The 61,049-nt window shown below is 35.3% G+C and overlaps 1 protein-coding gene across 1 annotated transcript; it reads right to left on the bottom strand.

The window, feature by feature from the left end:
- Window positions 1–2,992: 2,992 nt before the first annotated feature.
- Window positions 2,993–60,358, bottom strand: HLTF (helicase like transcription factor). Its single transcript, XM_052641200.1, has 25 exons — window positions 60,339–60,358; window positions 58,990–59,197; window positions 49,795–49,961; window positions 46,847–46,980; window positions 46,221–46,318; window positions 44,387–44,461; window positions 44,032–44,223; window positions 40,918–41,013; window positions 35,256–35,331; window positions 33,925–34,015; window positions 31,963–32,045; window positions 31,833–31,877; window positions 30,883–30,972; window positions 23,799–23,896; window positions 19,394–19,537; window positions 17,900–18,038; window positions 17,036–17,171; window positions 15,358–15,537; window positions 11,266–11,390; window positions 10,618–10,796; window positions 9,340–9,465; window positions 8,924–9,036; window positions 8,189–8,369; window positions 5,128–5,208; window positions 2,993–3,145 (listed from the first exon to the last, which is right to left on the bottom strand). The coding sequence occupies exons 1-25, from the start codon at window positions 60,356–60,358 to the stop codon at window positions 2,993–2,995; spliced, it is 3,030 nt and encodes a 1,009-aa protein (XP_052497160.1).
- Between the last annotated feature and the right edge of the window lie 691 nt (window positions 60,359–61,049).

Genomic DNA, 61,049 nt, shown 5'->3' with positions numbered 1-61,049 from the left:
TCTGTGGGAGAAGGCGAGAGGGCGGGATGATTTAAGAGATTAGCACTGAAACATGTATATTACCATATGTAAAATAGATCACTAGTCCAGGTTTGATGCATGAGACAGGGTGTTCAGGGCCGGTGCACTGGGATGACCCTGAGGGATAGGATGGGAGGGTAGTGGGGGCGGGGGGGTTCAGGATGAGGAACATATGTACACCCATGGCTGATTCATGTCAATGTATGACAAAAACCACTACAATATTGTAATTAGCCTCCAATTAAAATTAATTAATTAAAAAAAATCCAACAGTGAATGCCTTTGATATCCCCCAAAAGAAAATATGCATTACCTGAGTATAATTTTATTGGTACTTAACTGGTTTTAAACATAAGATGATTATTTTCTTGATATTCCCAATCCTGGAGCTATAATAAGGGCAAAGTCTATAACCCAGAGTGGTATCTAGTATACCACTATACACAGCTGTTATCACAGCTCCTTTTTTTCTGCCCAATGGGAAAATAAAAATAATTGAAACTAATGTTTTAGATCAAGACACTTAAAATTTTAAAATATATACAATGAGTTCTAAACAAGAAAGTCAGTTAAATTGAAATTTAGTAAAATTTAAAAAGGGTAGGAATATGAGTCAATTTTTCTCAGCTACTTATAGTACTTTTTATGTACTGTCAATAAAAAATAATTATATAAAATAGACATCTTAACAAATATGAGATTTATAAAGATTAAATATTCTTTAAAGAAAAAGTACTCATTAAAATATGGCACTGAGAAAGTAATAATTTTTGAAACTTTTATTAATTTTGAATTTAAAACAAAATCCAGTTTGAACCACAAGTGGAAACACAGTATTTTCAAGATATTTCTAAAGCTATTACTCTACATAATAATGAAACAGAGTTAACAGCATAAACATAATGTGAATTTTTCATTCCAGTAGTTTATATATTTTCATAGGATGAATTTGTTTTTTATTTAACACCACTTAACGGAACTGTACAAAACCAAAAAGGTATTTTTTAAATGACTTGTCACATGAATGTGTTTAAAAACAGAAGTCTGTAAATGCGTGGGTAAAGAAGCAGTCTTCACTTTACAATGAGTTTGTAAGGTTTTGCCTTTGTAAGCAAGGAGAGTAGAGTTGTATTTTTTGCTGCAAACTCTGTTTATACTTAATCTTACAGGAGTATTGGTATACTGAGAACCCATGTATCTATCATGTTTTATGAGATCCTGATCAACTTGATTTTTTGTGCTAGTTCCTCTCTATCACTCCTTATGCTAGTGGACCAACCTCAAATTATAATTCCATTCTCATCGTTGCAGCAAGGTCCATTGGTCCTTTTCATCACCTGCTGCTGGAGAGAAAAAGGCCTGGGAAGATTCCTGCTGTCTAATCCACTGTTCCCTTAGAGCAAAGAATAGGGCTCAGAGAAGGGAAGGATTTAGCTGGTGATAAAATATGTGTTAAATCTAAGATATGTGCCCTAGAATACAACCCTGCCTCCAATCTCCTCTTATCTTTCAGTCAAGTTACTTCCAACACTGTAAGTAAAATATAAGGTGTTCTTAAATTTGTGTCATCAAACATGAAGCTTCTCCTGTTATAGTGATCAATTTCTTCCTTCTTTAGGTTAAAAATAAAGTTTCCCTTAAGGAAAAAACACCACTTATTACCTCGTGTTCTTAAATTTGTGTCATCAAACATGAAGCTTCTGTTATAGTGATCAACTTCTTCCTTCTTTGGATTAAAAATAAAGTTTCCCTTAAGGAAAAAACACCACTTACTACCTAACCTGATTGATAAAGTTATAGTTTGTTTTAAATGTGACTAAAAGAGTTATCAAGAATTCTGTGGCAGCTACTGTTTGATTATTAACAAAAAAGTAGGAAAATGATGACTGATTCTGTAGGTAGGTGTAAGGGTGAATTACTCAAGTTTCAAAATCAAACTCTGATTCTAAACATAATATCAAAGAAAATTCTCCATTTAGGGATTAAGATGTCTTTAAAAGTTCAAACAATTTTGGAGGTCATCCAGCCCAACTTCCATCCAGATATCATGCCTCTCACATATAGTAGTCTTCTGAATTATAAAAATTTATAAAGTTTTTTTTAAAAGCACATAAATAATATTATCTATATATAGAAATATCTATTCAGCAATTCCATAATTTAGTCAAATCAAATTGGGCAAAACTGGTTCCTTCTCATCCCCACAGACTGTATTTACACACTAACACATCAAGTTACATTTAAATAAAAAGAATAATACCACCTGACTAAATGGAGAAATTGTGCTCTAACACAAACCCTAATTTTTTTCATGAACATAGACTTGTAAGTCACTTATTTGAATTTTATCTCAATGATACTGTGAAAAAAAAATAAAGAAACCAAAACACACACACATATATGAACAAAACCAAACAAAAACCAGGTAACCTGCTAACCTGGACTTTGGTCTCTCATTTAATGTTCTGGAATGCATATGTGGTTTTCAAAGGTCCAATAAAATCAATCTCTTGTATAGTCTGTGTACATATTAATCGTTTACAAGGACTGTGAATCCATAGCATCACAAATGGGAGGCTTTGGTGACTAACCAAATGTGTCAACATAGAAAATAACTCTCTATTTGGTCAAAAGTATAAAAGGTTTGACTTTTTTGGAAATATGAAAAGCTGAGTACTTGGGAGAGACATGAAAATACTCAGCATAGATAATATGAAAAGTTGAATAAAAGTAACTTTTTCTCCCCAAAAAATTATTTTAGGCCACGGCATATAACAGAACTTATTGCTATTTGAAGTATCATTAAAAATAGGTTCATACATAGAAGGCGATTAGCAATACCTCTTCACTAATATAAAATATGCCCCTTTTAGAAGACATACTCTAGATATCATTTCTAGAACTGCACTTTTCTCATTTCTAAAACTTGTGTATGTGTCTGATTAAACTGAGCTTACCAAATTCCACAAATTTATAAATCAATTAAAGTTCTGATTTCGTTGATTTTAGCTTGTTTCATTTCACTCGCATTTGTTTTCTTAGTTCCAAAGGCTCCAGCTGCAAGTTCTCTCTTTGTGTTTTGTATTTTCAGCATGTTTTCTTCAACAGAATCCTTCACAATGAACTGTAAAAAGAAAAGAAAGTTAAACTGGTTAGGTACTATATAGGTCATAATACTTAAATTCTTTAATTTAAAAAATGAGACCTAATGAAAATAATGCTCTACTCTAAAGGAATCTGCTTCCTTATAGTATTATGTAGCTGTCAAAAATGATCAATAATAATCTATTAGAAACTGTTTCACTATCCCTTTTTTTCTCAATATACAATAGTAATATTAGAATATGGTATGATAGCTAGAGATGAATGCCATTTTTCCTTATCACTCAGTATATTTCTCCTGTATAAAGAATATAGCTGTAAGGACATGTTATAACTCTATCATCAGATAAGAGCAACATATAAAAAAGCAAACTTTATGGACAATGCTGTAGCTGGAATATTAGCAGAATAAATTCAGCATATTTAAAAAGCCAAGTAAGATTTTCCCAGAAAGAATACACCTTCATCTGGTGTAATTCAGAAAATTGAAAGAAAAAATGTGATCATCTCAATAAATATCAAAGAAGAATGTGATAAAGTTCAACATTTATTCCTCATTAAAAACTTTAATTTTAAAAAGAATCCTCATTAACCTAGAAATAAATGTCCTCAATCTTATTAAGGACATCTACTAGAAACTTACCAAGAACACCATACTTAATGTAAAACAATAAAACTATTTCCAACAAAGTTAGGAACAAGTCAAGAATGATTACTATCATTACTACTATTTAACACTGTATAAGAGGTCCCGATTACTATAATAACAAATTGTGTTATAAAATGTTACTAAGTTCTTATATGGGAACACTCCTTATTTATAAAGAATACAGTTTTCAAATTAATCATAAATTCAGTAAATCCCAAACAAGATTTCTTAAATGGGATTTGGTAATCCAAACCCAAAGTTCAATTCATGACTAAATAATAAAAACCAACACAATTTTCAAAAAGAAGGGTAGTGAGAACACTATGCTCTATTAGATATCAAGGCATACTTTATAAAACCATAGAAATTATTAATGTAACATTGTCCTGGGAATAGGAAAAGAGATCAATGAAATGGAACAGAGCCCAGAAAGAGACCCATGTAATATATATGAATTTATGAAGATGTGACATTTCAAATTGGTAGGAAAAAAAAGATGGGACTTAAAAATGGTAATGTAACAAACGATTCTTCATTTGAAAACAATAAAGTTAGATCCATATCATGAATCATAAACAAAAAGTAAAATATTTCAAAAGAATCAGAACTACAGGAGACTTTTTGGGGTAACATTTTCCAAATTTTGAGTATGACCATTTTTATTGATATTTTTATAAAACACTACTTCCAGTGGTGGATCAGACCATAAAGAATCCACCTGCAATGCAGGAGACTTGGGTTCGATCCCGGGGTTGGGAAGATCCCCTGTAGGAGGGCATGGCAACCCACTCCAGTATTCTTGCCTGGAATATCCCCATGGACAGAGTAGCCTGGTGGACTACAGTCCATGAGGTTGCCAAGAGTCAGACACAACTGAGAGACCAAGCACAGCACCCCTCCAGTTTACAAAACTTACAGAAGATTCATTTTTAAAATTTGAAGATAAAAGTCTTCTGTTCTAAGCAAGACCTCAAAAATCCAGGAGATATCAAGAAAATGACTGACATATTTTAAATCATAAAAATTTCTAAACTTTCATGATGAAAAAACACAAAGTTCAAAGATAAACAAGAGCCTGGGATAAAAATTTTCAATACATATAACAAAACATTTAAAATCAGAATTTATAAAGTCCTTTATACTATAAAACTATATTTGTTCTTTATGAAAACTTGGCAAAAGATATAAGCAAGCAATTAACATAAAAAAATTAACAAGACCAGAATAAAGATGACCCTCATAGTTTGCTCTGCATAATTCTATTTCAATCTTTTATAACAATAAAGTCACGCACTATTTATGTAGTTTTTAAAATCTTACAACCGAATTTCAAAATAGGTATCTTAAAAACTCACTTTTGTGATAATAACTTCTTGCTTCTGGCCAAGTCTATGGCATCTGTCAAAGCACTGATCTTCAGCAGCTGGATTCCAGGCCTAGTAAGAACATGAATTGCATCACTACCACCCTAATCTGTATGTGTTCTATACAAGTCCTTTTGTTGCAGTACTATTCATTCACCTTTTACCAACTGAAATCTTTCTAAATGAATTCAGATAATGACATATTAATAAATGTTCTAGGGACGAAACAATCCACACACACCCCTGACTGCCTTCCCCAATCACTACTATGATAGGCAGGTGTTCTCTCCCCTGACATTTTACTCCACTGCCTCCAGTATCTAATTGAGGGTCTGAAAAATAGAAACCACACAGTATAAATGATTGCTGAGTAGTCAAATAGTATCTTTCCAGTTTCTTCTCAACCCACTTTCAAGTCAAAGTATATCTGCTTAACAGAGGAAGGTTATACACTCTCCGAAATAATTTACATCAGAAAAGATAGGTGAGCCCATTTAATGAAAAAGTTTTCTCCCTTTTTGCTGGTCTTTGGTTCTTTTTCTTTCATTTTCCTCCACTCATTATATAAAAGTACAAAAAAAGATTTCAGGAGTAGTCAAAAGTCCTAAAAATTATTTAAGACTTTGAAATATAATTTTCAGTATATATACTTGAAATCAGTTTGACTTCAAAACTGATCTAAGAAAGTAACGTTAGCTAATTAACATAAGCATTATCGTAGGGACTCTCTTATGGTAAAGAATAAAACAATGAAGCACTCAAAAGGGAAGACTAAGCAAGAAGGATATAGAGCTTTGCAGTCTAGAAGATAGGCGTCAAGTGGTTTTGAAATAATATCATGAATTGTCAGGGTGGGATCATTAAATTTTAAACTAAACTATGGAATGATTCTTGAAGCCGAAAATAGGGTTTTTGGAGAAAAGGAAAATTTATACAACAAAGTACCAATGGAAAACAGAAACAAAATCATAAATGAGTAAGTAATGGCAAGTTCACAGTACAATTTATACTTAAGAAGTTATTTTCTTCTTTTTAAAGTTCCCTTGAGATCTAGAGAAGAGGAGATTTTTTAAACTATTAACTTGCTATAATTTGATTTTGGGATTGTTTTTGGTATAGAAGTTAGATTTAAAGGACTTATGTAGCTTATGATTTTCTAAAACTGAGAGTCATATTCTGTGAATATTTTGTAGTTTGCAACTGGATACACTTTGAAAGCATTATACTAAGAGGCCAGATAAAATGTTCCTTTCTGCTATCTGTATTTTGTCAGGAACCTCATGGTGAGATGGCAGTATATATCAAGTATGACTAAGATGTATAATAAAATTTATTTCATGGTAATAGAAAACCAATAGCTCCCATTCTCATAGGCAGTGATGAAGGAAGCAATTAACTTTATCAAAAGCTCATAGTGAAATATCATAATTTATCTTATCTTTTATATAATACTCCATAAAGAGGTAAAAGATTTTCATGAGCAATTTTTTTTTCCCACTGAATCTTATTTTTGGGGGACCTGGCTTTTGTTTTAAAGTTAGAAACAATATCTGAAAACTTAAAAAAATGTTCAATGAAAAATAATCAACCTACTATGAAACTACCAACATTCTGTAAGTTTTCTAAAAGTATAACTGTTCAACTGGTCGACTTTATAATAATAATTAAATTACTGTATTTGGTATTAACAACCTCTTTCTTATCAAGTACTAAGATTATAACCAAAAAAAAAAAAATAATTTGGGAATTTGTTCCAAAAATCAGCTTCTTGAATTATTATCTGTAGTTACAGTGCATAGTTTTTATAATAACCATAATACCAGAACTTCAGCAGATATTTAAAACTTCATCCACAGAACTAAGGCAAGAAAATACAACAGACACTGCCATCCCCATGGCATTAACATGAAATCCATGAATGCCTGAGTATGGCTTACGGCTGTGATATTACTGGAAAGGTTACCCTCAGGTGAGGAAAAAAAAAACCTTGGTAACAGGTATATGCTTCAACTAGATTGTCTATCCAGAATAATTCAAAATTTGTATCTTGGTAAAATTTCTTTATGTTATGAATTTTCTGAGTTTCAGGCAGTAAGCTAAAACTACAAACCTTAATTAAGTCTGTGGTTACACAGAAATAGAACAGGGTTTCCTCTAGGTAAAACAGAACACAATACAAATTAGAAACTGAATTAGTTCAGAGGGTTTCCAGTCCAAAAAAGCCCTTTGTACCATCAAGAAAAAGTGCTCCTGTGGGGATGCAACTCTAAGTCACACAGTTTGATAAGTCAAGTTCAGAGTGAATTTTAGCTCCCACTCTATCCCTAGGCCTGTTTCACACACAGTGACTGCACTGTATCAGACATTAAAATTTACCTAAAACATCCCATTAATGTTATCTGTTAATTGTGGTGCTGGACCACCTGCACCTTTATAAAAATGCAGTTTCCTGGGTCTCATCTAGGAACTCCTAAATTTGAGGACAGAGGTCAAGTTGTATTTCTTAATTCTTATGCACATGAAAGCTTGAGACTATTAGTACCATGATGGTGGCTACTTTGTCTATTCTGTTTATAGCCAGATTCCACGTCTGGAAGATTCCCTGATACAAAATAGGATCTCATTATTCATGGGCCAAATCAATGACAACACTTCCCTAAAGCATTAGAAATAACAGAAATAGATTTTGTATATAGAAGAACAGTAGAAAAGCACAGCACAATACTTATGAACATGGACTCAGATCCTTATTTGTGTATTACTAGCTGTGTGACACAGCAAGTTATTTCACATCTTGGTTTCAGTTTCCTCACCTGTAAAATAGGGATAAGTAACAAGATCTACTCACAGAGATGTGAGAATTTCAGTTGATATATGTAAAGCACTTAAAGAGAAAGCCCTCAAAACACATTCCCTAAGTTGTTATCTATTTCTAAAGTTTGCCTAAGAATTTTCACAATCAGTTACAACTATAAAGGTCTTTTAAAAAATAAACAAAAAACTATTTGGTAAAGAGGTAGTAAGAGATCAAAAAGTCTATAAAATTACTTACTGGATCCATTAAAAAAACTCGAGAAGCTGCAGAAAGATTCAAACCAACTCCACCTGCTTTTAAGGATAGAAGCATTATAGTTGGAGACCCTGCTTCAGTGTTTTGAAAACACTGAATTGATTCAACTCTTTTTTTTTGGGCCATGGAACCATCCAAACGAGTAAATACAAATCCAGAGGCTCTAATGGAGGGGACAAAAGAAAGTAAGTTACTACACTATAAAAACATGTTAAGTAATTGTAATCTTTTCATTAAACCAATTTTTTCACTCATTTCTTCTGACAAATATATACCAATCATCTACTAGTATGTCAGGCTCTACAGTCAACGTTTTTTCCTATAAATTCAGGACTTAAAAATTCTAAGTTCTCAGGAATATTCTTTATTGTTACTGTTATTTTGTGTGTGTTAGTCGCTCAGTTGTGCCCGACTCTTTGCGACCCCATGAACTGCAATCCACCAGGTTCCTCCGTCCATGAGATTTTCCAGGCAAGGATACTGGAGTGGGTTGCCATTTCCTTCTCCAGGGGATCTTCCCAACCCAGGGATGGAACACGGGTCTCCTGCACTGCAGGCAAATTCTTTACTGACTGAGCTACAAGGGAAGCCCTGTTATTTTAGATAGATGAAATAAATAAAACTGCTAAAACAGAAATAATGTCATTTTTTTGCTATTCAAATTAAAACATTTATATAAAACCCTTTTGCTCAAAGTGAAAACACTGTTTAACTTACCTGAGGGGAGTTTCTATTAAAGACAGAAATGTTGTAAACTGAGAAACAACTAAACTTTTTATGTTGGGGTTCTTCTTTCTTAAATCAATCAATGCATGCATTAGAGCATTAATCTGAAAAAAATTAGGACACCCATTAGGTTCCATTTTGAATGGGAAGAGAAAGGTTCTGACATATTACCTCCCCAAAATGCAAATGTAAAAGACCAGTAATTTTTTTAAAAAATTGAGACTATCATATTTTTCATAATCTGAACCCTCTCTCTCCCCTTAAATTCACCATTAGATATAAACAAAAAGCCAGTAACCACCAACAAAGTATAATACTCGTGACAAGATTAAAAGCAGAATTATTATTTTAAAATATGATTATTTATATAAACATAAATATTCAAATATTTGCACATGTATATTTACCTTCGAACTGGATGTCCATTCCATATTAGACTTTTTCTCAGTGTTGCATGCCAATTCTTCTGGAGGACATTCTATTAAACTGTCTCCATGTATATCATTTCTGCACAAAGGGCACTTAGCATGAGGCTATATAAGAAAGAACAAAGTACGAGTGACACTTAACAAAAGGAACAGAAATATAAATTTGCCTAAAATGTTTAAAAGGCAAGGTAAACTCCATATCCCTAATAGCATTTTATTAAACCTTTTATTAGATTCATCCATTTGAGATAAATCTGTACATGCTGAACTCCAGGCAGATATAATGTTCTAATGCAGGAAGTGGGATTGGTAAGAGAGCAAAAGTAGGTAATCCTGACTAGCAGCACGAGCTTGAAACAATAAATATTATTTTCAGCCAAATAAAGAAACTATGAATAACGGTTTCTTGAGCTAATTAAAATTCAGCATATTAACTGAAACTACTCTTTAGAAGAAAACCAATTCCTTCTTAATAGCTTATAAAGTAGTTCAGATGTGTTAAGTCCTAGCAGGTTCATTCAAAGCAGTTGTCTGTTGTGTCTATTTTGTACCAAGGCATACTAATAAGACTATCTCTAAAATAACTACATACCAAATACCATTATAATAAAAGATTCTCAAACTATGTACAATCAAGACGTGCATTTTCCCCTATATGTATATTATCTCTCCACAAAAATGTTTAAAAAAATTGTACCTTAAAAGGACTGTTTAAAGGATTATTCCACTTCACATAAATTTAGACCTACCTAGACATAACAGTCCAATAGCCATGGCATGGCAACTAAGCTGCTGAAATATGGCAAAGACAAATTGAGATGTGCTTTAAGTGTACAATACCACTGAATCTTGAACTTCTAAGTTTAAAAAAAATCATATAAGGCATCTCATTAATAATTTTTATATTTTAGATATACTGGATAAATAAAAATGCATTATAAAAATTGATCTGTTTTACTAGAAAATTTTAAATTACCTTTGTGTCTCACATTGTAAGTCTATTTCTTAGAAATGATCTGAAGAGTCAGTAGAATTAAAACACTGACTATGAAATATACCTCCAAAGCTATGTCTTTTTATATGACAAGAGCTTAGTTACATGAAATATAAACAGTGATAAAATTAACTATAAAAGGTACACTAGCAAACCCAAGTGAAAAACTCCTTACAGTCTTTGTTGGGCTTAGGTTTTCATTATACTCAACACTGGAACTCCACGCCATCAAACACTGAATTTGTACTAGGCATAAAACTCACCTGCTCATTCTGAATGACCTGACAAATACAAGGTTTACAGAAGACATGTGCACAATGTGTTATGACAGGAGCCATTAAAGAGTCCAAGCAAATTGCACACTCTTCATCAGAACCTGAGCTCAGAATTAACTTCATCTTCTTTATTAACTTCTTCCGTAGTTCTTCAGGTGTATCATTCCCTAGAGAAAAGGCTGAATAATTAATTTCAGAGGAAGACTTGTAATATGACTAGACAATCTTAATCTTCCTTATACAGGGAAAAGTTTTGCTTGGGTAGTTCTTAGTCTTTTATTTTTTTATCATAGGTAAAAAGCATGATTTAAATTTGAAATTTTAAGAAAAATTCAGAAGTTCCACATAACATACCTTACACAGAAACAATATTATAACACAATCTGCAGGTACTGCCATAGAATAAAAGGCTGATGCGATTTGATCCTTTCTTCTAAGACTGTCATTGGAAATCCTGGAAAACCTCATTAATATTCCACTTCATTGTTAAAGAGATTTTTGAGTATATTTCTAGTTGAGTCCTATACTAAAAATCAATGTTCATTTGACAAACCAAATTTAGGCCACATGAATAATTTCTTATTTTGACTTAAATATCTCTAACAAATATAATGTGCAAACCAATCATTTACCTACCTGAGGGACCACTGGAAGACACTGCATTTGCAAGAAGGTGTGTATGACAACAAATCTGCCGCAATCTAAGCAAAAGACCCAGGACATCTGCATAGTGTGCAAGGACAGTGCCTTCATTAAAATACCTAGAGGTAAAAATGTTAAATACTATGAAGGCCTCTAAACAGTAGTATTTCCTATTCTAAAACAGCACACACACACAAAAAAAATAGCATTGTTCTCTTCTTCCCTAGAAATCACTTCAAAACAAGAATGGAAAACAGAAAAGTAAACTCTTACTTTTAATGAAACCACGAGAGATTTACACCAATAAAGCAAAGTATATGAGAAATGGCTGCAAACTACAAGTAATGTCAAACAGGAAAATAATGAGAGATATGACTGCAGATCTCAAGCAGACCTGCCAGAGCACAACTCTTCAAAATAGATAGCATGCCCTAAGGAGAAAGCCACCCATCTCTTACACGCAGAAACAAAAACAGGGTGTGTGGCTCATGGCTTGAACATCCCAGGACAAGTTTATACCAGGACAAAGGGAAGACAAACTGAATAAGGAAACACACTGACCTACTGTGTTTTTTCTTTTAGAAAATACTACAAGCACAGGATTCCATATCATAGGGAACCCTAAAGCTTCCAATCTCCGTTGAAAGAACTCACATGTAACACCCTGATATATTTCCTACCAGTCAAGCATAAAGCTATGATTCCTGTCCCTTTGTAAGATGAATCTCTTGCAAACAGCTAGTCCAGAAAGAACTCAATACATTCATATAAGAGTAATAATCAGCACAGATCAAGGAAGAAAACAAATAGCATCAAAAGAAAACTCACCAGAAAAAAGTTTCCACAGAACAAATTAAAAATTATGACCAAGAATTCTGCCATAATACCACTCAATAAAACAGTTAGCTCCTACTAAAAAAAACACCAATAGCTTAAGGCAGAGACAAAACTTTGAAAAGGTATGGCAAAACAAAACAGAGATCAAAAATGAGCTGGTACAGCTAAAGAGTGAGAAAGAGAAAAGTGAACTATCAGAGAAAGCCACAGGAAACCCAGCATAAAAGAGACTGCGTGGGTGTCTGCTCAGTCGCTTCAGTTACGTCTGACTCTTTGCAACCATATGGACTATAGCCCACCAGGCTCCTCTTCCATGGGATTCTCCAGGCAAGAATACTGGAGTGGGTTACCATGTCCTCCTCCAGGGACTCTTCCCCATATAGGTATCAAACCCCTGTCTCCTGCATTGCAGGTGGATTCTTTACCACTGAGCCACTGGACTAGCCACTGATAAAAACACAGGAAAGAATGTGGGAAACAGGATTGAGAAAAGCAAAATTAAACAGAAAAATATAAAAGATTAGAGTAAAATGATACCTATGAAAAAACAAAGACTATCCAACCTACACAGAGAAATAAAATAATGGAGCAGAAAGCAATATTTAAGAAAACTTTCCCAAAGTGGGGTACAGGGGAATCCTGAAGTCTACAGATTTAAATGGTACCACCTGTTCCAGGAAGAAAATAATCAACAGGGAGAGGTCCTGGTGAAATTGCTTGACTTTAAAAAAAAGAATAAAAATAAAATCAAGGTTTTCAAGGGAAAGATTCAATATAAAATACAGAAAAAAAGACAATAAAGTTTCTGAAGGAAGAATGAGTGATCCAAAAATTATATACCAAGGCAATCTGATATTTAAGTATTAAAGCAATAGAAGAAATATAGCCTAATGGTTAAGAGGACAAACTCCAGAGCTAAACTATCTGAATTCAAAACCTGACTGTCAGTTTAACTGTGAAACCTTGGGCAGGTTTCTCAACCTGTGCCTTGAGCTTCCTCAGTTGTAACAGTGGCATAATATATACCTAACAGGATTGCTATATTAAAAAAGTTACCATATGCAAAGCGTCTACAACAGTGCTGAACTACAATGAATGATATATATGTGCTAATATTATTAGTAAGGGTAGTAGTATGGCAACAAATGCTTCTCAGTACTCAAGAATGCAGGCTTCCCAGGTGGCACAGTAGTAAAGAATTCACCCACCAACGCAGGAAATGGATACCCACTCCAGTATTCTTGCCTGGGCAGTCTACACAGTCCATACAGTCACAAAGAGTCAAATGCAAATGAGCACGCACATAACAATAACATTCAAAAATGCAAGGAACAGGCAATAAAAAGATTAAACTTACAAATTCTAGAATCAAACTGCCTGAGTTTAAGCACCAGCTCTGTCATTAGCTGTGTGACACAAGGTAAGTCAACTAACTGCCTCCGTGCCTCAGACTCTTCCTCAGTAAAATGTAGGTAATCTTTGTATTGACTTAACAGAACTGCTGTGAATTAATACACATAAAGCACTCTCAGATGATTGCATTAATACCTAGTAACTGCTCAATGTCTGTAAATGTATTACCTAATAAGATATTTTTAAAATACTTATTTAAGAACAGTTTCAATAAAGATTTTTTTTCAACCTTTCAAATACAATAACATTTACCAATAGTCTAACTACTTCTTGGCATCACTTCTTACACTGAAAATCATTATTTCAGTTTAAGAAATTCCTTTTGAGTGCCAGATACTGAAGTAGAAGCCTCCTCCTACCTCACCAGCTACTTCTGTCTTGTTAGAACTCTTCTCTAACTTCACTCACTCTCTTGGTGACCTTATCCAGTCCCCTGGCTTTAATTATCATTTACACACAGGTGACTTTCAAATTTGTATCAAACCAAGATAATTCCTATGAACTCTAACCTCATATCCAACCGAGTATGTGACATCTCCAGTTGGAAAACACACAGGGATCACAGAATCAATGTGTCCAAAGTGGAGTTTCTTATTTTCCCTGAAAAAATTCTGCTCCTCCCATAGACATATTCTGCAAATGGCAATTTCATCCTTCTAGTCACTCACGTGAAAAACCTTGCAGTAATCTTCCACTTCTCTCACACCGCACACTATATAAAATCAGCAAGTTCTGTTGGCTCTCCCTTCAAAATATAACAAAATCTAGGCATTTCTCACCCTCCTCATCACTATTACTGCAGTAAGAAAACACCATCATCTCTTACTTTGATTACTGCCACTGTTCTCCCTGCGCTAACTCGCTTCAGTCATGTCCGACTCTTTGCAACCCCATGGATGGTAGCCCACCAGGCTCCTCTGTTCATGGGGATTCTTCAGGCAAGAATACTGGAGTGAGTTGCTGTGCCCTCCTCCAGGGGATCTTCCCAACCCAGGGATCGAACCTGTGGTTCTTATGTCTCCTGCACTGGCCGGCAGTTGCTTTACCACTAGTGCCACCTGAGAAGTCCCAACTGTTCTCCCTATTTATGCCTTATTACTAAATAACACAACAGCCAGTGATACTTTTAAATAAAAATAAAATTAAGTCACTCCTGCGGTTCAAAACACTTCAGAGGTTCCTAAATCTCATAAACAGTAAAAGCCAAAGTTCCTAAAATATGCCACAATGCCTTACATAATTGTCACCCGCCTCTACTCCAACAGCTCTCTACCATCATTACTATTTTCCACCTTGCTCATATTATCCAGCCACAATTGCCTCTTTGTTGCTCAAGTTCCTCAGGTTTACTCCCAACTCAGGACCTTTACACTTGCTGTTCCCCTCTGCCAGAAATGTCCCTTAGCCCCAGTCTTCTTTAAATCCTTTCCCATGTATTACCTTCTTGGTGAAATCATCTTCCCTGAACGCTATAAAAATTTCAAGTTTCAGTCTTTAATAGGTTTCTTTTCCCTATGTATACTTCTTTCAACGCTTTTAATCTTCTCCCATGTCACAAAAACGGCAATAGAAGCAAGCAAGGTCTTCTGACTAAGCAATTCAAAACTTGCCATTTCACATAAACTTTTTTCCCTAACTGTAGGAGTTACTTACGTGGTGAATTATAACACTATTTCACTCCAATTATTAATTTATAAAAAAGTAGTTTGAATACTTAAAAACAAATTATACTTCAGTGTACTGAAGGCTTTTATAACTTACATTTCTAAAAAGGCTCTTCAATTAAAGTTAACAAAGAAAAAAACTGATTTCTAAAATGACTTTCTTTCTCCATACCTTCCAATAGTAGCTTTGCCTTCATTTTTCACGGACTGGTAAATCTTTCTCTCTTCATCTGAAAGTGTAATGTGCTGAATAAATACTTTACGTTCTGGTAACTCCAAAACAGGTTTTCCTTTAATTTTGCTTGTCTTTGTTCTTCTAAGTGTAATATTTTTAATTAGGGACTGCAAACGCCTAGTCAAAATAAAACAAATAATTATATAACTTTTCATTCCTATATAAGTTGATTCAATGCGAACAAAAATAAATATATTAATCTGTTAGTTTTATAAACTTAGTAAAGATTTGAAAAAAAAAGTTTAGGGATTTTTATCCAATCTGATAATGACAGACATTTTCTACATAGAAAATCAGAGCAACAAAATGCATCTAAATTTGCTCTCAATTCAGTATCTGTCACAGTTTAATCTTTTATTCTGTCCTTATTTTTCTTACACTCATCTCCCCATTTTTCTAATCACTAACCATTTTTATTTCTCAATTCTGTCAACTATATCACCCAATGTTTGACACTCAAATTCTTAATAAGCACCTATTAAGCACAAGGCATTATACTAAGTATTGTAAGTTCATAAATATGAGTAAGATCTTATCTTCAAAAAGTTTCTCCAGTAATATGAAAATCAAGGTACATAAATAAGTAATTTTTATAAAATAATGAATACCAAAAATAAAAACATGATGTAACAATTCAGAAGAGGGATAAATGCCTTTTTAGATTCTACACCCTTTACACTCTCTTTTCTCAGTATCAGGGAAAAAAGAAAGCGTATCAACTCTTTAAAAAAAGATATTTTCCTAACACTGAAATATAAATACAATTTCTTAAATTAGAATTCAAATAGTTGACTCTAAGGAATCAAGTAGACAATACTGCAAGCTAGGTTAGTGGCTTTTGAACCTTTTTCACTATAACTCACATTAAGAAGTCTATCCAACAAACATATACACAAACACACACAAGACAGAAATGAATATTTCACAAAATGATACTGTTTGTGATACACTTTGCTGTTTTATTAAATCTTCTACTTTATTTCATTTTATTTAATGAGCAGCTATAATGCTAGCTGCCATCTTGATGATTTTACAAACTGCTAATGAATCCTAAACCCTGTCTGAAACCCACCACTGTAGCAAAATATGTGAACCACGTTAGCCGAATACTTTGCTTTTAAAATGGCTATCACCAAGTTGACTTTTATGTTCTCAACTTTTATCTATCTCCACCAGAAACAACTTTCTCTCTTGTAGAAACTGTTGGTGATGCCACTGTATTATCACAACATTCAATTATCACTAAAACTATCTAATGCTTAAAACTTATCAGTTATGAAAATTTAGTGCATATTAGATTCTCTGAGCATATTTTTCCTATTACTGTTTATTAATGGTGGTTTTGAGGGTAAGAGCAACACACAAAGACCATATAGCTCTGCTCTTTCTTCACAGTTTTGACTAAAATCAGGGGAAAGTCTGATTAACCTTTTAGTGATAGTTAGAAATTTTCATCTCCATAAACAAGAATCATTAGATTTTGAGTCAAATGCATTAAGCTGTAAACATGTTTTGGAGAGGAAAGCCACAACAGTCAGGTTAAAGGGGTAATGAAAGTGGCAACTGGTCAAGCTGCTAACAATTATTTATAACTATCAGTTGTGAAATTACTTACCTAAGTCCAGCTTCATCTCCCATTGTGACAGGACGCTGTATTGTTCTATGCCACCATTCTCTATCAACAAATGGTTTAAGTTTTAAAAAGGAAAGAAGAGACCACAAGTCCTTTAAAGAATTCTGAATTGGAGTGCCTAAAAAGAACATAAAACTCTTGTAACTCTATAGCAAGAGTACACAATCAAAATATCCACCTGGCCCAATTAACTGAGACAACACTTGAAAATGGGCACTTAGTTCTAAGCATACCCACTATTAAGCTGTAACTATAATGCTTTATTAAACATATACACAATCTCAAAATCCAGTCTGGCTCTAACTTTTAGCTCTCACTTGCCATACTAACAAAAAGAACACAGATCCTGTAAACTTAACTTTCTCCTTATCAAGAACATTTGCTTATCAGATTTTTAAATCAGTAGCACTAGCAAGAAGAAAAAAACTAATTTTTGAGTTTATATTCTTGTCCCCATCTTCCAGTATAGGTTCACATGTAGCAAACAAGCTCCAAGATGGGAAGCAGAGAAATCAAGATTCTGATTGGAGAATTAAAGTGTCAAATCCAATAAAAACTTAAAAAATAAATAAAGTGTCAAATCCAATGTTGAAAAATTATTCTGGTGACTGTTCTATAAATAAACTATAATTCAAATGTTGCTGTATCATGGGCAGTTAAGAAAAAAAGTCAGTTTTATTAAATGATTTCTATAATAAATTTTTGGAGACTTTATATCCACTTCAAATTTACAAGTTACCTCATAACTTACTTAACAATATGTATTTTGGAATTAACTTTTCTAAGTATATGCTATCTCAAAATCCAGTGAGATAGTATATGTTATCTCAAAATCCATACCATTACCTGTCAAAACCCATCTTCTTTCTGCTTCTAAATCAAGTACAGCTTTTGTTTGCTGAGCATTTGGATTTCGTATGGCATGTCCTTCATCCAGGATCACTCTTAGCCACCTTATGCTATGTAATGGACTATCACCCTTAGTCTAAAATAAATATTTCATATGAATTAAAAACACAGGAAATTAAGATAATACTTTATGTAATTTGATAATGAGTTCTTATTTTTTAATATCATCACTTACTATGTGGTAGGTACTTCTTTAAGCATTACATACATTAAATTATTGAATGTTCACCAACTCATAAAGTATTATTATTCCTATTTTACAAATGAGAAAATTGAAGCACCAAGGTATGGTATATGTTGCTCAAAGTACCACAGCTAGGAAGTGCTGAGCTAGCATTCAAATCCAAGTTGTCTAGCTTTCTGCTGAGATCATGGTTCAAAACACTAAGTTATCATGCCTCAGAGTCAAACATATGACATATGATGTCAGCTAAAAGAATTATTTGAATATAACAGAATGACTTTTTAATGTAAAAATCAATGTTCTTACCCGAAGACTAAAATTTTTATAATGAAGTATTTTGGAGAACATTTTCACTTAACTGGAATTAGACAATTGGAATCCTAAATGAATTGGGAAACTCCTAAGTTTCAGATATTAAAAAAGCTTATTTTTAAATAAATAATTATTAAATCACTGTGACAGAAAACAATATTTCAAATTAGAAAAAGAATTCATTGACAAATTGCTGGATACACTTAAATTCAAATTTAAAAATTCAAGTGGTCTAAATATAAAATATTCCTAAATTATTATCTAAAGGAAGTTGAACCTTCTTTTTTTCTGGCAAAATATTAAAAAACAATTTTCTCTTGTGGCGACTAGAGAGGCAGAAGCAGCATCACCCTCTAAGAGGTGACACCCAGGGCCTGCCCTCCACACCTGTACATGACGGCCAGGCAGCCCCACACCCCAGAAGATCAGATGACGGGGTCCCCACACTAGCTATGATCACAGCTGGAAGGACCGCTTGATGCTCAAGTTTCTCCATCTGTGCAGTGATGATGTGGCAAATTCCACATCTAAAGAAACCCATCAACTCCTGAAACAGAGATCCTTAATTTGGAGGTAGAGCCCACAGAAGGGATTCAGGGCACTCCCACCAGTTCCTGAAATTATATGCTAAGTTATGTGGATAGGTATGCATGTGAATGGTTCTGAAAAAAGGGTCTAGAGCAGCACTGTCCAACAGGAATGTTGTGCAAGCACATATGTCATATTCAATTTTCCAGTAGCCACACTTAAGTAACAAGATGTAGGTAAAATTAATTTTAATAAAATATTTTACTTAAAAAATTTCCTATTTACTTCTTATATATTCAGAAAGAAAAAAAGGAAAAGTATAAAGCCTAAATTTTAGAACACTTTAGAAACCTGAAGCAATTTCTTAAATTCAACTTCTGAAAATCTCTGAGTATCAACACACTTACACCATAGTCATGAGTTAAAATATTGTATGTAGTCAAAACAATATCCTGTTTTGAAAGCAAGGTTGGGTCTCTAACACGATCAGGACCATAATAAACATAAAAATTCAAGTGCACATCTGATTTTATATGTTGTCCAAACTGGTCCTAAAAGAAAATTAGAAATATTTTAATAATGAGAAGATTAGTATCAGGTTTAATATGTATATAAAATATACTGTCTTGGCAGTTTGACGAGTCAAACTACTAAAATCCCATAAAAACAAGTTTCACGAAATCTAAACTAAAACAACAATAACAATACTAATATTTTATTGCCAGAGAAACTGGCATATTTACAGTAATAATACATTATATAAATTTTGCCTGGCCCTACCAGTGAGCGGCTGCTTCATCTTTAGAAGTTAAAAGAAGGCAATGGCAACCCACTCCAGTACTCTTGCCGGGAAAATCCCATGGACGGCGGAGCCTGGTAGGCTGCAGTCCATGGGGTCGCTAAGAGTTGGACATGACTGAGTGACTTCACTTTCACTTTTCCCATTCATGCACTGGAGAAGGAAATGGCAACCCACTCCAGTGTTCTTGCCTGGAGAATCCCAGGGACGGTGGGCTGCCATCTATGGGGTCGCACAGAGTCGGACACAACTGAAGCGACTTAGCAGCAGCAGCAGCAAGCTCTTTTAAGACAGTAATTAGGTTTTCTTAAATTTAGTATTCTACAAAAAGGATCTTTAATGATTCCAGTTTAATCTTTAAAAATTAAACAATAAAAGAACAGTAAGGAATATTTTCATGAATGTAGGTAGAGTTTCAAGCACAGTATCCACTTTCATTCATTTATTATAAGACTACTATTTGTCAGGTATAAACTAGAAAGATGATACAGCTAAAGAAAAAAATAAGACCAGGTTACTGCCCTCCTTAACAACATGATCAGTTTTTAAAACTTAAGAGAGTTTTTTGTTTGGGTTTTTTTAACTTATGAAAACAACAGAGCTGAGAGATTCTGAGCAGAAAAAAAAAGATGAGAAAGAGAAGACACTAAGGAGACATAGCTGGGAAACTATTAGGTGAAAAATGATGAAAGATGAAGACCTAAACCAGAATGGCAAAAGCCCAGAATGGAAACGGCTGATATGTACATGGACTGATGGGGACTTGAGAACTAATACGGAATATGAAGAAAAGGGAGAAATCAAAAGAAGACTCTGAAACTTAAAAAACTACTAGAAGAACTGTGTGATAATGATACAAAGAAGTTTTAAAAAAAATTAAGGAAAAACAGGCATAAAGATGAAAAAGAGGTAATGAGTATTACTATTTTAGAGATTTTAAAATTTTGGTCACCTTAAAATATCTAACTGGAGAAATACACCACAAAAACTTAAATATTGGCCTATAATGCAAATGTAGATATAGACTTCAAAGTTATCAGTATCAGTACATGAAATCACTGGAATAAATAAGATGCTCTAAGGAAAACAAATACAATGATAAAGGTAGGTTTAGGGAAAGAGGCTAGAGAGAGCAATATTTAAAGGGCAAAGCTTATGCTTCTATTGGAGGATAAGACATGAGGTCTGAGGCACAATTTAAAATATTCCAGCAAAGAAAAATATAAAGCAAATGTGGCAAACTTTTGATTCTTAAATTGAGAGGACTAATATGAAAGAGGAGAATGAAAAAGTTGGCTTAAAGCTCATCATTCAGAAACTAAGATTATGACATCTGGTCCCATCACTTCATGGCAAATAGATGGGGAAACAGTAGCAGACTTTATTTTTGGGGGCTCCAAAATCACTGCAGATGGTGACTGAAGCCATGAAATTAAAAGACGCTTACATCTGGGAAGGAAAGTTATAACCAACCTAGACAGCATATGAAAAAGCAGAGACATTCATTACTTTGCCAACAAAGGTAGTCAAGGCTATGGTTTTTCCAGCAGTCCTGTATGGATGTGAGAGTTGGACTATAAAGAAAGCTGAGCACCAAAGAATTGATGCTTTTGAACTGTGGTATTGGAGAAGACTCCTGAGAGTCCCTTGGACTGCAAAGGAGTCCAACCAGTGCATCCTAAAGGAGATCAGTCCTGGGTGTTCATTGGAAGGACTGACGTTGAAGCTGACACTCCAATACTGTAGCCACCTGATGCGAAGAACTGACTCATTTGAAAAGACCCTGATGCTGGGAAAGACTGAAGGCGGGAAGAGAAGGGGACGACAGAGGATGAGACGGTTGGATGGCATCACTGAGTCAATGAACATGAGTTTGGGTAAACTCCAAGAGTTGGTGATGGACAGGGAGGCCTGGCGTGCTGCAGTCCATGGGGTCACAAAGAGTTGGACACGACTAAGCGACTGAACTGAACTGAACATGGATCTCATTACAAATTTTCATAATACTTAAAAAAAAAAAAGCTTAGGAGAAAAAAGGCAGACTACATATGATGTATGGAAGAAGTGGAGAAAAACAATGGTCACTGGGGCAGCAAACAAAATCTTGAGTGAAGGACCAAAGAATATCAAAGTTTTAAGAACAAATACAAGATTAATTTTTTAATTTGTAATTTATGCTCATTCCCTCTATTTACCAAAATGGTTAAAGATGATTTACAAAATAACACATAACAAAAAGTAATAAAAAGAAAACAAAAAAGAAAGTCAGTGCAGGGGAGAAGATAAAGGGAATCCACTAGACACAGCAACAATGAAGTCTCTGACGAGACTAAGGAAGACAGGAGCAAAACCCAGACTTACTGTGAGCTAAAGAGAGAATGAAATCTGAAACAGCAGAGGCAAAAATATAAAGAAGATAAAACATGAAACATTAAAGGTGAAAATGCAGAAATTTTATTAAGAAATCTTTATCAATTATCAAGAGAATTTTATCAAGAATTTTATCAAGTGGAAAAGGAAAGGAGAAAGAGAACAGTATGAGAAAAGCCAATCAATGTGTTAGCCTTTAAACAGAACAGATAATATTTGTGGAAAATTAGACTTGACATAAAAGAAAATTAACTCTTGGTGAAAGAGAACCTATAGTATTGAGTTTGTAGTCACTGTGGTAGGTTGTATGTGTGTGTCTGTCTGCGTGAATGAAATAGGAGTTACTACTTAATTTTCCACTAGGACGACAGGTAACCTAAATAGCCCCCAAAATTATGTGGTGTATTTGGGATTGGTATTTTACTCCTTTAACTGGATTCTTTCCCACATCTGAAGACAAAGAAAGGAAGGAAAGGTTACTTCTAGCCTGCTTATTACAGTACTGTGCAGTTATGTCACTGGGGGGCTTGGAAGACAGCAACTTGCAGAGATTGCAAAATTCTAATTCTTATCCCTATATGCTCAACCATCACTCCTTTAAAATGAGACATAATCATTAAATATGAGACATACTCAAGAGAAAGCATTTGAAAATCAAAAGGATCTGAGTATGTTTCATGAAAGAGCCAGTGGAGAGAGACTGGATAACCAGACAAGAGGAAGAATAACAGACAAAATGCAAAAGCAGAAAGAGATGAAATCTAATGTACAGACTCATGTTCTGATCTTTATAAAGAGCAGGAACTCTTCCACGTCTGAGATAAAAGGAGGCAAGTCGAGGACAGATGCAGATAACCTTGCAGGTGGCAAGAATGGAAGTTCAAATCCAGTGGTCTTTATGTTCACAATGCTTTCAACAGTCATTATTTCATTAAAACATGCAGCTTGAAGGTCACACTAGAAAGGAAATAGAACCAAGCTGCTCCTACACAAAAAAAGGCTCCATTCCAATATAATGTTTTACAACAGAAAAGCAATCTCGAAGGAAAAAAAAAAAAGACTATATTTTCTGGCGAGTAGCTTAAAAGAATAGGCTCTAGAGTCAGAATGTTGGACACTATCTCCTTGCTCCATCATTTATTGGCTGGACGACCTTAGGCAAGTTATTTAATTTCTCTGTGTTTTAATCCAGTCACTTGGAAAATGAGAATACTAGTTATGAGGATTCATTGAGAAAACCTATAAAAAGAGTTTAGGAAAAACTGAGCATATAAGAGCTCATTAAATGTAATAAGCTGTTAAAATAAACAAGTTATCATTAGTGGTGCACTTCAGAAAGAGATTTCAACAGTTCATAAATATGGTGTGGTCTTAAACTATACACCTTTCCTACTTCAGGAGACAGAAAGGAAAGAGGCAGAAGTGTAAGTCAAATCTTACAATAGCAACTGACAATGTTTCTTTCTCTACTATACATTTTCAGAGAAAAACTACTTCAATTCAGTAAAAATAACCCCAAGTCAACTAACAATTATTTGAATTTAACTATAAAGTGCTAACCAACCATATTTCTCCCAACGAATGACTCTCTTATAGTGTAAGACAAATATAAATTATATTTTTAAAGGGCTGTAAAGACTTACCATCCAGTTGCTTAACACAGAAAGTGGACAGATGATCAGTGTTGTTCTTGGTTTATCTTCAACATCAGTTTTCTTTGAACTCTCCACTGCAGATGCTCCTAAAAGAATGAATCAGCGACACATCCTTCAGCAGGTTTTTCTCAAACATACATGAAGTCAATAAAGATATGTCAAAAATGTGCCTCTATGAAGAGAAATTAGGATTAATTAAAAAGAAACAAAAAAACTTCTGTTTCTAACCATAATGAAGTAACAGGAACTAGATTTTACCTTACCACTTTATACAACTAAAAATCTGAATAGTGATTGTTTATGGGGAATGTAGAGAATGGTAACTGAGAAAGGGCACAGGGAAGAATTTGGACTATCTCCTAATACTTGTTAGGTTATTCATAGTTATTAAAATTTGTTTTATGCAGTTTTCTGAATTTGTACTATAGTTACTGTGGTATCAGACTCCAAGATGGGCCCAAATGGTATCTATTTCCCCAAAGTCACAATCTTGTATAGCCCCCTTCCACATTCAACTAGACTTGGTGTATATGATCCCCTGGAGAAGGAAATGCCAACCCACTCCAGTATTCTTGCCTGGAAAATCCCATGGACAGAGGAGCCCGGTGTGCTACAATCCATGAGGTTGTGAAGAGTCAGACACAACTTAGCAACTAAACAACAATATGACCAACAGGATATGGTAGAAATGATAGCGTATCACTTCTGAGATTGTTGTAAAAGACACAACTTCTGACTCAGATGCCCGCTCCCTCTGTCTAGTCAGCTTCTCTCTCTGACCACTCTCTAGTATCTTTGGGTTCACTGTATGGCTTACTTGTTCTCCAATGTAATTTACAGTTCCGTACACTGTGTTCCTGTTCCTTGCCTATAAACTGAGATTTTTTTTTGGGGGGGGGGGGGTGGCGGGGCAGGCTGTGCCCCACAGCTTCTGAGATCTTGGTTTCCTGACCAGGGATCTAATCCTTGCTACCTGCATTAGAAGCACAGAGTTTTAACCACTGAACTGCCAGAGAAGTCCCACATTTCTTAAAATTTCTACAGTTAGGGTCAAGAGTAATCTAAAAAGAATTTTCTATTTCTAATTTTCTGATTTTAGACAAAACTTAACTCTTTCTCATCATTCTTTGCTAGTTCAAATGTCACCTTCTTAAATAGGTTGTTGTTGTTTAGTTGCTCAATTGTGTCTGACTCTTTGTGACTCTATGGACTACAGCACACCAGGCTTCCCTGCCCTTTACCATCTCCCAGAGTTTGCTCAAATTCATGTCCTTTGAGTCAGTGATACCATCCAACCATCTTGTCCTCGCTCATCCCCTTTCCCTCCTGCCTTCAATCTTTCCCAGCATCAGAGTCTTTTCCAGTAAGTCAGCTATTCCCATCAGGTGGCCAAAGTCCTGGAGTTTCAACTTCAGCATCAGTCCTTCCAATGAATATTCAGGACTGATTTCCTTTAGGATTAACTGGTTGGATCTCCTTGCAGTCCAAGGGACTCTCAAGAGTCTTCTCCAACACAGCAGTTTGAAAGCATCAGTTCTTCAGTGCTCCACATCCAAGGAGCAAGTGTCTTTTAATTTCATGGCTGCAGTCACCATGCACAGTAATTTTGGAGCAAGAAAATAATCTGTCACTGTTTCCACTGTTTCCTCATCTATTTTCCATGAAGTGATGGGACCAGATGCCATGATCTTTGTTTTTTGAATGCTGAGTTTTAAGCCAGCTTTTTCACCCTCCTCTTTCACCTGCATCAAAAGAGTCTTTAGTTCCTCTTTGCTTTCTGCCATAAGGGTGGTGTCATCTGCATATCTGAGCTTATTGACACTTCTCCAGAAATCTTGATTCCAGTTTGTGCTTCATCCAGCCTGGCATTTCGCAGGATGTAATCTGCATATAAGTTAAATAAGCCTTATATACAGCCTTGATGTACTCCTTTCGTAATTTTTAACCAGGAACCTAAGGTCAGTATTTATTTCACTATTTTACTTTATTTTCTTCATGTTTGCTGCTCGCTAAGTCACTTCAGTTGTGTCTGACTCTTTGCCTCCCTATGGACTGTAGCTCACCAGGTTCCTCTGTCCATGGGATTCTCTAAGTAAGAGAAATGGAGTGGATGGCCATGCCTTCCTCCAGGGGATCTTCCTGACCAAGGGATCAAACCAGAGTCTCTTGTGTCTCTTACACTGTAGGTGGATTCTTTACCAACTGAGCTACCAGGGAAGCTCCATTTTTGAAGTCCTTATTGAATTTGTTAAAATAATGATTATGCTTTACATTTTGGGTTTTTTGGCTCCCAAATATGTAGGATCTTAGCTCCCTGACCAGGGATTGACCTGAACCCCCTGCATTGGAAGGCAAATTCTTAACCACTGCCCATAAGGAAAGTCTCATTCTATGTCTTTTGACTGGAACATCTGGTCCATAATTATTGATATATATCTATCTTCTTATTGCCATTTTGGTAGTTATTTTGGATTTCCTTTTGTAGGTCTTTGTTCCCCTTCTTTTGTTCTCTTATTATTTGATGACTATCTTTAGTGTTATACTTGCACTCCTTTTTCTTTTTTGTATGTATATTTTTTATAGATTTTGGTTTGCAATTACCACGAGGTTTTGTAAATCCTAAAGGAAATCAGTCCTGAATATTCTTTGGAAGGACTGATGCTGAAGCTGAAGCCCCAATACTCTGGCCACCTGATGCAAAGGACTGATGCACTGGAAAAGACCCTGACGCTGGGAAAGATTGAAGGCAGGAGGAGAAAGGGACGACAGAGGATGAGATGGCATCACCATCATTGGATGGCATCACTGACTCATTGCACATGAGTTTGAGTAAGCTCTGGGAGTTGGTGATGGACAGGGAAGCCTGGCATGCTGCAGTCCACGGGTCACAAACAGTTGGACACGAGTGAATGACTGAACTGAACTAATAAGGTTTTTGTACATAATTATTTTAAGTTGCTAATCTCTTAATTTCAAATGCATTTTAAAACTCCCTTATGATTACTATTTTTGAGATATTTTACATCTAATTGTTTTGTGTATTCCTTAACTGCTTCATAGATGATTTTACTACTTTTGTCTTTTAACCTCAGTAACTAGCTTTGTATGAGGATGATTTTCTACTTTAACTGTACATTTGCCCTTTACTGGTGAGTTTTTTCTTTCTGTAATTTTGTTCCTAGTTGTGGCCTTTCCTTTTTTGCTTAGAGAAGTTCCTTTAACGATTGTTGTAAACCTGGTTTTGTAGTGCTGAACTCTTTCATCTTTCGCTTGTCTGTAAAGCTTTTGATTTCTCCATCAAATCTTCAGGAGACTCTTGCTGGGTAGAGTATTCTTGGTTGTAGGTTGTTCTCTTTCATTACTTTAAATTTATCAAGCCACTCCCTTCTGGCCTGCAGAGTTTCTGCTGAAAAATCAACTGATATCCTTAAGGGAGTTCCTTTGTATGTTTATTTGCTGCTTTTTCCTTGCTGCATTAAATATTTACTCTTTAATTTTTACCATTTTAATTACAATGTCTTAGCATGTTCCTCCCTGGATTCATCCTGTATGGAACTCAGTTGTTCCTCAATTTGGGTGACTATTTCCCAGGTTAGTGAAGTTTTTAGCTATTACGTCTCAGGCTTTTTCTTTTCCTCTTCTACTTCCGGGAGTACTATAATGCAAATATTAGTGAGCTTGGTGCTTTCCCAGAAGTCTCTTAAAGTGTCCTCATTTCTTTTTATTCATTTTTTCTTTTTCTTTTAATTATTTTTAATTAGAGGATAACTGCTTTACAATAGTATGCTGGTTTCTGCCATGGATCAACATGAACCAACCATAGGTATACATATGTCCCCTCCCTCTTGAATCTCCCTCCTACCTCCCCCGCCCCACCCCCCAGATTGTTACAGCACACCAGAATTGAGCTCCCTGTGTCATACAGCAAACTCCTACTGGCTATGTAATTTTACATAAGGTAGTCTATATGTTTCAATGCTACTCTCTCAATTTGCCCCATCCTCTCCTCCTCGCACTGTGTCCACAAATCTGGTTTCTATGTCTGCGACTACACTGCTGTCCTGTAAACAGGTTCATTTTTTTTCTTTTTTCTGTTTAGTAGCAGTGATTTTTACAGAGCTGGAGGAATCATGCTCTCTGACTTCAAACTATACTATAAAGCTACAGTAATCAAAACAGTATGGCTGCAGCACACAGATCAATGGAACAGTACAGAGAGCTCAGAAATAAACCTACACACTTATCATCAATTACCTACAACAAAAAAGACAAGAATATACAATGGAAAACAGCCTCTTCAATAAGGGGTGATGGGAAATCTGGACAGCTACATGTAAAAAAATGAAAGTAGAATATTCACTAACACCACATATGAAAATAAACTCAAAATAGACTAAAGACCTAAAGGTAAAACCAGATACTATAAAACTCCTACAGGAAAAGAGAACACTCTTTGATATGAATCACTGCAATATTTTTTGGATCATCTCCTAAAGAAAATAAAACCAAAGATAAACAAATGGGACCTGATTAAACTTAAAAGCTTTTGCACAGCAAAGGAAACCATTGACGAAACAAATAAGCTAAATGGGAGGCCTACTAAATGGGAGGATATATTTGCAAATGATTTGACTAATAAGGGATTAATATCCAACATATACAATCAACTCATATAACTCAACATCAAAAACACAAACAACCCAATTAAAAAATGGGCAGAAGACCTGAACAGACATTGTTTCAAAGAGGAAATGTAGATGGCCAACACACACATGAAAATATACTCAACATCACTAACCATCAGGGAAATGCAAATCAAAACTACAATGAGGTATCAAATACCTCATACCTGTCAGAATGGCTATCATCTAAAAGAATGCAAATAACAAACGTTAGTGAAGCTGTAGAGAAAATGGAACCCTCATATACTATTAGTGGAAATAAAAATTGGTACAGCAACTGAAAAACAGTAAGGTAGTTTCTCAAAGAACCATATGACCCAGCAATTCTACACTTGGGTATATACAAAAAGATAAAAACACTAACTCTAAAAAAACACACTCACCCCAATGTTCACAACAGCGTTATTTATAACTGCCAAGATACAGAGCAACCTAAGTGTCCATCAATAGATGAATGGAAAAAAAAAAGATGTCACACACACACACACAATGGAATATTACTCAGCCATTAAAAAAGAATGAAATTTGGGGAATTCACTGGTGGTCCAGTGGTTAGAACTCAGCACTTTCACTGCTAAGGCCCACGTTCAATCTCTGGTTTGGGAACTTAGATTTCACAAGCCACGTGGTACAGCCAAAAGAAAAAGTTAAAAACAAATAATGGCAGAAAGTGAAGAGGAACTAAAGGGCCTCTTGATTAAGGTGAAAGAGAAGAGTGAAAAAGTTGGCTTAAAAACTCAACAATCAAAAAACGAAGATCATGGTATCCGGTCCCATCACTTCATGGCAAAGATAGGGAAACAACAGAAATAGTGACAGACCATTTTCTTGGGCTCCAAAATCATTGCAGATGGTGACCGCAGCCACAAAATTAAAAGACTCCTGCTCCTTGGAAGAAAACCTATGAAAAACCTAGATAGGGTAGTAAAAAGCAAAGACATTACTTTGCTGACAAAGGTCCATCTAGTCAAAGCTATGGTTTTTCCAGTAGTCACAGATGTCTGTGAGAGTTGGACCATGAAGAGGTCCAACACTGTGGTGTTGAAGAAGACTCTTGAGAGTTCCTTGGACAGGAAGGAGATCAAACTAGTTAATCCTAAAGGAAATTAACTCTGACTATTCATTGGAAGTACAGATGCTGAAGTTCCAATACTTTGGCCACTTGATGGGAAAAGCCGACTCATTGGAAAAGACCCTGATCCTGGGAAAGACTGAGGGCATGAGAAGAAGGGAACAACAGAGGATGAGATGGTTGGATTGTATCACCAATTCAATGGACATGAGTTTGAGCAAACTCCAGGAGATAGTGAAGGACAGGGAAGCCTGGCATCCTGTGGTCCATGGGGTCTCAAAGACACTGAGTGACTGAACAACAACAAAAATAAACAAAACAAGTAATATTTTCAAAAAGAAAGATAAAATTTTACTATTTGAAACAACATGACTGGACTTGAAGAGCATTATGCTAAATGAAGTTAAGTCAGACAGAGAAGACAAATATTGTATGGTATCACTTATAAGAAGAATCTAACAAATACAACAAACTAGTGAATATAACAAAAAACTAGACTCACAGATATAGAGAACTAGTGGTCACCAGTGGAGAGAAGGAATAGGGGAGGGGCAAAGGAGAGATATGGGAGTAAGTACCAAATATTAGATATGAGCTACAAGGATATATTGTACAACATGGGGAATATAGCCAATATTTTATAATAACTATAAGTGGAGTAGTACCTTTAAAAACTGTATACCTGTAACATATAATACTGTAAAGCAACCACACGTAAGTAAAAAATAAATTAAAAACATTTTAAATTATGTTTACATGTTTATGTTTCCACCTCATCAATAGACATAAGCCCCATGAAAATAGACTTGTCTGCTGCATCTTCAATATGTAGAACAGAAGTTACTAAGGTACAGAGCTAAAATAATTTGCTAGATCTCCTTAACCGCAGTCCAATCTCTTTCCATTTCAAATATTTAGACTCTTAAGCAGTGTCACTTTCTTACGAATTACAAATTATAAAGTAATAATAAATATCACTCACATTTTTAATTGAAAAACAAATTATCATACCAATAATAAATATTTACAATTCTAATTAATCCAAATTAAATTGTTTTAAAACAGCCATAAATTGCTCTGTGCCTTTACTAGAAACAATATCTCTGCTACTCAGATGAGTAAGAGACCTCTGTCCATCATATTTATGACCTAACTAAAACAAATAGAATAGGAAAATACAAGTACAATAAATTGTACTTTAAAAAATGAGACTATTTTTTCTCTACTTTTTTCTAGTAATATGATTTTATACTTTTGTCATTTAAAATTTTATTTGAGAAACAGAAAAAATAAACCAAACAAAAGCAGATTTACTTACCCGTTTTCAACATTTTCTTTTTTGCTGCAGGGGTAGATGAAGTAAGTGCACATTCAAACTCTGCATCCTCTTGAACCTTAGAAGATCCTGCTGAAGTACAAACCACAGAATTATTAAGAAATCTGAAAACTAATTCTCTCCTGTACTTAAGTACAGATAACTTTCTAAGAATAGGAAACATAATACCACTTACAAACTTCAAGAGTTTGTATTATTAAATAAATATAAAATAATTTCTAGTAACCAAAACTGCCTCTTTTGACACTAAGCATCTTTCTAGCTCAGAGAAGAAACAGTCATTCATGATAAACTGAAGCTTCTCCAAAGGAAGAAATATGAAAGTAGAAGCAGTCAAATGCAAAGTGATTCAGCTCCTAGGTGGAAGGAGAATATTTTCAATGAAACAGGTGTTTAACTTTTAATGAAGATGCTGCCAAATTTTCAGATCAGTCAAATGGTGATAAGTTATCTTCCAAATGCAACACAATTTCTTAACCTAGGAATATGATACAATCAGATTAGGAGATAAAGTAAAGATGTTTTAAAGACAAAGGAAAAAGTAAAGATACTCAACATTTATAAATTTGTATAATGCTAAATATAATAGCTGAGCTATACTGACAAAAAGGCAGTCTCACCCCACTTCTGTAACTACAATTTATACATATACAAAACAGGTTTTATTGAAGTCATTTCATAAGCAGTAGAAAGATTTTTGTTTTGTCTAAAGTCAGTTTAAATATTTTCTCTTAGACTTTAATTTGAAACTATTCTTTCAATTTGCTTCATTCATTTAACACCCTTGGTAAACTCCATAAATAGTTTAAATGTAAAAAGTAGTCAAATTTAAGATCTATTACTAAAGAATTCCAAGCTAGACAGATACAAATCAATGATTACTTTAATAATCTTTAAGTGTAGACAGGGGATATTGAGATGTATACACATACCTTTTACTCTGATTTTAGTCTCTGATTGTGTTCTTTTCAGTTTGCCTAAAAACAAAACCAAATATAATGTGGTCACACTAGGAAATTAAAATACAGGACACATTATCAAATCAAACTCATTTCATATTACCTTTCATCTTCTGTGGCAATTCACTTGGTTCAACTTCCTCTGAATCACTACTTTCAGTGTACTGTACAGCAGCAGGTTTTCTCCTAAAATTAAGTATACACAATTTTTTTATCAACCCCGAATAAAATGGGATATAAAATCTATGTTTAATAAATGTAATACAAATGCTTTTGTCTTACCCTGGTTTATTTTTTGAGAAAATTTCAAGGGAAAAAAAATTTTATTTGACAAATGAAAGCCGAATTTGCTAAAAGCATTTTGCTTTCACAGCCAGATGCATTTAACTGTACAAAATACAGTATTATGATTATTAAAATAAATTTGAGAAAGTAAACCTTCTAGAATAGTAATCTCTTCAACACTTTATTATTTGGTAATTCAATTAAAATACTTGTATAAAACTAGAACAAAAAAGAAGTGATTCTGATTATCAAAGAAAACCCTCGAATATAAAGTAAACAGCTAAGAGGCAAAAATGTAATTCTTTCATAATGGAAACTTTTATAAATTCCGTGTAGAAGTAGTACAGTACTATGTTTAAGTGCCTAGAAACAATGGACTATGGAATGAGACTGCCTAGATTCAAATCTCCATTCCACCATTTATTTGCTATGTGACTCTTGGCAAATTACCTAATATTCTTCTAAGTTTCAGCTTCCTCACTCGGAAAATAGGAATAAAGATACAATTCAGTCTGTACAATAAAATGTGTTACCACATGTAAAGCCTCTAAAATAGTCCCTGCTATACAGTAAGTATATCTCTATGTTTTAATTAATAGTTAAATTAATAGTTTGTGTGTTGGTTGTTGTTTTTCCCATGTCATCATTATTTCCACACCCTTGAACCTAATCCTGTCCAGCTGATAGTGCTCTGTTACCCAGACTCATGTTCAGTTCAGAGTTATATAAGATTTGAGATCTAGATAAAAGGGAAACTGATGAGTCCTGGTTTTATACTCAGTTCAGACAGGTATTAAAGACAGAACAATTAACAAAGCCCCAGATTTGAAATCTCTATTTCAAATAGAATAGCTAAGAGGGACTCAGATTTGGGGTCATACCTGCAGGTATTGATAGTGAACAAAAAAACACAAAAGCCAAGTATTTAGATCTACCTCAGAAATGAATAAAATTTATAAACTTAACAATTCAAGTGGAAATCAGAGGGGCATTATGGGTTTTATTCAAATTCTCCTTCCAGTCTACATGAATATAATACTGTCCATAAACAACTTTATCATGTTTTATTTCTGCTGCTGCTGCTAAGTCGCTTCAGTCGTGTCTGACTCTGTGCGACCCCATAGACGGCAGCCCACTAGGCTCCTCTGTCCCTGGGATTCTCCAAGCAATAATACTGGAGTGGGTTGCCATTTCCTTCTCCAGTGCATGTAAGTGAAAACTGAAAGTGAAGTCACTCAGTCGTGCCCCACTCTCAGCGACCCCATGGACTGCAGCCTACCAGGCTCCTCCGTCCATGGGATTTTCCAGGCAAGAGTACTGGAGTGGGTTGCCATTGCCTTCTTCGTTTTTATTTCTACTAAAGGTGAATTGAGAAACAACTCAAATGAGCAAACAATGCTTTTGTCAAGTCGTCCAATAAATATACATCAGTTCTCAACTCCTTAAATTCACAAAGAAAACTCTTCTTAAGTCTCAATGAAAACAAAAAACCCAAAAGTGAGATCTCAGTTCCTATGTGAAAGAAACAGGAAAATGATAGAAAGATAGTGGTTATTAAAAATTATCGATTACTTCTTTTATATATTAATGTTACTTTTTAACCTACAAAATGAGAACAGTCTACCTCCCTAAGTCACAATGATTTTAGCAGTTTCAAATTAAAGAATGTATTTGAAAGAACTATGTTGTGGAGATAATGGTCATATCTTTCTTGCATATGTAAGAAAATAGAGAAAGAGTTTAAACATATTACATAAAATCAAACCATAAAAGAGTTTACCTTTTGGGGCGGGAGCTAGAGAATTCTGATTTGGGATATTTATTCTTTCCCTTGACATCTGAAATACTGGGTTCTCCACTACATCTAGATCCTTCCATTTCAAAGAAAAGGATAAAGAGTATTAGTAAACTATCTCAGACAAGAAGCATCTTCCTTAAAACGTTGGTTTTCTAACTCAATAGCTAGTTTCCTAATCTAGTATTTTCTCACAAAAGTAACTTCAACTTTTTTGTAACCTAGTTGTTTCCCCTGTAGTCATGCAGTCAGTCCCCACACTGACTGTATTTCCTGCTATACCAAGGCAGCTGAGCGCTGCTGCAGAAAAAAATGAACAATAAACAAGTGGTATAATAAATGTACACTTCCCAATCTCAGTTGTCAACCTTGTATCACTTAGCAACTCTTCTACCTATCACAGTACCTCCCTACCCACTCACCTGGAATAGCTATACTATCATACACTGGATCCTCTGCCCAGATTTTAAACTCCTTTTACTCTCAGCAGATGACCTACTTCACTTTATAAAGAAAATCAGATGTCATCTTCTATAAATTAACCAATTTTCCTTTTTTTAAATTTTTTAATTCTTTCAAATACTATATTTTTCCTCAGCATTATTTCCTTTCCTTCTCATGCTAACTCATATACCTATTTTCTTGATCACATTTCCTCCCAAAGGCCAACAAATTATTCTTTCCATTACATGCAAAAATTTTTCCTAACCCTGCCCCCACCTCGAAGCCCTCAATTCTGCCTCTCTCTCTCTCTATTTTGCCCCTGTCTCAAACATAGCAAAATCAGTAACAGAACACAGATGTCATTTCTATTTCTTCATCTACTAGTCTTATTTTAAAATATCTTCAGTCTTGCTCTACTCTAACCAATCTTCAGAAATTAATTTTATGAAAGTCACTAACTGCTAAATGCAACCATATAACTGCATCCCTTTTCATTTCTCCTCTAATTTGGCTCTAACCTATCTAAATCTGCTGCTATTCATGCCTACCTATTCATATTCAGTTATTTATTTACATTATAAATACCACAAACTATTCTGAGGTCCCAGAGCAAGATACTCTGTTTTGTTTTGTTTTTACCTGCCCTTTCCTGGGGCTTTTTTTCTCAACCAAAAATGTTCTTCCTCAGATTCTTTAATGTGTTACCACCCAATTTCATCATGGCCTCCTTCATGAAATTTTTCTTGACTACCAGTTTTCATGAGATTCTTTAGAAAAAAATCTGAAATTTTTGTACAGTACTAAAGCCAGAGGTGGAATTACATCATTAAATCGGAAAAATCTATGAGGTCACGTTCAAAATGAAGGTTTACCTTTGATTAGTCCAGCTGCCTTTTCACTGGTATTGTTTCCTCCAAGTTCCATAGATTCATCATAAACATTACATTCCTAGATGAAAAGGCATATTTCTTACATAGTACTGCTGTCAGTTTTAAGTAAACTTAAAAATATATCCTAGTTTATACTGCTTTACTTTATACAATAAAGACTACTTAAATGGCTACCCTCTTCTGGAGCAATGCAAGGAGGTACATTAAGAGGAAAAATGTACAAATTGAAAAAAAGTTTTAACAGGTATCTAAAAAAAGAAAACTAGTCTGTCTCAACCTTTTCAAAAGAAATACAAAAAAGCAAACTTCAATTATAAATGGCATATTACTGTGAGAAACAGTCATGAATGAGATTTACTTCAAAATTAAAAGGAATTCTAACACTAGAAACTTTCAAACCTAGAGTCCCTTCTCAATAGATAACAGATCTATAATGAAGCTAAGCTGCCATTGACACCCTTTTTTTCTCTGTAATTCTTAGAGCGGGTAGATCCAATAGTCAGGTATCAGAGGGCCTGCTCCCCTGCTCTATCAGGGATTTTCCTGCCAATTCTTTGTTCTTTTCCCTTCCTGTTTCTTTGTTTCAAAAATGCATCTATGTGAGCACAAGAACTTCTATAAAAGCAAACTTTTATACTTCTCTGTGAAAATATTTTCAACTGAGTCTACTAGGGCAGGGTTCCTCCAATCTTAATTCTAGACTTGATTCTGTATGAAGGAATGACAAATAAAATTGGGTTTAATTAAATTAATTCTTTCAGTTTAAAAAGAAAGGTAGGTATATTGTGAAAGGAAGATCATTATTTTGAACCTCAGAGTGGGTTCAAGATTGGATAGCAGGAGTACAATGTAATTTTTACCTAGAATTAAGGCCAATAAAAGATATTTTATTTTATTTTTTAAAAGATAATTTTAAACATTTTATAAAATCCCACTAGAGTTTACATTTCTCTAAAAATGTGGTTAAAAAGAAAATCTATCCCCTTTCAACAGTATGAGTCTAAATAAATTAAAAATCCAAGATATACCATATTTAGAAATATGTGACTAGAAATTAGATAATTAATTTTTAAAAGCATTAGCTCCAAGAAGCAGATGTTAAAAATGCCTTCAGTCAAGACAAGACATCTTACCCAGTCTTCCTCAGTAATCAGCATAATCACTTATATTAAACAGCATGGAGAAATAATTTAAAATTTTATCTACAAAATAAAGGATGTCCTTTACATTATTCTTTTCACATTCAATGACTTGGCTCAGCAAACCTTTTCTTCATGAAGGTCAAAAAAAATGTACATATAAAGCCTAAACTATCAAATACTATGCTCCCATCTCATGGAATTTAGTTTTTACTCTGTAAGTTTGCAATATCCAAATCTATTTAACATAATGAAATTTCTATTGCAGTAAATGCCTGGCAGGAAATCACATTTTCAGTCTCAATTTCAACTAATGTAGCAAACAAAATATCATAAAGCCTTTCTACTACATAACACGTTAAATGCATGGCTGATCTTAAGGGGAAAAAAGAATGCCTTACTGTTAAACAGGTAATTAACAATGAAGTACTACATAGTCTTAGGTACTATTTTTCAGTTTTAGTAACTAAAATGTAGGGGAAAAAAAAAGGTAACAAGCACTGGAATATTCAGGGTAGGGGACTGAATCTTACATGTTAATACCATAGTTAAACTTCCAATAAAAGTACAAAGAAGGAAATGCAACTAAGCTTAGAAATTAAGAAAATGGAAAATAATAAACAGCGGTAGGAAACCGATATGCAGCATCTTTGAAAACGAAGAAATCAGAAGAACAGTAGCAGAGAAAAGTCCAAAAGAAAAAAATATTTTGCATATACCTTGTACTTAAATTATTTCCCATTTTAAGTTCTTTGGACTTTGAGTTGAGAATGAAGAACAACCATTTCATTCTAATAGCACTTATTTGCCTTATAAAACTAATTCTTTATTAATTCTTCGGTTTGGTTCACTCAGTCATGTCCGACTCTTTGCGACCCCATAAACCACAGCACACCAGGCCTTCCTGTCCATCACCAGCTACCAGAGTTTACCCAAACTCATGTCCATTGAGTTGGTGATGCCATCCAACCATGTCATCCTCTGTTGTCCCCTTCTCCTCCTGCCCTCAATCTTTCCCAGCCTTAAGGTCTTTTCCAATGAGTCAGCTCTTTGCACCAGGTGGCCAAAGTCCTGGAGTTTCAGCTTCAACATCAGTCCTTCCAATGAACACCCAGGACTGATCTCCTTTACTAAGGACTGGTTGGATCTTCTTGCAGTCCAAGGGACTCTCAAGAGTCTTCTCCAACATCACAGTTCAAAAGCATCAATTCTTCTGCACTCAGCTCTCTTTATAGTCCAACTCTCATATCCATACATGACTACTGGAAAAGCCATAGCCTTGACTAGATGGAACTTTGTTGACAAAGTAATGCTCTGCTTTTTAACATGCTATCTAGGTTGACCATAATTTTCTTTCCAAAGAGTTAAGCGTCTTTTAATTTCATGGCTGCAATCACCATCTGCAGTGATTTTGAAGCCAAAGAAAATAAAGTCAGCCACTGTTTCCACTGTTTCCCCATAGATCTGCCATGAAGTGATGGGACTGGATGCCATGATCTTAGTTTTCTGAATGTTGAGCTTTAAGCCAACTTTTTCACTCTCCTCTTTCACTTTCATCAAGAGGCTCTTTAGTTCTTCTTCACTTTCTGCCAAAAGGGTGGTGTCACCTGCATATCTGAGGCTACTGATATTTTTCCCGGCAATCTTGATTCCAGCTTGTGCTTCATCCAGCCCAGTGTTTCTCATGACGTACTCTGCATATAAGTTAAATAAGCAGGGTGACAATATACAGACTTGATGTACTCCTTTTCCTATTTGGAACCAGTCTGTTGTTCCATGTCCTGTTCTAACTTGCTTCCTGACCTGCATACAGGTTTCTCAAGAGGCAGGTCAGGTGGTCAGGTATTCCCAGCTCTTTCAGAATTTTCCACAGTTTATTGTGATCCACACAGTCAAAGGCTTTGGCATAGTCAATAAAGCAGAAATAGATGTTTTTCTGGAACTCTCTTGCTTTTTCCATGATCCAGCAGATGTTGGCAATTCGATCTCTGGTTCCTCTGCCTTTTCTAAATCCAGCTTGAACATCTGGAAGTTCACAGTTCACGTATTGCTGAAGCCTGGCTTGCAGAATTTTGAGCATTACTTTACTAGTGTGTGAGATGAGTGCGATTGTGCAGCAGTTTGAGCATTCTTTGGCATTGCCTTTCTTTGGGATTGGAATGAAAACTGACCTTTTCCAGGCATGTAGCCACTGCTGAGTTTTCCAAATTTGCTGGCATATTGAGTGCAGCACTTTCACAGCATCATCTTTCAGGATTTGAAATAGCTAAACTGGAATTCCATCACCTCCACTAGCTTTGTTTGTAGTGATGCTTCCTAAGGCCCACTTGACTTCACATTCCAGGATGTCTGGCTCTAGGTCAGTGATCACACCATTGTGATTATCTGGGTCATGAAGATCTTTTTTGTATAGTTCTTGCCACCTCTTCTTAACATCTTCTGCTTCTGTTAGGTCCAGACCATTTCTGCTCTTTATTGAGCCCATTTTTGCATGAAATGTTCTCTTGGTATCTCTAATTTTCTTGAAGTGATCTCTAGTCCTTCCCACTCTATTGTTTTCCTCTATTTCTTTGCACTGATTGCAAAAGAAGGCTTTCTTATCTCTCCTTGCTATTCTTTGGAACTCTGCATTCAAATGGGTATATCTTTCCTTTTTTCCTTTGCTTTTCGCTTCTCTTCGTTTCACAGCTATTTGTAAGGCCTCCTCAGACAGCCATTTTGCTTTTTTCCATTCCTTTTCCATGGGGATGGTCTTGCTCCTGTCTCCTATACAATGTCACGAACCTCCATCCATAGTTCATCAGGCACTGTATCAGACCTATTTCCTTAATCTATTTCTCACTTGCACTGTACAATCATACGGGATTTGATTTAGGTCATACCTGAATGGTCTAGTGGTTTTCCCCACTGTCTTCAATTTCAGTCTGAATTTGGCAATAAGGAGTTCATGATCTGAGCCACAGTCAGCTCCTGGTCTTGTTTTTGTTGACTGTATAGAGCTTCTCCATCTTTGGCTGCAAAGAACAGAATCAATCTGATATTGGTGTCAACCATCTGGTGATGTCCATGTGAAGAGTCTTCCCTTGTGTTGTTGGAAGAGGGTGTTTGCTATGACCAGTGCATCCTCTTGGCAGAATCTATTAGCCTTTGCCCTGCTTCATTCTGTACTCCAAGGCCAAATTTGCCTGTTACTCCAGGTGTTTCTTGACTTCCTACTTTTGCATTCCAGTCCCCTATAATGAAAAGGACATCTTTTGGGGGGTTAGTTCTAAAAGGTCTTGTAGGTCTTCATAGAACTGTTCAGCTTCAGCTTTTTCAGTGTTACTGCTCTGGGCATAGACTTGGATTACTGTGATATTGAATGGTTTGCCTTGGAAACGAACAAAGATTATTCTGTCATTTTTGAGATTGCATCCAAGTACTGCATTTCGGACTCTTCTGTTGACTCTGATGGCTACTGCATTTCTTCTAAGGGATTCCTGCCCACAGTAGTAGATATAATGGTCATCTGAGTTAAATTCACCCATTCCAGTCCATTTTAGTTCGCTTATTCCTAGAATGTCGACGTTCACTCTTGCCATCTCCTGTTTGACCACTTCCAATTTGCCTTGATTCACGGACCTAACATTCCAGGTTCCTATGCAATATTGCTCTTTACAGCATTGGACCTTGCTTCTATCACCAGTCACATCTTCAGCTGGGTATTGTTTTTTGCTTTGGCTCCATCCCTTCATTCTTTCTGGAGTTATTTCTCCACTGATCTCCAGTAGTATACTGGGGACCTACCGTCCTGGGGAGTTCATCTTTCAGTGTCCTATCTTTTTGGCTTTTCATACTGTTCATGGGGTTCTCAAGGCAAGAATACTGAAGTGGTTCTGAATATAAATATATTATATGTATATTTACTATATATAAAAACATACATAAGTTAAGTATCAAGAATAGTCACCCATACACTCATCAATAAGACAGAATTATCACTATTAACATTTTGGCACATACAGTACGTGTGACTACACTTAAGACATATACAAATATGTATTTACAAATGAAGATTCAAATTCTATAGAAGATGTACCTGGCCTCATTTTTTTAACTAAAAAAGATCATGCAAGTATTCTTCAAAAATAGGATTTTATAGTTTGATAATAAGTTAATTATCATCTTATTAAAAGGTATTGCTTTTCTGCCTTTAAAATAATGCTGGGGTAATAAAGCTGTATTTTTCTCATTGGAATAAATATATTTCTGACAACTTCTTCAGACAATTTTTTTAAACGGCATTATTGAGTCAAAGATTATAAATGCTTTTAATGCTTCTGATACATATTACCAAACTGACTTCAAAATGTAGTATCAACTTTTACTCTCATCAGCAATATACAAGGCCATTCATCATACCTCTAAAAACTGGGTATTATCAACTTTTTGCCAATAATTTTTTAATGACAAAATAAGTTTTACAATAAACCAGAGAGCTTAGGAAAAGAACACTAATACTTTACCTTCTTCAGTTGATTTTTCTTAATTCTTTCAACAGGAAGAGACTTGCCATCATGGAAGTTGGTAAGAATCACTGCAATGGCTGTCAGAGTTTTGCCCTATAAAATGTTTTACAAAGAAAAACGATCAGATTCTGAAACCCAGAATACCAGGTAACATTTCAAAACCAATTTTTCAAATAAAGTAAAAAAAAAAATCAAATAGCATTCAGGGCCACAGAAGTGTCCTGATTATTATGCTAAATAATATACATATTAATGAAGTTATTTCACTGATTACATTAGGAAATGTCTTACCATTCTGTATTACTGGGAGTTATTAAGCAATTTACTCTAAAATACCATAAGCATCTTTGAGAAATGTTATTTTATTGAACAACTGCCATTTAAAATTTCACATTTAACCCTGAACTAATAACTTTATCATGAAACCACAACTATTTGCTTGCCATATAATTCAAAGCTAACTTAAAATGATTAGTAATTCCAGTATGAACATGAGTCATTATTTTATTAAACTTAATTTCAAAACTTAAAGGCTATTCCTTATCAATACAGCATAAAGGACAAGATACTTCTTTTGTATTTTTTAAAAGCAGAAATATAAAAATTTTCATTATTTTCCACTATTTAGCTGAATTTATAGTGAGCAACACAGAAATAAATCTCTTTCAAGTTGGAAGCAGTGTAAAGCAGCTGTTTTCAAAGTGTGGTCCACAGCTCAAAGGGTCCCTAGGGCCCTTTCAGGAGTGTGTGTAGTCAAAAATATTTTGATATTACTCAAACTTTGTGTTGGATATTTGTAGTAATTCCACAAAATTGCAATGGTGGGCAAAGCTGCTGCTGCTGCCTTAGCATGAAACAAAGTAGTTGGCACTGTACTATACCAGGAGTCATCGTATTTCTAACTAACACATACAGTAAAAAGAAAAAAAATGTTTAAGAATACTCTTGATAAAGCAGTACACATTCATTTTACCAAATCTCACCTCTTTAAGTATGGATCTTTTAACTATTCTTGTAATAAGATGGGAAGAACACAAAATACTTCTTTTGCATACCAAAACATGAACGTTATCTACAGAAAAATCACTTGAGACTGAACTGCAGCTCAACTAACTACCACACATTATCATTTTCAAGTATCATCATTCTAACTTGAAAGAATGACTGACAGCTAGTTATTTATGATTGAGTGGCAGACATTTTCTTGAAAAATGAATAAAGTGAGCCTATGAACAAAGTGAGCCCATCAATTCCAAAGGAAAAAACTGACAATGTTTGTGGTTAATGATAAAATTTGAGCTTTTAAGCAAAATTTATATTAGAAAACTTGTATCAACACCATAAGCACAGAAGCTTCCCAAATGTAAATGTCTTTCTTAGTAAGATCAGAAGTAATACCAATGAATGTAAAATTTTTTATATTATATAATGAAATGTATCAACATTTGGCAGATCTGTGTAACTCAGTGAACCAATTTATTCCAAATGAGCAATACCTAATGTTACAAAATCATCCATGGATAAAATATCCATGCAATGTGCAGCTACACCAATGAATTTTAACAGAACAGAGTACAAAAGTTCACTGACATGATACTTAATTTTTACATTATCAGAATTTCCCTGGCAGTCTAGGGGTTAAGACTCTGCACTCCCAGTGTAGAGAGCACAGGTTCAATCCCTGGTTGGGGAACTAAGATCCTGCATGCCACATGGCACAGCCAAAAAGAAAAGTTCCAGATTATAACTATTAACCTTTAATAGGGATTTCACTGGTGGTCTGGCAGTTAAGAATCCACTTTCCAATGCAGTGGATGTGGATTCGAGCCCTGGCTAAGGAACTAAGATCACAAATGCTCAGGGGGATCTAGGCCCATGCCCCACAACTACAGAGCCCACATGTTCTGGAGCCCATGCCACAACTACCACTACTAGACAGAAGCCCACAAGCTGTAACACAGGAGTGGGTAGCCTATCCCTTCTCCAGTGGATCTTCTCGACCCAAGAATCGAACTGGAGTCTCCTGCAAGGCAAGCGGATTCTTCACCAACTGAGCTATCAGGGAGACCCTTTAATAAACTAACACTTGCTTAATTCTGATCTTCTAGCAAAGAAGATCTAGTTATCAAAAAAAACTGCTAAAGTACACCTCTTTCAAATACATATCTCTGTGAGGACTAATCTTCTCTGTATATCTCAATGAAAACAACAGAATGAATGAAAAAACAGGTATAACAAATCACCTATCAAGTATTAAGCTACACATTAAAGAGACTTGCAAAAATGTAAAACAATGCCAGTTTTCTCATCAAAACTGTTTTCGTTTTGGAGTGCACTTTTCACTGAAAACTATGCTAGTTCTGTTAGCAAGTAATGAGTTAAAATGAAAAATTCATTTTATTATCAAAACCAAAAAGTATAAAAAATGCTAATGTAACAAATCATATTTTTCCTTTAATAAAACCTATAAAAGATAAGCAATCTTAAATTTCAAAAGAAATTGAGAAACATGTTTATATCATTACTGCCAATTATTTTAATTGTACCTTGGGCAAACAAGCCAAAAGAAAGAAAAAGAAGAAAAATTCGGCAGTATTTTAAGTGAAAACCATAGGAAAAACTACATTCTACACTAACAGTGTTATCTATTCCAATACTGGCACCAATATATTCCCATCTCTATCTACTTTAAGATTACTTCATATAAATCTTAAGCTACTTAACTTCCCTGGTGCCCAGAGGAGAAGAGCCTGCATGGAAATGAAGGGGACATAGGTTCAATCCCTGGACTAAAAAGAGAGCACATGCGACAGGGCAGCTAACCCTGTTCTTCATAACTACTGAGTCTGTGCTCTGAAGTCCACAAGCTGCAACTACTTAGCCTGTGTGCCACAATTACTGAAGCCTGTGAGCTCTGGAGCCTGTGCTCCACTACAAGAGAAGCCACTGCAATGAGAAGCCTGCTCACTTCAACTGGAGAGTGGCCCTTGCTTGCCACAAGAGAAAGCCTGTGTGCAGCAATAAAGACCCAATGAAGTCAAATAAATAAAGTTAAAAAAAAAACTTAGTTAAAAAATAAAATGTTACAAACTTAATAAAAAATATAATTACCAAACCCATATCATCAGCTAAAATTCCTCCATGAACATTTTCTGGTCGGTCCTTTTCAGAAAAATTTGTTATTGTGTTATAGTATAAGTCACTTCGCTGTTCCCAAAATGGTGGAAGTTCTTCACTGTTTTCCCGTGAAACCATCCAAGCTAGAGCTTGTTTTTGATGTGGAAGCAATGGTGTTTCAATAGCCTGTAAGAAATGTCATAAACAGAAATACAGTAAGTCCTTTCTTATAATAAACCCCACAAAGAATCTGGAAAACAGTTGATCTTCTGATCAAAAAAAAATGTATATAGTAACACTACATTTTAAAATTTCGAATAGTTTTAGATAGAAAATACTGGCTCAGTACCTCAGCGGGTTCCATTTCCTGAGTTTTATCATCTTCTTTTAAATCTTCAAACAATTTGTCAAACTCAGTCTTAAGCTACCATAAAGAGCAACAAGAAACATAGTGAAACAAACCAATTAATAACTGCACTTAATTCAGAGACTTAAGTCATTTAACTCAAAGCGTTGCATACCAAAAGGTACATAAAATATATTAATTCTTTGAGATACTACACTGCTCTGTTATAGTTGAAAAAATATAGGATGTAGTTCGACGTCCTGGGTTTCAGTCACAGCTCTGTCACAAACAAACCTTTATATAACTTTGGGCAAGACATTTAATTTATATGGCCCTGTATCTTATTACTGCAAAACAAACAGAATGAACTAGATTTACAGTGTATCTAAGGTTCCTTCTGCCACTGAAATTCTGATTCTACTAGCTGTATTCAAACCATTTTAGCAGATCCTATCAGGTATATTTGACTTTTTCAAGTAAATGACATTACATTGATTAATACTATAATCAGAAACTTGCTATGTGCAACAAAATATTACAATAATTTCAATCTTAATGCTAATTTAGTTGATTCTTTAAACTGATCTTGTCCAATTTTATAGTAACATATGTGTTATAATTATTTTTGTAAATTACCAAATAAATACAGAACATCAGTCCAGAAGAAACCATGCCAAGTCTAAAAGTGAAGAAAGGTAATCTGGGGTTTACCCACTAGACACAGGCTCATGCCATTCTAACAATGAACAGAGAAAACACACTAACTACCTTAGAATATAAAAAGGCTAACACTGATGCTGCTGCTGCTGCTGCTAAGTCACTTCAGTCATGTTCGACTCTGTGTGACCCCACAGATGGCAGCCCACCAGGCTCCCCTGTCCCTGGGATTCTCCAGGCAAGAACACTGGAGTGGGTTGCCATTTCCTTCTCCAATGCATGAAAAGGAAAAGTGAAAGGGAAGTCGCTTAGTCGTGTCCGACTCTTCACGACCCCATGGACTGCAGCCTACCAGGCTCCTCCGTCCATGGGATTTTCCACGCAAGAGTACTGGAGTGGGGTGCCATCCCCTTCTCCAACACTGATGAGTAGAGACCAAAAAAAAAGTTTTAATTTTTTTTTTTATGTAATTGTGTAATTGGAAGATTGATTTCACTATTTTATATCCATTTTCCCCCAAACTAACCCAATGTAATTCCCTGGTGGCTCAGACGGTAAAGCATCTGCCTGCAATGTGGGAGATCCAGGTTCAATCCCTGGGTTAGGAAGATCCCCTGGAGAAGGAAATGGCAACCCACTCCAGTACTCTTGCCTAGAAAATTCCATGGATGGAGGAGCTTGGTGGGCTACAGTCCATGGGGTCACAAAGAGTCAGACATGACTGAGCGACTTCACATACTTCACATAACCTAATGTAATAGTATCCTGGATCACAAAGTAGATAAAAGTAAGAAAAAGACTAAGGCCAAAGATTTGGAACTAGTTTTCCTTAGCACTGAATTTGCAATCTTACTGAAGGAATAAGTTTCAAGCTTCAATTTTTTAAAAATTATGAACACTTAAAAATTTTCAAATAATACAAAACATCAAAACACAATGAAATATTCCAGGTATATATAGCAATGTATGTCTCAATGTATGCCTGAATATACATATACACATATATTCCTTATCACTGCTTTCTTTATACATAAATATTTACAATATATTTTATTGATTCTACACTTCATAACAATATAAAATCACTAACACTAGCACATGCATACTTCTCTCATTTTTAAACATCAATCTTCAACATTTAAAACTCACTTTCAGGTTACAAAATTTTAAAAAAGCACACCTGTTCTGTTGTCATCTGTACTGCAGCATGAACTGGCATACTGTAGCTTGGTCCAGCTCTTCCAGTGCCCCAACCACTTTCCAAACTGAACCCTAAAGCTATAATTTACAAAATGAAAGAATACAAAATTATCTTTTAGTAAATTGTTTTTAAAGCTTGTCTAATAAGCTAAATTAAAACTTTCCTTAATATATGTTTTAAATATTTTAAAGGTAAATTTCCAAGGTCATTCAAAAAATACATTAAAAGAATTTCACATGATTTGAACTTTTGAAACACAAATAATACTTTTTCATTCTCTATTAGGAAATTATTTTTATCTATTACTTATTAAAAAGAATGTTTAAAATCAGGGATTTCCAGGTATTATCACTGGGGGAAATCTGGGGAGGGCCCTCCCTGTACATTTTTCTGTGTGTGTGTGCAACCTCCTATGAATCTATTGTTACTTCAAAACAAAGAAAAGAAATTCAGGGATCTCCTTAAAAATAGTCCTAAAAAAGAACTTGGAGGCTTCAGTACTAATTAGTCAACCAAACTCAAAACTATTACTTAAGAGAATAAATGTTTTATAATTCTGGCATCTTACAGTATCAAAATAATAGTATATTAAACCCTAAACTTACATTTTGGTGCAGGTCCCAATTTAAATCCACGTTTCTTTAACTCATCTAAAACTGCTTTTCTATTTTCTTCTTTTCCCCAAAATGTCATTTGCAGAGGCATGGTAAAAGTATTGTTTGCACCAAAAGGAACTATCCTATTATAATTAAGGGAAAAAAATGAGAAGTTATAGTTATTTTTTTACATTTAAGTCCCATTAAGAATCATGTTAAATAACTGTCACGTGCAAATTTTACTTGGAAGTAAAACAGAGAGAGATTGTGGAGGACAGAGAAGCCTAGAGTGCTACAGTCCACGGGGTTGCAAAGAGTCGGACATGAATGAGCAACTGAACAACAACAGAAAGTATCTAACTGGGCAGACTAGCAAGAAAAAGAACATGGAGGAGGACCAATAATGAGAAGGTAAGGGCAGTTTTTAGGATCAGAATGCCAGAAGAAACTGAGATAGAAGTGTTTAAATACATAAGATAACCTATTACCAAGGTTGTAAGATAAGTAAAATAGTAAGTTTACTTGAGAAGGTAGAGCTTTCACTAACAGAACCACCGCGTGTAGCAACCCAATCTGAGAAAATGGGGAATGATTTCAAAGAATTATTTCTGATTCAGGATTTATTGAAAGTTTACTCTCAACATCTGAAAAGCCTGAGAAAGGAAATGAACTGAAAAAGGAGAAAACAAGTAAATAAGTGAGAAGACACTGCTAAGTATTTATCTTCCAAACTCACCTTTAAATATTCTACACAATCTACACTAAAATTTAGATCACAAACATAAATGCATACAAAACATAACCAAGGAGACTGAGTTTTAAAAAAGGAACAGGTGGTAAAACTAAGAAGTGATATGCCTAATTAATGCAACAGCTGCTACCTAGCTCCAGTCAAATGATGTCAAGTGGAAATCAGTATCCTGCATTACCAGATCTTCCATTTATCAAGAGAAAACTTTGTAAAAAATGTTTTATAATTAGGGAAAAAATAATATGCATAAAATGCAGAACATCCAGATATTTTAATACTGGAAATAACCAAAAAAATTTAAACACTGCAGGCAAAATCAAACTCATCTGGAACTGATCAGACTATCAGCTTACAACCAGATTTAAACAAACATTCCCAAACTTCTAAAATCAATACATTAAAAGGCCTTTTTTTCTCCTCAAAAAAATTAGAGATACCAAGGGAACATTTCATGCAAAGATGGGCACAATATAGAACAGAATTGGTATGGACCTAACAGAAGCAGAAGATATTAAGCAGAGGTGGCAAGAATACACAAAAGAACTATACAAAGAAGATAACCACCAAAGATAACAAAGAAGATAAACCCAGATAACCACGATGGTGCGATCACTCACCTAGAGCAAGACATTGTGGGCAGTCAGGTGGGCCTTAGGAAGTATCACTACGAACAAAGCCAGTAGAAATGACAGAATTCTAGCTGAGCTATTTCAAAGACTAAAAGATGATGCTGTGAAAGTGCTGCACTCAATATGCCAGCAAATTTGGAAAACTCAGCAGTGGCCACAGGACTGGAAAAGGTCAGTTTTCATTCCAATCCCAAAAAAAGGCAATGCCAAATAATGTTCAAACTACTGCACAATTAAACTCATTTCACACACTAGCAAGGTCATGCTCAAAATGCTCCAAGCTAAGCTTCAATAGTACATGAACCGAAAACTTCTGGATGTACAAGCTCGATTTAGAAAAGGCAGAGGAACCAGAGATCAAATTGCCAACATCCACTGGATCATAGAAAAAGCAAGAGAATTCCAGAAAAACATCTGCTTCATTGACTATGCTAAAGCCTGTGTGGATCACAACAAACTGGAAAATTCTTTAAGAGATGGGAATACCAGACCACCTTACCTGCCTCCTAAGAAATATGTACACAAGGTCAAGAACCAACACTCAGAATCGGACATGAAACAACCGACTGGTTCCAAACTGGGAAAGGAGTACGTCAAGGCTATATATTGTCCCCTGCTTATTTAACTTACATGCAGAGTACATCATGCAAAATGCCAGGCTGAATGAAGCACAAGCTGGAATCAAGATTGCTAGGAGAACTATGAATAACCTTACACATGCAGATGATACCATCCTTATGGCAGAAAGCGAAGAGAAACAAAAGAGCCTCTTGATGAAAAGAGGAGAGTGAAAAAGCTAGCTTAAAACTCAACATTCAAAAAACTAAAATCATGGTGGACAAAGGTCCATCTAGTTAAAGCTATGGGTTTTTCCAATAGTCACGTATAGATGTGAAAGTTGGACCAAAAAGAAGGCTGAGTGCTGAAGAACCGATGCTTTTGCACTGTGGTGTTGGAGAAGATACTATAGAGTCCCTTGGAGAGCAAGAAGATCAAACCAGTCAATCGTAAAGAAAATCAACGCTGAATATTCACGCTGGATGAACTCATGCCAAAGCTGAAGCTCCAATACTTTGGCCAACTGATGCGAAGAGCCCACTCATTGGAAAAGATCCCGATGCTGGGCTGGGAAAGATAGAAGCCAGGAGGAGAAGGGAACAACAGAGGATGAGATGGTTGGATGGCATCACCGACTCAATGGACATGAGTTTGAGCAAGCGCTGGGAGGTGGTAAAGGACAGGGAAGGCTGGCGTGCTGCAGTCCATGGGTTCGCAAAGAGTCAGACATGACTGAGTGACTGAACAACAACAAAAAGGCTTTTTTTCCTAAAAGATTGTGTGGACTTTCTAATATTTGAACCAAAGTCTCTTTTTCTCCATGGTAATAATTTACCAGGAAAGTGAGGGAATAGCTATCTGATGGTTAGGGTAGTGCAGGCAGATGATAAAATGAAAACATTTACTGAACATATACTAAAGGTATAGTCACAGAAGTTGTCAGAGCAACTATACATATCCTTAAATTCAAGATCACCACAATTCACAATTATTAAAACTAAACTCCAAAAGTGCATTACCCTTCAATTTGTGCCAATTTGTTGTCCATGATATAGGCCAAGGCAGCTGCAAGATCTTTCTTTATATGACCAACCTGATTTCCATTCACATTGTTTACTTTAATTGCATTCTTATCATAGGGGTTATTCGGCTCTCGTTGTAATGCAACCATTTCATTATTATTAACCTAATAAAAATAAACAGATATGTTATAAATAATAAATATATGATAGATTTCACTGTATTTTATCTGGGATTTCCATTCATTTTTTTAATGCTTGCTGAATAACACCACACATAAGAAATGTACATTTTCTTAGACTCATATTTCTATAGAAATATTAGAGAATATATTTTAAAATAATTCTTTTGCAGTATTTTCCTAATTTACATTAATTGGAAAGCTAAAAAAATCCTTGATATATAAAAGGTATAATCAAAACTAACAGATACACATTATATAAAATTCCCAACATAAGTTCAAAAACAGATAATCTCTTGAATGCTTATTACATACCAAACATTGTTCTAAGTACCTTAAACAGACTGACTTTCAAAACTGTCACAACCCTACTGGTAGGTCTTATCATTATCTCCATTTTGCAGATGAAGACACTAAAGCACAGGAAAGTTAAGTAACTTGTCCAAGGTCATAAAGTTAATAAGTAGCAGAGCTTAGAATTTGAATCCAGGCAGGCTGGTTCCTAAGCCTAAGTTCTCCAGAATCTGAAAGGGGAAAAAGGTATTAATTTTAAGTCAGAATGGAAGTGGATCAAGAAAACACATCCAGCCTTCAACTCCTGCCATTATCTGATTCCACTTAATTAAAAACTGCCAATTTTCTAATTGAAAATGAAAGAGTAAAGATTTCCAAAAATTGTCTCTTCCATAAAAGCAATAAAAAATCTGGCAAAAACTCAATCAACTTTCTCAGAACTCTGGAAACTAACCTAAGTGTCACAGAAACCTGGGGAGTCTTAATTCAAGAAAACAGCTGAGTATCAATGCCCTAGTCTCATCTCCAGCTCTCAGTTCATGATAGCCTTTTGAAATAGAACAACCTGCTGGAATTTTCAGTACAGCCTGGTAGTTACCAGAGTAAGCATACTGAAGTAGAATCTTCCAAAGATTCATTTCTATATAATTGTCATTTGACTGGTATGGTGGTTCCCTAGAAGACTCCCACTTACAAAGCTGTTTCTGCCTGACCTCTGAACTAACCCAGTACATAAAACCTTCTCCCTTCGGTGGGTGTTTATAAAAAACAATTTTACAGGGACCTCCCTAGTGGTCCAGTGGTCAAGACTCCACATTCCCAACACAGGGGCCCAAGTTCAATCCCTCGTTAGGGAACTAGATCCAATGTGCCACAACTAAAAACTAGTACAGCCAAGTAAATAAATAAAAATATTTTTTTAAAAATTTACAAGCAATGACTAATAGCTGAGGCAAACAAAACAATAACCAAAGAGTTTAAAAGGAAAAAGCGGAAAATAAGATATCCATAGGGGCTTTGAAAAGCTCCAGCATATTCCTGGGAATCTAGAAGGGCAAAAGCAAGCACATGGCTATTTGCATGCCCAGCATTGTGCACATGTTCAAGAAAGACCTGAGAGGCCCTAAACTCTTACCTCTGGCTAAACTTGAAGATCTGAACAGGCAGAAGATAAAGGCTAAGTCACAGTTGTCGACTATCAGTCTGAGTGTTGAAGGAGTGCCCCAAATGCACACAGGTCCTCTCAGTAAAGACTGGGAAATTTACTGGTTCTAGTTCAATCATTAGCTGACCACTAGTTTGGCCACCTCATGAGAAGAGTTGACTCACTGGAAAACACTCTGATGCTGGGAGGGATTGGGGGGCAGGAGGAGAAGGGGATGACAGAGGATGAGATGACTGGACGGCATCACTGACTCGATGGACATGAGTCTGAGTGAACTTCGGGAGGTGGTGATGGACAGGGTCTGAGTGAACTCCGGGAGTTGGTGATGGACAGGGAGGCCTGGCATGCTGTGATTCATGGGGTCACAAAGAGTCGGACACAACTGAGTGACAGAACTGAACTGAACTGAACTGAAGCTAACCAAATACAGCTATCAGTCGCCATAGACAGCAAAAACTTTTACAAGGTTAATTTAGAAAAGTTACTAAACAAACAATAATTACTAAAATCAATAACAACCAGTAACTATGGGGAGAAGAATATGATTTTGAGAGTTTCCACATTATTTTTTTGTTGTTGTTCACATTCTTTATCTCACGTAGATTATTCTTTTAATTGAAGTATAGTTGATTTACACTGCTGTGCTAGTTTCACGTGTACAACAGTGATTCAGTTATACATATATATATGTATATATATACATAGACACATATTTATATGTATAAAATCTGTATTATTTTTCATATTCTTTTCACTTAAAAGTCATTACAAAATGTCGTGTACAGGTCCCTGTGCTATATGGTAGGTGCTTATTGGTTCTACAGTAGTGTGTACATTTAATCCCAAACTCCTAATTTATCTCTCCCCCACTTCCCTTTTGGTAACTATGTCTTTGGACCTATTTCTGTTTCGTAAATAAGTTCATTTTTATCTTTTTTTTAGATTCCATGTATAAGTGATGTCATATAATACTTGTCTATCTCTGTCAGGTTTACTTCACTTAGTATGATAATCTTTAGGTCTATCCATGTTGCTGCAAATGGCATTATTTCATTCTTTCTTATGGCTGCATAATATTTCATTGTACAGATATACTATATTTTCTTTATCCATCCATCTGCTGATTGACATTTAGGTTGCTTCCATGTCCTGGCTATTGAAAATACTGCTGTGATGAACATTAGGCTGCACAAATCTTTTCAAATTATAGTTTTCCTCAGATATATGCCCAGGAATGGGACTGCAGGATGATTTAGAGTTGTCACATTATGCAAAGTGTCTAATTTTCAACAACAAAAAAAACATGAGACATGCAAAGAAATGAGAAAGTATATCCACACATAGGAAAAATGCTATCAATTACCTATCCCTCAGGGAGCACAGATAACAACTAGAAAAAAACTTAAAAGTTTTAATTTTAAATATGTTCAAAGACCTAAAGCAAACCATTTCTAAAGAACTAAAGAAAAGCATGAGAACTATGTCTTGACATACAGAAATCTGGAGTCAAAAAAGTACATAGTTACCTAAAGTTTAAAATTCACTAGAGAGGACCAAACAGCAGATATGAGCAGGCAGAAGAAAGAATCAATGAAGCTGATGATAGGTCAACTGAGACTATGTCTGAGGAAAAGTCAGAGGAACAGAAAAAAAAAAAAAGAATGAAGAAATATGAACAGATCCTATGGGACAATAGCAGCATACCAACACACACAGAGTCTCAGAAGGAGGGAAGAAAAAATGGTAGAGAATACATGTGAAAAAGTCAAAGCCAAAAACTTCCCAAATTTGATGAGAAAAACATTAATCTACATATTTAAGAAACTGAACAAATTCCAAGTAAAAAACACTTAGACTTCAAACCCAGACACATCATAATCAAACTGCGGAAAGAACACTGAAAACAACAGAAAGAAGCACCGCATCACATACAGAGGCTCCTCAAGAAGATTAACAACCGATTTCTCACCAGAAACCATGGAGGCCAGAATACAGTGGGATAACTTCTCAAAGTGCTAAAAGGAAAAAATTCAACCAAGAATTCTTTATCTGGCAAAATTATCCTTCAAAAATGAAGAAGAAATTAAGACTTCCCAGACAAACAAAAACTGAGAGAATCTATCACTTGCCGACTGCTCCACAAGAAATATTAAGACCTTCAGGCTGAAATCAAAGCCACTAGACAGTAACATTTGTGAATATATGAAGAAATAAACAGTACAAGCAAAGGTAAACGTAAATACAGGTAAATGTAAAAGTGTGAAATTTCTGGTTGTAACTTTTTTCTCCTCACTGATTTAAAACGACATATATCATTTTAAACCTGTATTGATGAATATACAATGTATATAAAGATTTAATTCGTATGATAACAGCACAGAAGAGTGGGGAAGAAGACAATGGAACTATTTTAAAGCAAAGTTTTTATAAACAAAAGTAACTTGGCACAAATCCAAACTTATGAATTAAGATAACTGCAATTCCCATAGGCATTAGTAGTTAGTAGTAGTTTCTTAGTAGTAGAAAACAACTCAAAATATAGAACAAAAGAAACAAGAAGGGAACTATTATATATTTAACACAAAAGAAGACAGTAATGGAGGCCAGACCCAAGGGTTATGTATTGTATGATTCTTTTTATATGAAATGTCTAAAGTAAGTAAATCCACAGAAACAGAACATAAATTAATGGATGCCATGGGCTAAGAGAAGAGAGAAATAAGGGTGATTACTTATAATAGTAATAGTATACTATAAAAGTAATAGTATAAGGTTTTTTGGAATGATGAAAATATTCTGGAATCAGACAGTGGGGATCATTGTACAACCTTGTGAATATCTAAAAACCACTGAATTGTACACTTAAAAATGATAAATTTTATGGTATGTGAATTACCTCAATTTTTTAAATTGCCTGAAAAATATGCAGGAAAGCTGCTTAAATCTCCCAGTATCTGTCTACTGACTTAAGAGACTACAGTCTGACTAACCAGATTATCAGACAAGTATTACTCCTTCAAGATATTCTGTGAGGCATAATTCTGTTTTCTATCAGCCCACCTTCCCCATGCCACTCTTAAAGCATGATCTTCTTTAAACCATATTAACGCAAATTACAGGAAATAAATAACCAAAAAGTAGGGCAAAATGTGGAGACTATAAAAACAAAGAAAATATGATCCAAGCACAAGACAAAAAAGGATATATTAAAACAAGATTAAGACAAAAGGAATCAGGACTAATTATAACAGTATTTTTAGACAAGAAATAATCTACTTTATTATAAAGGCTTTGAAGGGTCAACAAATAAAACATGTAAACATAAGCAAATGAAAAACATTTTTAAAAAGTTAAAAATGTATAATGCTGATTTAAATAACAAAACCTAGGAGATACAGCCAACGCAGTACTTTGAAGAACATTTAAAAGATTAAAAGCTTTTATTATTAAGATTAAAATTAAGCATTCAAATCAAGAATCCAAAACTAAAATAAAATGAACCTCAGGAAAATAGGATAACAGAATATATAAATCAATGAACAAAGAAAGATGATAATCATTAAAAAAAAAATTCAAGAAAGATTACATGAAAAGATGAAACAGATAAATCTCTATTGAGGCTAATCAATAAAAAATAAGAATAGACACCAATACATAACACAAACAATGAAAACAGGAATACAACCATAAACATAGTCAAAATATTTTTAAGTATAAATGACTATTATGCAAATTTTGTGGCAATAAATTTGAAAATATAAATGGACGCTTTTCGATAAAAATATAAATTGCAAAAACTGACTCAAGAAGTATCTTAATTATGCTGAGTTTGAATGAAACCAGACTTAAAAAGTACATATTGTATGATTCAATGCATATGAAGCTCTTGAGAATTCCCTGGCAGTCTAGTGGTTAGGACCCCATGCTTCCACTGCAGGGGTCACAGGTTTGATCCCTGGGCATGGAACTAAGACCCGCATGACTCAGGGAACATCAAAAAAACAAAAAATAAAACAATTTATATGAAGTTCTAGAACAGGCTAAACTATTTACAGTTATAGAAATCAGACTGATGGTTCTTAGGGCAAAGGCAGGGATGAATGACTACAACAGAATACAAGGGAACTTTCAGGGGTAATGGAAATGATCCATATGTTGATGGGGTAATGATTATTAGGTATATATATATTTGTTAAAACTCAGAATCATGTATTTACAATGTTTGCATTTTAAAATATATATATAAATCACATCTCAATAAAGCATAAAAAAGTTGAAAATAATAAATAAAAAGTATACAAAGATAAATACCTCAATTTTTATTTCAATATTTTTATCAGTGATCAACTCCAAAATGTCCATCAAGAAAATAAAAGGTACAATAAATATTTGTATTGAAAAGACATTATTCCTAATATTTTACTTTAAAAAAGGTGATAATAAAAAAATAAAATAAAATAAAAAAGGTGATAACATATATAATATGATCCTCATTTTTGTTAATATATAATAAGATTGCAATTCATATGCATGTGCTCTCAAAGTAAAGTCTGGTTCTGGACTGAGGGAGACTTACTACTTTTTCTTTTAGCCATTTAAAAATAATAAATGTGTAGTACTTATAAAATAATACACACTTTATAAAATTAAAAAATTAAGCAATAATAAATTTTAGTCAGCCCAGATCAGCCCATCACATTTTTAATAGCTTACCAGTGTCACAGAAATTATTCTAAGATCAACAAATAGTGACTGTTCTATAATAAAAAACAACCATGATTTAATGGTTGTTTAAATTTAAAATAATTTAAAAACAATATTTAGTTTGGAAAAATTTCACAAATCTAAAATAGAAAAGTCCTGAAATGAGTATGAGAGCTGGAGAACAGATGGGATACATGAACTGAGAACTAATAGACTTCAGGAAAAAAACAGAAAAGAAAAACTACTTCAGAATTAAAGAATAAGGACTTCCCTGGTAGTCCAATGGTTATGACTCTGTGCTTCCACTGAAGGAGCACAAGTTCAAAGCCTGGTTGGGGAACTAAGATTCTGCCTGTCACACAGTGCAGTCAAAAAAAAAAAAAACAACTTGTATACAGAATTAAAGAATAAAGTAGAAAGAACACAAAAGTGAACAGATCTTGCTAAAAAAAACACGGTAAGGGAAATAAATGATGAAAAGAGAAAAGTGAAAAAACATGATAAAAATGATCTCAGAGGAAGTAATTGGCATATGTATATGCACAGAAGATCTAATACAGAAAGAGCAGAATGGAGTACTCTGAAGAAAAAAACAAGCTTTGAAACAAAAACCATTTAAAACTATAATTAGGACTTCCCTAGCGGTCCAGTGGTTAAGAATCTGCCAATACAGGAAACACAAGTTTGATTTCTGGTCTGGGAAGATTCCACTCATTGAGGGGCAACTAAGCCTGTATGCCTTCTTGCCTGGAGAATCCCAGGGACAGGGGAGCCTGGTGGGCTGCCGACTATGGGGTCGCACAGAGTCGGACACGAGTGAAGCGACGCAGCAGCAGCAGCAAGCCTGTATGCCACAACTACTGAGACTACTCTCTAGAGACTGTGCTCCGAAACAAGGAAAGACACCGCAGTGAGAAGCTCAGGTAGCACAACTACATAAAGTCCATGCACAGCAACGAAGCTCCAGGGCAGCCAAAAAAAAAAAACCTATAATTAAAGTTTTCTGAAATAGAAGAAAACAAAGTTACAGAACAATCAACACTAAGACATTCCCTAATGAAAATTACGGGACTTCTAATTCACTTATATAGGAGGGAGATTATATTGGCCTTTCACCAACAGTATCTTATACAACATCAAGATATCATGGGCTTCCCTGGTGGCTCAGTAGTGAAGAGTCCACCTCCAATGCAGGAGACACAAGTTTGATCCTTGATATCACCAGGAGGATCCCACATGCCATGCAGCAGCTAAGCCCATTCGCCACAACCGCTAAGCCTGTGTGCTAGAGCCCAGGAACCAAAACTACTGAGCCCACTTGCCCCAGCAATTGAAGCCCATGCATCCTAAGGCACATGCTCTGCAACAAGAGAAGCCACCACAATGAGAAACTTGCACATCACAACTAAAGTGTTGCCCCCACTCTCTGCAACTAGAGAAAAGTCCATGCAGCAACAAAGACCCTTCACAGGCAAAAATAAATAAAAATTTTTAAAAAAAGATATCATGGAGAGAAAATGAGTCAAGGATTTTATATTCAACCAAACTGTCCTTGAAGTGTATCACAATTACAAATATACAAAATCTCAGGAAATATTGTTGCTTCTTAAGGAATCTCCTAGACAACACACTTCAACACATTTCAGACAACCACAAAATGATTTGAGAAGCTCTAATATTATAAAGAAAATATGAGAAGACAAAACACTAGACAAATGGAATTCTTCCCCAAGGAATCTCCTGCAAAACATACCTTACACAACCAAAAAATGATTTGAGAAGCTTCAACATAAGAAAAATATGGGAGAACGAAAAGAACTGGTAAATCAAATTTCCACAGAACAATATAAGCAGCTTATGCAATAAATCAATGACATAAAACAAAGAGTAGGGAGGTGATTTACATAATAACCAAAGATACTATTATTAACTTGTTTTGATCCTAATTCAAAAAAATTAATTATAAAAGACATTTTAACCAATTAAGAAAACTGGTCATATACTAGCTATTGGATATAAAAGGGAATTATTATTAATTTTGCTAAGTACAACGATGTAAGAAAATGTCTGACATTTTTTAGAGATACACACACACTTAAATGTGTAAAGTGATACAGCTGGAATTTTTAGTACCAAAGGAAAAAAGTGATGAAGCAAATGTGCAAAAAAATTGTTAACTACTGAATCTGGACCATGGATATATGGAATTTTACTGTATTATTCTACTTTTATGCATGTCTGAAATTTTTCAAAATTAAAAAAACTAGAGATATACCATCCAGATAACACAGAGGCATACTAGGCAACCGTAACAAAGACAACTGCTTTTTCTGTCTTTGTCTCTGTTCTCTCTCACACACTCACACACATACAAAGCAGAGAATAGAGACACAAAAAGAGAAACAGAGGAAGAAAGAAAAGGACCTAAAAAAGACAAGTCCCTTATCTAGCATCTTCCTAACTTAAAAAAAAAAGTGTAGAAATGCGCTCAGGGACAGGAGAAGTGAAAGCAATTAACTGACTTAGAAGTCACTTTGCAAACAGTATTTGTGCTTTTCGGGCAAAGCGTTTAACCTCCCTGAGCTTTAGTTCTTCAATTCCTGAAATGGGTTAATAGGTGTTCCATCTACCACAGAGACAGTGTAGTGATCAAATGAGACTACACAGGAAACAGTGCTTTGTATACTGTAACCTTGATATAAAAGTAAGAGAACATTAATAATTAACTATTTATCTCTTGCCCAGATATATTTCAATTATTTAAATATTTACTGCACATATCACCTAGTTCTTATTTTCTAGGTTAATAACATCACATCACATCAACTTAATAGCTAATGCTATACTCACTACTCCTGTGTAATAGCGTAGTCCAACGACATGGCCTCTCAAAGTTCCAAATAAAACTGAATCTAACTCTTCATCACTTGTTAGGAAGTCATCTGGAGGAATAATATCTTGAAATTCAAAACGAGGAAAGAAAGTTGGATATGAGAGGCGTGGAAAATTTCCATGGACTCCATACTGGACAGTCTGCAAGTACTTCCAAACAGGATCTCTATTTAAAAAAAAAAAAAAAAAAAAAGGCACAAAAATACAATATTTAACCAAACAGTCCTCAAAGACCATACCATATTTAAAGGCCAACTGCTTTCTCACACTTTATTTCAACAAAATAAATCTAATATGGGAAGTGCTGTATAGAGATGAATCTCGTTCCTCTGGCTAAAGCAAGGATTGGAGTGAGTGGGGGAGGTTACTAGAAACCTTACCTGTTCAATAATGCGTCTTCTACCCACAGGTATTCAAAGTGAAAACACCAATAAGGGTTCACAAACCTTGCTTAGTCACAATCCCTTACTTAAACTGAAAAATAATGTGATGTCTGTAATTAATTTTACACCAAAATTTCAATATTGAGCTAGAAGAAACTCGAAAATATAGAACCATTTTTTACATGAAGCCACTTACAGCTTTACAAATAATACATTCAGCATCCATTACTTGAATTATTCCCTTCGAAGATAACCCTTCTTTTATTCAGGAATCTAAACCGTGCCATCATGGGAAGCTTACCCCAAGCCTCCCACTCCCGTTGGTTAAAGGGTAACCTCAACCCCTAGATGGAAAACTGTTTCCGGAACGAATATGTAAACCGAATCGGACAATGAAAAGTAACAGGCAGTTGGCTGGGGTCTTCCAGAAAGCTTCCACTTTTCTGGAACGGATAGAAGCTATTTCCCCTGCGTTTTCCTCGAACGTCGCGCACACCGCTTTTGGCTCCTCTGCAGATAGATATTTGCACGTCTGTGCATACACATCAACTGCGAGGTGCTTGGGGAGAAGCTGTCTTACCCAGCCCTTTCTGCCGAGCACAATGCCCAGCGCACAGTGGGTATCTGATAGGTGTTTCGCGGAATAAAGTACAGGTTGAGACACCGGGTAAGGAGTGAGCTTGGAGCCCCAGGTTCCCCAAATCCCTTGACAAATATTTCCCCAAGGCTCTAGCAGGAGACTCGCCCGAGGATCCTCCCCTCTGCATTTATTTCTCCCGCGGCTATATGAGCCGCCAGCAGGACGAACAGCAGCTGCACAGCTCGCACCCCGAAGGAGAAGGAAACGCTGGGAAGGTCAGGTTCATTTCAGGACTCTTCTAGACGGTTACCGCCGGCGCCCCACCCCCCCTCCGCCCCCTTCACCTCTTGAACATCCAGGACATGGCGCTGAGTGCGTGACGAGCGGAACACTCAGACGCCCAGGATCGTTCTCAAGCCGCCTAAATAAGCCTCCTTCCAGGCCTCGCGGCCGAAAAGCCGGTGACAAGTTCCGAGCGCCGGAGCGACAGCCCACTCCACGAGAGTAAGACGCCCCGAAATCTAGTCAGACGTCTACAGTACCGTCTGCTTCCAGCAACAATTTGAGTGACTAGCGACGCTTTGTGACTGGCATCCGGAAAGTCCAATCCCAAGGAGGGACCTACGGAGGCAAACCAATCAAAGCAAAGGAGGGAGGGTAACTCCGCCCCGCGCAGCGATTCAAAGACTGGGGGGTGGTCCCAGCTGCAGGGGTGGTTCCATCCGGGTTCTTCCCTGCCCCCAAAACAGGGCGCGGGAAAGCCACGCGGCCGCATTAGCACGACTGTGGTGTTCAAGGCATTCGCGGTTCCTCTGATTACCACCTCAAACAGGGGGCAACAACTCCCCTTTCCGCTGTTTTCCTCAAGCCGTAAGCCTCGGCCCCATTTTTCAGGCCTTATCTCATCGTCATCCTAATTTTCTCCTCATCTAATGGCATCACTGACTCGATGGACGTGAGTTTGAGTGAACTCCGGGAGTTGGTGAAGGCCAGGGAGGCCTGGCGTGCTGCAATTCATGGGGTCGCAAAGAGTCAGGCACGACTGAGCGACTGAA

The sequence above is a fragment of the Budorcas taxicolor genome, chromosome 1 (genome assembly GCF_023091745.1).
Source record: "Budorcas taxicolor isolate Tak-1 chromosome 1, Takin1.1, whole genome shotgun sequence".
In the NCBI taxonomy this organism is placed as follows: domain Eukaryota; kingdom Metazoa; phylum Chordata; class Mammalia; order Artiodactyla; family Bovidae; genus Budorcas; species Budorcas taxicolor.
Note: the sequence above shows the minus strand (reverse complement) of the source record. Positions and strands in the feature narration are given on the sequence as shown.

Excerpts from the sequence above, each read along its gene's own strand:
- HLTF (XM_052641200.1), bottom strand. The coding sequence starts at position 60,358 with ATGTCCTGGATGTTCAAGAG. Across the intron at positions 44,224-44,386 it reads AGGAAATGGAACCCGCTGAG|GCTATTGAAACACCATTGCT; the intron begins GTACTGAGCCAG and ends CATTTCTTACAG. Across the intron at positions 35,332-40,917 it reads AGAAAAATCAACTGAAGAAG|GAATGTAATGTTTATGATGA; the intron begins GTAAAGTATTAG and ends CTTTTCATCTAG.